Here is a 72,089-nt window from a genome sequence, read left to right on the forward strand (position 1 = left end):
TGCAAGTGGTTTGACCCAAATCCAACAAGAGGTATGAGAGTGCACAATCAATACAACATAATTGAGGTTAATCATACGAGGGAGTATGATCGCTATGATCATTTCATAATTGCACATAATGTTAGGCAAGTGTATTATGCTCCTTATCCATTTCGGCGGAATAAGTCCGATTGGTGGGTTGTAATCAAAACTAAGCCTGTAGGTAGGGTCGAAGTCGAGAATGTGTTGGATGTTGCATATCAAAACGATATCTCCAGTGTTCACCAAATAGTGGACGAACTTTTAGAAAATGATTTGGAACATCCTGAACACATATTGGAAGAAGTTGATATAAATGAAGTAAGAATTATAGAAAATGAGGAAGAAGAATCAACTGATGAAGCTCAAACTAGTGAGGAAGAAGAATTCTCTGACGAGGAAGAATACGTCGATGAGCTTTAAAAAGTTGGTTTCTTCGATAAATATCGTTTATAGATAGTTTCCTTATATGTTTCAATCTAAATATGTATTATATTATGCAGATGACAGGCAAGGGTCGAGGTAACAATGAAGGTAGTGGTTCTGGGGGTCGAGAAAAGGCTAGGAAGCAAAAGAGGAGGGTAGAAGATACTACTCATCAATCTTTTCCACCATTGTCACACCTCCTTTTTCCGCCCTCGCGAGGGTACAGGAGTTTTTTCCAGTTAAAGGACAGTCGAAACGGGATTTATTTCTTTATTTCAGAGTCGCCACTTGGGAGATTTAGGGTGTCTCAAGTCACCTATTTTAATCCCGAATCGAGGAAAAGAATGACTCTGTATTACAGTCTGCGCACCAGAAATCCGGATAAGGAATTCTGTTAACCCGGGAGAAGGTGTTAGGCATTCCCGAGTTCCGTGGTTCTAGCACGGTCGCTTAACTGTTATATTCGGCTTGATTATCTAATATAATACGTATTATAAACTTATGTGCAAATTTTATCCCTTAGCCGCTTTTATTATTCTTTTTATTTATTGTTAGTATTTTACGAAAAATTGCAACATTGTGAAAACGTATTTCAAATCACGTCGCAATCAATTGCACCCGTGGTTATCGACACATTTCGACTCCGTTGAGATTTAGATTTGGGTTACATAAATGCACACCCGTATTTAAGGAAATAACATTATTAAATACGCGTCTAGAGCGACTAGCGTGTCATTATTTTGGGTAGGGCCGTGAAATTTGCTAAAACGGCTCCTCCCTAATTCTAAGCAATTAACTGTACATTTATTGAGGGCCCCGAAATCTATACATTTCATTAAGCGAGGCTCATCTCATTTATTTTAAATGGACAAATCTTAAAGCGACTACATTTTTTCTATAAAAATTAGTCTTCTAAAATAAAGAAAGAAAAATCCTAATTAATTACTAGCTTTTATAATTTTAAGAAAACATGACATGCTAATTGCTTGGTTAATACAAATATTGATGAAAAAAAAATTACTCTTAATTTCGAAATTTAAAATAAAATAAAAATTCAACAACTAATATTCAAAATAAACAAATATAGCTAGATTAAAACTCAGCATTGTTATTATTATTTTTTTAAAAAAAATATTATTGAGATTAATTATTCACAATCATTTGAAACTAGATTTAACCATAATTACTAAAGCTTATTAGAAAGTTTATTAGACTTAAACGTTCTTCTAATCTTGCTTAAGCTCAAGTCATGCCTTAATGCCTAATTTACGATGTTTAATTTAAATTCATGTTTTAACTAAATTTAGCTACTTGTTCATGATCAACCTACAATCTTGAAGCCTTCATAGCTAGTGAATTAACCTGTTTTGCCGAACTGATTTATTACAGACTAACTTATGATATTATTTTCTTATTCCAGCTATTATTTAGTAATTCATGAAATAGCTTAAATACAATCAACAAAAGAAACAAAGAAAAAAAAACGAAATTAAAACTTCAAATTTTCATTCTTCATATGTATTCATGCTTCATATTTCGGATTACAATAACCAGCTTTTCAGTTGTGTACCTGATATTGGAAGCAAAAGAAAATGAATATGAGTATCAGCAGCAGCAGTAAAATCAGTACAACACAGCAACAATAGCCCAGCAACAGTAACAAACCAGTGGAGTAGTAATCCAAAAAAAAACAAAATCTTCCAGCTTTGATGAAACAACAATTAATTCTGATTTCAAACAACAAAAGAAAGCAGAATATTTTTTTTAGTTTTTATTTTTATTTTTTGAAAGCTTAAATATTTTTCGGAATTTTCTATCTCTTAAATGTTCAGCCCTTTTCTCTCTCTTATTTTCAGATTTGTTTCTCTCTCTCGTATCTGTGTATTTTTTCTCTATCTCTCTGTCTATATTTTTTGATTTCAAGACCTCACATATATAACCCATCCCATAAACCTTTCAATTAATTAAAATCCATACTTTTCTCTACCCAACCCATTATCTTTCCACTCATCCCCATTACATTAAATAAACATATCACACCACCCCATTTCATTTTGTCCCCCATGCTTCATTTAAAATAATGCAAGATTCCCCTTTAAATTAAATCTTGTCCCCCCTTTATATTAAATAATCATATCACAACCCACCCCATTTCATTTTGTCCCCCATGCTTCAAATAAACAATTACAAAATGTACAATTCCTAAACTACCCCTTCCGACCTTACTGAAATTACCAAACTACCCCTGAACGTATTACAAATTTACCAAACTACCCATCAGCTATAACACATCAATTAATCAAACTTAACCAAAATATAGACAATATGATCAATTTCTAACAATGTTCAAACAACAATATGAACACGGATGAACATCATAACAACAATATCACATGAACATGATTTTAACAACATTTCAACAACAAATCACATGAACACAAATTGAACAACCAAGAACAACTAAAATTTGATTGAACAATATTTTTAGCAACAACAAACCTATTTTTCGGATTTAAACAACAACAATCAAACAAGTATATTTAGATTCTTAAATTCAATAATATTGAACTTAAAATCAACTCTAACAACATTACAACAAACAATTCTTATATTAAACTTTAAACAAGATTATGAGACCAATTCAAGAAATAATCACAAATGATAAACAAGAAATAAGAAAATCAAACTATACAAATTTCGGATTCAAGATCAATCAAATAAAGTATGAACATGAATGAAAAGATTCAACCACAATAACAAACTTTATTCAAATTTCGAATTGAACTTAAACAAAACAAATAAACATATTCAAATCACTAATCTTCAAATAATCAATTAATCTTTCTTAATTAAATCCAACAAAAAAAATATAACAAAGATACATGATCATGAATGAAATCTATATTAAACAAACAACGGATTCAAGCGATTTAAACTAAATCTAACAATATTAAACCTAAACTAACAATTCCTTTTTTTTGCAAAAATTAAATTAACATGAAATAAACTGAAAATCAATTAATTAAATTTTCATTTGAATCTGAAAATTAAACCAACCAAACATATAAACAAACTAAAAAAAAATTATTTCAATGATGAACAAACAAAACAAGAATTGAATCATTTATCGATTTTGGATCCGAAAAATATCAAACAAATTACGGGCAAAAAATGAAACTCAAAAACCCACTAACCGGATCGAAACAATGACGAACTTGAACGGAAACAAATCTGCCCGGAAACAAATATCGCACCAAAATCATTTGACGCCGAAGACGATCACGAACGGACAAACGAAGAGCTTGAAGGAGAGGTAGCAGACAACCGTGAAAGCGATGCCGGACGGGGCAGCAGCAATGCAAAACGTGAGCAGCAGTAGATGCTGGACGAAGCAGTCACGCAGCATCATGAAGTGAGGAAGAAGAAGAAGCAACGATCAACGTGAACTTGAAGAAGAAGAAACACTCGCGATCTTGAAGAAGAAGAAGAAACACGGGCGGCGGGTGTGTGTGTGTTGTGTTGCCGTGGTTGTGTGTGTGTATGTGAAGGAGAAGAGGTGGGGGAAGGGCAGCCATGGATGGGGTGTTTGGATGCTTGAAGAAGAAGAAGAAAAGAGAGAAAGAGAAGGGGGGGGGGGGCGGATGAGAGAGAGGGATTTTTTAGGGTTTTCTTCCTTTTCTTTTTTTTGTTTTGTTTTGTTTTGCTTTGTTTTTTTTTTGAAATGCAAGATAGGGGGTGTTGGGTTATGGACCGGGTTGACCCGGTTTGAAATGGACTGGGTCGTTTGGGAAGATTGGGCCATTTTTTGGGCCTGTGGCTTGAAATCGAAGAAGAGGCCCAATTCCGACTTTCTTTATATTTTCGCTCTCTTTTCTTCTTTTTATTTCTCTAAAACTAAATTATAAAAATACTTAAATTATTATTAAGAACTAAATTAAGTTATAAAAGTGCAAATTAACTTCCAATAACAATTAACGCACAATTAAGTAATAATTAAGCATAAAATTGTATATTTGGACATTAAATGCTAAAAATGCAAACGATGCCTATTTTTGTAAATTTTTATTTTTTTGTAAACAAACTTAATTACTAACAAATTATAGAATTAAATCCTACATACAAAATGCGATATATTTTTGTATTTTTTATTAATTTAGCAAATAAACATGCACAGACAAATACAAATAATTATTCAAAATATCACAAAATATCACAAAATTGCACACCAAGGAAAATTATTTTATTTTTGAATTTTTGGGGAGTAATTCTCATATTGGGCAAAAATCACGTGCTTACAGCTGCCCCTCTTTGCCCGAAGACACGTAGGGTTTTCGTGCAAAGATAAAGCGAGCGATTTTTGCCCATCCGAGTACTCCGTGTGAAGCATTTTTGAAAAAGATTTGACCGAACCTTTGCTTCAAAGGTTTCCTACATATCCTGGGCTAAACAGGAATCAGGTCAATGTAGTTCGGGAAGTTTTTGGTAGCTGGGACTACCGTGGGACTGCATTGTTACTGTTGTTGCATGCTATTACTACTGCTTACCGATCTCCTTGTTACACCTTGCTTAAAAGAAAACAAGAAGCTAGGCTATACTGCAATTTTTCTTGTTGCCTTGCTTTCTTGTCTGCTTGCATTTTTTCCGGTGCTTTTCTTCCGATGCTTTTCTTCCTTTCGACACATGCACTTGAGTTTTTGCTGGGACCTCTTATTGCAACCTTCTGCTTCCTGATGCTGGGGATTTTTATTGTTTTCTGCTGGGGATTCCTGTTGTAACCCTCTGTTTTATTGTCCTGTGACTTGATCTTGAAATGTATGCCTCTGTTCGATGGGCGGGCTCCCAACTTTAATACTTGAAAATTAATGCTGAATGTGTTCCTCTGTTATATGGGCGGGCTCCCAACTTCAACACTTGAAATGAAAAGACTGAAATGTATGCCTCTGTTATCTGGGTGGGCTCCCAACTTCAACGCTTGAAATATAAAGACTGAAATGTATTCCTCTGTTCTATGGGCGGGCTCCCAACTTCAACACTTGAAATAAAAAGACTGAATGTATGCCTCTGCTATCTGGGCGGGCTCCCAACTTCAACGCTTGGAATGTAAAGACTGAAATATATGCCTCTGTTATCTGGGCGGGCTCCCAACTTCAATGCTTGAAATGAAAAGACTGAAATGTATGCCTCTGTTCTATGGGCGGGCTCCCAACTTCAACTCCTGAAATGTAATATCTCTATTCTCCAGGCAGACTTCTGACTTTTAAAATTTAAACTATGTGTCTCTGTTCTTCAGGCGGACTCCTTACACCAAACTTGAAAAGTATGTCTCTGTTCTCCAGGCGGACTCCTGACTTTTAAAATTTAAGCTGTATGTCTCCGTTCTTCAGGCGGACTCCTGACGTCAAACTTGAAAAGTACGTCTCTGTTCTCCAGGCGGACTCCTGATTGCTAAATTTGAAATGAATGTCTCTATTCTCCAGGCGGACTCCTGACTTTTAAAATTTAAACTGTATGTCTCCGTTCTTCAGGCGGACTCCTGACTTTTAAAATTTAAACTGTATGTCTCCGTTCTTCAGGCGGACTCCTGACGTCAAACTTGAAAAATACGTCTCTGTTCTCCAGGCGGACTCCTGACGTCAAACTTGAAAAATACGTCTCTGTTCTCCAGGCGGACTCCTGACGTCAAACTTGAAAAATACGTCTCTGTTCTCCAGGCGGACTCCTGACAACTTGCATTTATCCTAATTAGTGCTTGTTTTTCCCTCCTGGAGAATTCCTCTTCAACAACTAATTTTTCTCCCCCTGCTTAATCAAAGAAAATTTCGTCAGTTTAAAACAGTGGTTAGTTGATGGCATTCTTGCTGAAAAATCCTTCCACTGCCTTGCTTTGTGTTGACTAATTTCCACACACTGACCCTGAACTGCTTGACTTTCTGACCAACTTTTAAATTTCCCAACCTCTGGCGACCTAAATGCTTTACACCCCTGCTGTTATTTCACTTTTCTGACCTTTTATTTGAGCTTTCGCCTTTCCCACGACATTTCCCAATCATTTCACCGATGAAACTTCCGTTAATTCCCTGTATTCCACTTGACATTAAGTTGTTTTTGACATGCTCTGACCACGTTGTGCTTTACAATTCTAGAAGCTGGTAGTGAACTTTGAAGTCCTTTCTGCTTGCATCGAACAAAACTGGCACTGAAACATCTCAGCTAGATAAAAACCCTCAAAAGAAAAATGAAATGATTTTTGAGTTAAGGATAAGAAGAATCCAAAACCAGATGACTGTTTGAAAAGAGAAAGAAAAGAAACTTATCTGAACGAGACAACTAGTACCAATGGTCAAGACATGCATTTTGGATTAATCAGCCCAATCTGTCCAAACAAACAACTCTCAATTGCCGTACCTCATTGCCCAGAACTTCCATCACTTGTTTGATTTATCTAGACCTTAACCTTGTTTCCCTGCGGTACCGCGAAACGGTTTCTATCAACATACCTTTCTCAGTTTTCCATTTCTTATCTCACCTTCGCCTTGAGGTGCCCGTAAAGGTTTTCACCAACAAGACTCTCTCATTTATTTTTCTCTCAGCTCCCGTCGCCTTACGGTGCCCGTGAGGGTTTTCACCCATAAGACTCTCTCATTTATTTTTGTTCTTCTTGCTCGAACCAGAGTGTTGCCCCTATCGTGGGTTATTCCTACCTGTTCATCTTGGCATTTCTCAAAACTGATCATAAGGTCTTTCTTCGGTCCGTAATGTAGGCTTTTGGATTGATTTAGAAAGAAAGGTATAAAAGGCTCAAAACAATTCCAATGGGTTCAAATTACAACTTTCGGAATCCAACTTTCATAACAATCACCACTTCTGCCCCAGTTTCTTGCTTGGGGATTTTTGGATTTCTATTTGGTATGACTGAACCTTGGAGTAAGGCTGCCTACGTACCCTTTCGGGATCAAGTCAAACGTAGTTCACTTCATAGAGACTACGTTGTTATGTTTTCTCTTCTTTCCCTTTTTTTTCATTTTTCCTTCTTTTCTTTTCTTCTTTTTTTTTTTCTTTTCTTTCCTTTTTTTCCTTTATGTTCGACACTTGTGTTCTCTGATAATGCCGATGATTCCGAAAGAGGTGCATGAAAAATAAGTAAGGCTCGAAGGGGATAACAAGGGATATGAGTGTTTGGATAGCAGAACAAAATGCCTTCATCATTTCAATCTTTAAGATATGCCAAATACGAACAGATACATTTAGAAAAATAAAGAAATCATACATAATATCTCTTGACCGCATCGGAATTGATGGTCATTTCTACACATTTTCCTTCCGCATCTGTCAAATACAATGCTCCATTAGACAACACTCTGGTTACTACAAATGGTCCTTGCCAGTTTGGGGCAAATTTTCCTTTTGCCTCAGACCAATGAGGCAAGATCCGCCTCAGTACTAATTGCCCTACTTCAAATTTCCTTGGACGTACTTTTTTGTTGTATGCTCTTGCCATTCTTCGTTGGTACAGTTGGCCATGACACACTGATGCCAATCTTTTCTCATCGATCAAACTCAACTGCTCAAGACGGCTTTTCACCCATTCATCATCATTGATTTCAGCCTCTGCAATGATTCGCAGAGATGGGATTTCCACTTCTGCGGGTATTACCGCCTCGGTACCATATACCAATGAGTAAGGAGTCGCCCCTACCGAGGTACGCATGGTGGTGCGATATCCTAACAATGCAAAAGGCAATTTCTCGTGCCATTGTCTAGATCCTTCAACCATCTTCCGGAGTATTTTCTTTATGTTCTTATTGGCCGCTTCAACCGCACCATTTGCCTTGGGACGGTACGGAGTAGAGTGCCTGTGAGCAATCTTAAACTGCTCACATGTCTCCTTCATCAAATGACTATTAAGATTAGCCCCATTATCTGTGATGATTACCTTTGGGATCCCAAACCGACATATGATATTTGCATGCACGAAGTCAACTACAGCCTTCTTGGTCACAGACTTGAATGTCTTCGCTTCCACCCATTTGGTAAAATAATCTATAGCTACCAAGATAAATCTGTGCCCATTTGATGCTGCTGGATCAATTGGCCCAATAACATCCATGCCCCATGCAACAAAAGGCCATGGCGCGGACATCGTATGTAATTCTGATGGTGGAGCATGAATCAAATCTCCATGTATTTGGCATTGATGACACTTACGCACAAAACTTATACAATCTCGCTCCATCGTGAGCCAATAATAACCTGCTCGAAGAATTTTCTTTGCTAGAACATACCCACTCATATGCGGTCCGCAAACTCCGGAATGCACCTCAGTCATGATAGTTGTGGCCTGCCGTGCATCTATACATCTCAACAAACCGAGCTCTGGCGTTCTTTTGTACAATACTCCTCCACTAAGGAAAAACCCACTTGCCAACCGTCGAATTGTTCTTTTCTGATCACCGGAGGCCTGCGTTGGATACACTCCCGCTTTGATGTACTCTTTGATATCATGGAACCATGGCTCTCCATCGATTTCCTCTTCTATCATATTGCAGTAAGCATGTTGATCACGGACTTGAATCTGCAATGGATCAACATAGGCCTTATCTGGATGGTGCAACATTGATGCCAAAGTAGCCAAAGCGTCAGCAACCTCATTATGAATCCTTGGAATGTGTCTGAATTCTATGGCCTGAAAACGCTGGCAAAGCTCATGCAGACATTGTCGATACGGTATAAGCTTCAAGTCCCGTGTTTCCCATTCCCCTTGAATCTGGTGTACCAGTAAGTCCGAGTCACCCATGACCAAGACTTCCTGTACACCCATATCCACAGCTAATCTCAATCCCAATATACACGCCTCATATTCTGCCATGTTGTTTGTACAGTAGAAACGAAGCCGAGCTGTAACAGGGTAATGCTGACCTGTTTCCGAAATAAGTACTGCTCCTATTCCCACACCCTTCATATTTGCAGCCCCATCAAAGAAAAGTTTCCATCCCGACTTCTCAGCTTGTTCTAATTCTTCAATGTGCATTATCTCTTCATCAGGGAAATAAGTTTTCAAAGGCTCATAATCTTCATCAACGGGGTTCTCAGCCAAGTGATCGGCTAATGCCTGTGCTTTCATGGCAGTCCGTGTCACATAGACAATGTCGAACTCTGTAAGTAAGATCTGCCACTTTGCAAGCCTTCCTGTGGGCATGGGTTTCTGGAAAATATACTTCAACGGGTCCAAGCGAGATATAAGGTAAGTGGTGTAAGATGACAAGTAATGTTTCAATTTCTGTGCCACCCAAGTTAGGGCACAACATGTCCTTTCCAGATGAGTATACTTGACCTCGTAAGATGTGAACTTCTTACTGAGATAGTAGATAGCCTGCTCCTTTCTGCCCGTAACATCATGCTGCCCCAGTACACAGCCGAATGAACTGTCCACAACTGTCAGATATAGAATCAAAGGTCTCCCTGGTTCTGGTGGGACCAGCACGGGTGGGTTTGACAAATACCTCTTTATCTTATCAAAAGCCTCCTGGCATTCATCAGTCCATTTGACCGCGGCATCTTTCTTTAACAATTTGAAAATTGGTTCACACGTTGCCGTGAGCTGAGCAATGAACCTGCTGATATAGTTCAGTCTTCCCAACAAACTCATCACCTCGGTTTTGTTTCTTGGAGGTGTCAACTCCTGAATAGCTTTGATCTTTGACGGGTCTAATTCAATACCCCTCCGGCTAACTATAAATCCCAACAACTTCCCAGATGGCACCCCGAAAGCACATTTCGCAGGATTGAGCTTAAGATTGTATCTGCGAAGCCTTTGAAAGAATTTTCTCAAATCTCTGGCATGGTCAGATTGCTGTCTAGACTTAACGATCACATCATCCACGTATACCTCAATTTCTTTATGTATCATATCATGGAAGATAGTTGTCATGGCCCTCATATAAGTTGCCCCAGCATTTTTCAAACCAAACGGCATGACCCGATAACAATACGTTCCCCACGGCGTGATGAATGCCGTCTTTTCTGCATCTTCCTTATCCATTAGAATCTGATGATAACCCGCATAACAATCCACAAAAGAGCCAATATCATGTTTGGCACAATTGTCGATCAGTATATGGATGTTGGGCAGTGGGAAATTATCTTTTGGGCTTGCTTTGTTAAGGTCTCGATAATCGACGCACACCCTGGTCTTGCCATCTTTCTTTGGCACAGGCACGACATTGGCTAACCAAGTGGGGTACCGTGTAACCTGAATGACCCTTGCCTCAAACTGCTTGGAGATCTCTTCTTTGATCTTCACACTTATGTCTGTTTTGAACTTTCTCAACTTCTGCTTGACAGGGAGGAGTGCTGGATCAGTGGGCAATTTATGAACCACCAAATCGGTGCTTAGACCCGGCATATCATCATATGACCATGCAAAAACGTCTTTGTACTCATGCAATACTTTAATTATCTCCTCCTTGAGTTGTGGATCCAAATGAACACTTATTTTAGTTTCCCGTACGTTATCTTGGTCCCCTAGATTAACTGCTTCTGTGTCATTTAGGTTAGGTTTGGGTTTTTCTTCAAAGTGGCTTAATTCTTTACTAATTTCCTCATAAGCTTCATCATTATTACAATCCATCCCATCATCACACTCGACCTCTTGTATTATTACTTCTGAATTAGATTGGCTTTTAAAGCTGGGCCGAAGATTCCTCATGCATGTCATGTCATTGATATCAGCATAAAGAGAACTGTACAAAGAAAAGAAACGAAAATGGAAAGAGAATTAGGGACGAAGAAAATTGCATTTCATTAAACGTAAAGACAACAAGGTTTTAACTCATCCAAACGGACGGAACATAACAACTGGATTACAAACCCTGGAATAATCCAGGTGACAAAAAGGAAAACAAAACCCACTACCACGACTCCCTCCGAACTGGAAGAGGAGTAGCTTCCCAATTGCTGATGTTAGCACGTGGTCCGATGTACTGTATGTCTGCTCTGCTTGACCCTTCCCCGGCCTCAACCATGTTTACTTCAACAAATACTTTCTCAAACACCTTATCCAAATTCCCATCCGCCTCAACTAACGAACCCGATATCTTTGCCAATGACTGTTTCTTGATATTCGGCCTGACGAAGGACCTGGACAATCGAGGAATTGGTTTAGGGAGCACCCAAGCTTTCTTCTTCAATTTACGGGCCTTTCTGATATCTGCCGCTGTTGGTTTGAACCCTAACCCGAAGGTGTCCAAATTTTTGGGCAAAGACACAGGTTGAGTAATGCCCTGCAGTTCAACCCCCAAACCCTTCCCGGGCACGAACCCGTTATTCAACATTTCTGACACTACCATGACGGTCGTAGCTGACACCCTAGGACATGGCATGCTTTTACCCTCAAGCAACCTGCTCACCGGAACCGTGTCGAGAATCTGATACACCCATGGCCCCTTATCATCTTCGGTCTCTATAAAGGGTACAATGGCATCATTCACGGCGCATGTGGGATCTTCCCCATGTAACACAATTTCTTGTCTGTCCCACTCGAATTTGATCATTTGGTGCAGTGTGGAGGGCACGGCTTTTGCCGCATGAATCCACGGTCGACCCAACAAAAGATTATAGGATACTGCAGCATCCAACACCTGAAATTCCATCGTGAACTCGACTGGGCCAATAGTCAATTCGAGTACAATATCCCCTACTGTGTTTGTTCCCCCTCCATCGAACCCTCGAACACAAATGCTATTTTTGCGGATTCTATCCTCATCAATCTTTAACTTGTTCAATGTGGATAACGTGCAAATATTAGCGCTCGACCCGTTATCGATTAGTGCCCGAGTAACCATTGAACCTTCACATTTGACCGTCAAATAGAGAGCCTTGTTGTGTTCTGTGCCTTCCATAGGCAATTCATCATCAGAAAATGCTATCCTGTTCACTTCAAAGATCTTGTTGGCAATTGTCTCTAAATGGTTTACTGAGATTTTGTCAGGCACATGAGCCTCATTCAATATCTTCATTAAAGCTCGGCAATGCTCATCAGAGTGAATTAATAATGACAACAACGAGATTTGGGCCGGTGTTTTTCTCAGTTGATCAACAATGGAATAATCTTGTCCTTTCATCTTTTTCAGAAACTCTTCTGCTTCCTCTTCCGTTACAGCTTTTTTAACTGGCACTGGATTGTCTTTTGCGCCCTTAGCTTTTCTCAACTCTTCAGGGGCGAAACAACGTCCTGACCGGGTCAGTCCCTGTGCTTCACAACTTTCTTCCTCAATTTCCTTTCCTTTGTATGTCACCACTACTTTGTCATATTTCCAGGGTACGGCTTTGCTATCAACCATGGGTAACTGGACTACCGGTTTTATGACAACCGGCTCTATATAGACTCCCTTCACGACCACCACGGGCATGGATACTGACCTTGGTACCACTATCTTGACTGGCTCCTGCTTTTTCTCGGCCACAAACGATCCCTTTCCCATTACTAGCACTGGCTTGTCTTCTACTGCTTTTAACTGAACCACTGGCCTTGCACTCACTGTCTTTTCTTTGGTTTCCGTAGAACGAATCACCATAACCACCTGCGAAGGTTTCTTAGGCTCTTCCCCCTTATGTATCAGTTCGATCATGTTGGCCTCATAATGCGCTGGTAACGGATTTTGATTGATGTTCGGGGCCTCTGGAGCCTGTACCTCAATACGACGATTATCAATGAGCTCTTGGATTGCGTTTTTCAACTTTCAACATTTTTCAGTATCGTGCCCCGGCATCCCTGAGCAATACTTGCAGCTAACAGAGTGGTCCAGGTTTTTGGGAAGAGGATTTGGTGCTTTGGATTCAACTGGGGTCAACATCCCCAACTGTTTCAATCTGTGGAAAAGAGAAGTGTAAGATTCTCCCAGCGGGGTAAATGTTTTTTTGTTTGGGGCCTTCTCATTTCTAAAAGCTTGGTTTGGGCGGAAGCTGGTTCCTGGTCTGTTAGCCCTGGGAGGTGGATAGGTGTTTTGTGGGTGTGGCTGTGTATTTTGGGGACTTGGTGTACGCCATTGCGAGTGCACTGGGGGTTGAGTGTAGGTCTGGGCATGGTGAATAGAAAATTGTGGTTCTGGTGGTGGATAATAGTGTTGCGGTGGACCATATGAGGTATATTGATAGTTTGGGTGATGGGGTCTGGGTTGGTTGTAGTAGAGTGGACGGTTATTGTGCCTGGACCAAACATTAGCTTCAACTGCAGCAACTTCTTCTTTCTTCTTCTTTCCCAGCACACCACCAGTACCGCTTTGGATGGCCTGGGTGGTTGCTTTCAAAGCCGAGTAGCTCAAGATCTTGTTAGATTTCAATCCTTCTTCAATCATGGCTCCCATCTTTACCACTTCATTAAACGACTTCCCGACAGATGTCACTAGATGACCAAAATAGGTAGGTTCCAATGTTTGCAAGAAGTAATCTACCATCTCACTTTCCCGCATGGGAGGATCAACCCTTGCAGCTTGTTCCCTCCAGCGGAAACCAAACTCTCTAAAACTTTCCCCAGGCTTCTTTTCTAGTTTCAACAATGACAGACGATCAGGGACTATTTCGAGGTTATATTGAAAATGGCCGATGAATGCCTGGGCCAAATCATCCCATGTATACCATCGGCCGGGGTCTTGCCTCGTGTACCATTCTAGCGCTGACCCGCTCAGGCTTTGCCCGAAATATGCTATCAACAACTCATCTTTTCCCCCAGCCCCTCTCATTTTGCTACAAAAACCACGCAGATGGGCTACTGGGTCACCGTGCCCCTCATATAAGTCAAACTTTGGCATTTTAAACCCCGCAGGCAACTGTACATCAGGAAAAGGGCACAAATCTTTGTATGCGACACTAACTTGGTTTCCTAAACCATGCATGTTCCTGAAGGATTGCTCCAGGCTTTTGACTTTACGAATCACCTCCTCTTGTTCTGCATTCTTAACCGGTTTCTCAACTTCTCCCGGGATTTCAAAATGGGGAGAGGAGGTATATGGCTCAGGCGCTTTGAAAGTGGGTTCGGGAGGGTAATATTGGGTGTCGTGAGCTTGGAATAGCGGCTCACTGGATGATCTATGTAGTGGAGCTGGGGGAGGTGCCACAAAGACGGGAACATTTGGTGGAGGAGGGTTTTGAGTGGGAGGTGGAGCTTGGGAATCATAAGCCTCTCTTCCCTGATAATAGTGATGGCTTGGGAAACTTGTTGAAGGACCGGGAGAGGGGTATTCCGGCGTGTGTACTGGTTGGAGGGTAGGAGTAACGGGTAGTTCTTGCCCCTTCTGGGCTCTAGCTAAGGCTATCTGCATTTCATTCATTTCTAGCCTCATTTTTTCCATTTTCTCCAGGGCTTCCTTCAGCATCTGATTGGCCGTTTTTTCTGACTCAACGCTGTTGTCTGACCCAGTCATGCTTTCTGGTATAGGACCTTTTGATCTTGTTTGATAATGGTACGGTGCCAGTACGCTCTAACAACTAACTGATATTGGAAAAACAACAAACTTGTCAGTGTTAGAGTCTTAACAGATATTGTAATTGCACGTTAATCATTTCTAACATGCTTTTGCTCTGACCTCATGCATCATCCCAGCTTATTTTTGCTCTGACAAACATATATTCTTTTTTTTTTTAAATTACGGTCGAATCTTATAGAGATTGCCTACGTATCGTGACCCCGCACGAATCAGACCAAGCGTAGTTCGTGCAGATAAATGTAAAAATATGGGTGGAAATAAAATGCTCAACTTTCATTAATAAACAGACTCTTACAAACTCGACATCTTTTGTTTTGGAAAGAAACTAACAAACGTAATCTGAAAGCAAACAAAAACTCTAAGCTGCAAACATACTCAATCCGGACGTACAAAAGACTGACTCGACATGGTAGACACTCAAAGACACGGACTATGCATATTCTAGTGCTTCAAACTTAGGTATCCGCGGGGCGTCGTTCGGCCTCGCCGCGGGTCTAGGATCCAAATCCCTTTCAAGCTGCTCTAACTCATTCATGGTTCGCTTCACATAGATCATCACTGCTGAGATAAAAGTAGTACGGGTCATGTCTTCACAAACCCGACATCTCCTGACAATAGCATGAGCAATGGCTCTAATCCTGTCTTTTGTTTGCTTCTTTTCTATGAGCAAGCGTCTTATCTGATCGCTGCACGTCTTTAAAGCTCGGGAGTCTTGCAAGTGCTGGTCTTGCAGCTGTTGCACTTCTGCCTCCATTTGGGCTAACAAGTTGTAACAATGTCCGCTCTCAGTTTCGAAGTCTCTAGCCTGCCTAACCGCTCTACCTTCAAGGGCAACTACTTTTCTCTTTAAATTGGCAACAATTTTCTCATGGTCCCTCTTCAACTGATTCAAGTATTGGCGACGCTCTTCGGTTCTTGTCGCCCATTGTGCTTTGAGTTCTGCCATGACATTTTCAGCTTTTCCTAGCTCATCCCGCCATTCTCTGACTTCGCTTTCCAATCTTTTTACCAATTGTTCATCGGATCGGCTCCTCGGTTGCTTATCGATGGTTATCTTCAACTGTCGGACTTGGGCTTTAAGAGCGTCATTTTCTCTGGCTAGTCTATTCATTTCACCTTGATCCTCGGCAACCTGTACACTGCTCTCGAATTTCAGACTCTCGACTTGTTGCTTTAATTTACCAATCTCAACCCGATAGCTTTCTTCCTTTGCTAACCAATCCCACTGCTCTTGGGACGACTTGGCGAAATCTTCGAGATGAGGTCTTTTAGCCGGTCTTCCATATGCCACGTCACCTCTGAACCATTCGTGATACCCTGGAGCAATTTCCCCTCTGACCCTATCAGACACACAAGTGTTTGCCATCAGATATTGACACTCACTCCAAATTTGACGAACCTCTTCCTCGGGGAATCGACCGTCAGGACTAATTTCGATCACTTGGGTACTTAAATCTTCATCTCTCGGTATTACTTGATATCTACCGAGTTGCCTCAGAACCCGATATGGTGCATAAGGTTGTATGCTTTTGAGTCCCATTAACAAAAAATGCGGTCGGGCTGCTGGCATATATATGACTTCCTCGACAGACAACCATCCAAGCACCCACTGTATCTGGCTAGCCTCGAGGTTCCGAAATAATAATGCCCAAGCTGTGACTCCTTCAGGTAGACCAACCCCTTTGATTCTCGTACAAAATTCCCCTATACAAGTTTTCTCAGCCGAGCCATAACTCAATAACTGAGAGCGCGGGCACAAATGCTCAATCATCCATATTTGCAACAATAAGTTACATCCCTCAAAAAATTTGCCCCCAGCTTTGCACGCAGTGAGAGCTCTGAAGATATCAGCCACAATCATAGGTGCTAAAGTGCTTTTCCCCATGGTTTGCAAAGTACTGACGACGCCTGCTATTTTCAAATCAATATTACCATCTTTCCTTGGGAATATTACGAGACCCAAAAAAGCTACCATAAATGCCACTCGCCTGTGTTTCTCCCATTTTTGTCGGCTATTTCTGCTGCAAAGCTTAAAGTCTGGATTATTGAACCCGCCCACATGTCCATATCTATCATACACGAAGCGGAAACTGCAGAAACCCTTTGCAAAATCTGGGTGATGAACTGTCCGGGGTACTTTCAAGGAATCCAGGAATCGATGTATGGTAATGGCTCTAGGAGCAATCAAGTATTTGAATCTCAATGGAGCTTGGTCACTTCCAATGTACCCCGCTATTTCTTCTATTGTTGGGGTGAGTTCAAAGTCTGAAAAATGAAACACATTATGTGCCGAATCCCAATGGGCGACCAATGCCCTGATGATATCCCCCCGAGGCTGAATGTCTAATAAATCCGGAAGGTCTTTCAAATATTTTCTCACTTCGTCTTGCCCTTCTTTGCCCAAATCATTCCACCACAATTGCAGCTCAAAAGGGATTTTGGTCATTATTGAAAAAGGCTCATTTATTGTTGTGCTCATCCTGCACATTTATTAAAGCGTTTAAGCAAAAGAAAACTTTTATTTAACTCCAAAAACTACTATCTATATTATCGACTCAAAATTAACCCTATATTTTAAATGAAGAACTCAATTCTTAATTCTAATATTTTTAGATAAAAGACCCGATATTGCGACACGGCCTTCCTGCGCCTCAGGGGCAAAAATTTTAAGGCTGTGAAGGTCAAAAATCAAAATACGACCAAAGGTGGTTGTTTATGCAAAGTCAGCCCTTCGGTGCCCCGTTTGGGAATATTTGGCTATTTATGACATAACAACATCACCTGACTTATTTATGACTCTTTTTTTATCGTTTTTCAAATTAGGAAACTCACTATTGCAAACACAGCCTTTCAACGTCTCGGGGACGAAGATTTTTAAGGCTGTGTGGGTCAACTGGACCAAATCTTAAATATGACCCAAATGTGGCTGTTTATGCAAAGTCAGCCTTCCGGCGTCCCCTTCGGGAACATTCAGCTATGTCTTCATAAAACAGCGTCACCCGACTTCTTAGAAATTTGACATATATATTTTGCTATTATTAGCAAAAGGGGAGGTTGGACACCACCCGACTTATTTATGGCAAAATTAAAATTCTTGACATGTTTTTTTTTTATTTATTTATTTGTTTGGCTTTTTTTTAGCAAAAAGGGGGTTGGACCCGATGAGGGTTGCCTACGTATCTCACATCCGGTGAGAATCAAACCCGCGTAGTTCGGTCAAATTAACCGAACTATTTTAAAACATGACTCTTTTTCATTTTTATTTTTTTCCTGGCAAGACAATCTATTTTCCTTTTCTATTTTTGAAAAAGACAAAATAACGATTTTTTTTTCATTTTCAACAAACAATAAAACAATCTATTTTTTCGGAAAAAATAAATAATAAAAGACTTTTTTTTTATATATTTTTTAATAAAACAAAATAAAATATTTTCCCTTTTTTTTTTTCAAGATTTCGGCAGAGTTTCGCCAGTAATTGGTCATTGATTTTTTCTAAAATAATCAATTAACTCCCTAACTGATATATTCTTTTTCCCTTTTTTTTCTTTTTTTTTCAATTTTCCAACATTCCCGAGATTCAGAAACCGGTCAACATGCAAGTTCGGAACAAATATATGTACAGAGCAAGTAGGATGCATCAGAATGGTCTTTTCATTTTAGGTTGCTAGTCCTAGACGGACCCAACCCCTGTGTTGAGTCCCCTAAGTCATATGTAACGTGATGCAAATAATCGTTCCTATTAGGGATCCGGCATGAGGTTTCGTTATACTAGGTTTATAACCTGGGTATATGTTCTAGACTGTGTACCCGAGCGGACAACTCGAGTCGAGGAGGGGGCAACTTACCGGGAACCAAAAGGCCATCCGGCTTCGTAACTTATCCGTCCTCTTTCTTATTTCAGGTATTGACACTAACAGAATAGGGAGCCTCGACCAGCGAGCTTCTCCCCGGAGGTAAGAAGAGAAGGGTTTCGGCACAGTTTATATACAGTTCAGATAATATCAAAGCGGTAAAAGACAACATTTAGTATGTTATGTCAGAACATGCAATATATATCAGATAATAAAGCCAAATATAACAATTATTCTAAGCTCGAATTCTTGAACCCTGAACTAGTGGTTCTGGGTCGTTATCCCCAGCAGAGTCGCCAGAGCTGTCACACCTCCTTTTTCCGCCCTCGCGAGGGTACAGGAGTTTTTTCCAGTTAAAGGACAGTCGAAACGGGATTTATTTCTTTATTTCAGAGTCGCCACTTGGGAGATTTAGGGTGTCCCAAGTCACCTATTTTAATCCCGAATCGAGGAAAAGAATGACTCTGTATTACAGTCTGCGCACCAGAAATCCGGATAAGGAATTCTGTTAACCCGGGAGAAGGTGTTAGGCATTCCCGAGTTCCGTGGTTCTAGCACGGTCGCTTAACTGTTATATTCGGCTTGATTATCTAATATAATACGTATTATAAACTTATGTGCAAATTTTATCCCTTAGCCGCTTTTATTATTCTTTTTATTTATTGTTAGTATTTTACGAAAAATTGCAACATTGTGAAAACGTATTTCAAATCACGTCGCAATCAATTGCACCCGTGGTTATCGACACATTTCGACTCCGTTGAGATTTAGATTTGGGTTACATAAATGCACACCCGTATTTAAGGAAATAACATTATTAAATACGCGTCTAGAGCGACTAGCGTGTCATTATTTTGGGTAGGGCCGTGAAATTTGCTAAAACGGCTCCTCCCTAATTCTAAGCAATTAACTGTACATTTATTGAGGGCCCCGAAATCTATACATTTCATTAAGCGAGGCTCATCTCATTTATTTTAAATGGACAAATCTTAAAGCGACTACATTTTTTCTATAAAAATTAGTCTCTAAAATAAAGAAAGAAAAATCCTAATTAATTACTAGCTTTTATAATTTTAAGAAAACATGACATGCTAATTGCTTGGTTAATACAAATATTGATGAAAAAAAAATTACTCTTAATTTCGAAATTTAAAATAAAATAAAAATTCAACAACTAATATTCAAAATAAACAAATATAGCTAGATTAAAACTCAGCATTGTTATTATTATTTTTTTAAAAAAAAATATTATTGAGATTAATTATTCACAATCATTTGAAACTAGATTTAACCATAATTACTAAAGCTTATTAGAAAGTTTATTAGACTTAAACGTTCTTCTAATCTTGCTTAAGCTCAAGTCATGCCTTAATGCCTAATTTACGATGTTTAATTTAAATTCATGTTTTAACTAAATTTAGCTACTTGTTCATGATCAACCTACAATCTTGAAGCCTTCATAGCTAGTGAATTAACCTGTTTTGCCGAACTGATTTATTACAGACTAACTTATGATATTATTTTCTTATTCCAGCTATTATTTAGTAATTCATGAAATAGCTTAAATACAATCAACAAAAGAAACAAAGAAAAAAAAACGAAATTAAAACTTCAAATTTTCATTCTTCATATGTATTCATGCTTCATATTTCGGATTACAATAACCAGCTTTTCAGTTGTGTACCTGATATTGGAAGCAAAAGAAAATGAATATGAGTATCAGCAGCAGCAGTAAAATCAGTACAACACAGCAACAATAGCCCAGCAACAGTAACAAACCAGTGGAGTAGTAATCCAAAAAAAAAACAAAATCTTCCAGCTTTGATGAAACAACAATTAATTCTGATTTCAAACAACAAAAGAAAGCAGAATATTTTTTTTAGTTTTTATTTTTATTTTTTGAAAGCTTAAATATTTTTCGGAATTTTCTATCTCTTAAATGTTCAGCCCTTTTCTCTCTCTTATTTTCAGATTTGTTTCTCTCTCTCGTATCTGTGTATTTTTTCTCTATCTCTCTGTCTATATTTTTTGATTTCAAGACCTCACATATATAACCCATCCCATAAACCTTTCAATTAATTAAAATCCATACTTTTCTCTACCCAACCCATTATCTTTCCACTCATCCCCATTACATTAAATAAACATATCACACCACCCCATTTCATTTTGTCCCCCATGCTTCATTTAAAATAATGCAAGATTCCCCTTTAAATTAAATCTTGTCCCCCCTTTATATTAAATAATCATATCACAACCCACCCCATTTCATTTTGTCCCCCATGCTTCAAATAAACAATTACAAAATGTACAATTCCTAAACTACCCCTTCCGACCTTACTGAAATTACCAAACTACCCCTGAACGTATTACAAATTTACCAAACTACCCATCAGCTATAACACATCAATTAATCAAACTTAACCAAAATATAGACAATATGATCAATTTCTAACAATGTTCAAACAACAATATGAACACGGATGAACATCATAACAACAATATCACATGAACATGATTTTAACAACATTTCAACAACAAATCACATGAACACAAATTGAACAACCAAGAACAACTAAAATTTGATTGAACAATATTTTTAGCAACAACAAACCTATTTTTCGGATTTAAACAACAACAATCAAACAAGTATATTTAGATTCTTAAATTCAATAATATTGAACTTAAAATCAACTCTAACAACATTACAACAAACAATTCTTATATTAAACTTTAAACAAGATTATGAGACCAATTCAAGAAATAATCACAAATGATAAACAAGAAATAAGAAAATCAAACTATACAAATTTCGGATTCAAGATCAATCAAATAAAGTATGAACATGAATGAAAAGATTCAACCACAATAACAAACTTTATTCAAATTTCGAATTGAACTTAAACAAAACAAATAAACATATTCAAATCACTAATCTTCAAATAATCAATTAATCTTTCTTAATTAAATCCAACAAAAAAAATATAACAAAGATACATGATCATGAATGAAATCTATATTAAACAAACAACGGATTCAAGCGATTTAAACTAAATCTAACAATATTAAACCTAAACTAACAATTCCTTTTTTTTGCAAAAATTAAATTAACATGAAATAAACTGAAAATCAATTAATTAAATTTTCATTTGAATCTGAAAATTAAACCAACCAAACATATAAACAAACTAAAAAAAAATTATTTCAATGATGAACAAACAAAACAAGAATTGAATCATTTATCGATTTTGGATCCGAAAAATATCAAACAAATTACGGGCAAAAAATGAAACTCAAAAACCCACTAACCGGATCGAAACAATGACGAACTTGAACGGAAACAAATCTGCCCGGAAACAAATATCGCACCAAAATCATTTGACGCCGAAGACGATCACGAACGGACAAACGAAGAGCTTGAAGGAGAGGTAGCAGACAACCGTGAAAGCGATGCCGGACGGGGCAGCAGCAATGCAAAACGTGAGCAGCAGTAGATGCTGGACGAAGCAGTCACGCAGCATCATGAAGTGAGGAAGAAGAAGAAGCAACGATCAACGTGAACTTGAAGAAGAAGAAACACTCGCGATCTTGAAGAAGAAGAAGAAACACGGGCGGCGGGTGTGTGTGTGTTGTGTTGCCGTGGTTGTGTGTGTGTATGTGAAGGAGAAGAGGTGGGGGAAGGGCAGCCATGGATGGGGTGTTTGGATGCTTGAAGAAGAAGAAGAAAAGAGAGAAAGAGAAGGGGGGGGGGCGGATGAGAGAGAGGGATTTTTTAGGGTTTTCTTCCTTTTCTTTTTTTTTTTGAAATGCAAGATAGGGGGTGTTGGGTTATGGACCGGGTTGACCCGGTTTGAAATGGACTGGGTCGTTTGGGAAGATTGGGCCATTTTTTGGGCCTGTGGCTTGAAATCGAAGAAGAGGCCCAATTCCGACTTTCTTTATATTTTCGCTCTCTTTTCTTCTTTTTATTTCTCTAAAACTAAATTATAAAAATACTTAAATTATTATTAAGAACTAAATTAAGTTATAAAAGTGCAAATTAACTTCCAATAACAATTAACGCACAATTAAGTAATAATTAAGCATAAAATTGTATATTTGGACATTAAATGCTAAAAATGCAAACGATGCCTATTTTTGTAAATTTTTATTTTTTTGTAAACAAACTTAATTACTAACAAATTATAGAATTAAATCCTACATACAAAATGCGATATATTTTTGTATTTTTTATTAATTTAGCAAATAAACATGCACAGACAAATACAAATAATTATTCAAAATATCACAAAATATCACAAAATTGCACACCAAGGAAAATTATTTTATTTTTGAATTTTTGGGGAGTAATTCTCATATTGGGCAAAAATCACGTGCTTACAGCTGCCCCTCTTTGCCCGAAGACACGTAGGGTTTTCGTGCAAAGATAAAGCGAGCGATTTTTGCCCATCCGAGTACTCCGTGTGAAGCATTTTTGAAAAAGATTTGACCGAACCTTTGCTTCAAAGGTTTCCTACATATCCTGGGCTAAACAGGAATCAGGTCAATGTAGTTCGGGAAGTTTTTGGTAGCTGGGACTACCGTGGGACTGCATTGTTACTGTTGTTGCATGCTATTACTACTGCTTACCGATCTCCTTGTTACACCTTGCTTAAAAGAAAACAAGAAGCTAGGCTATACTGCCTTTGATACACATATTTCGGACGATGATGCTGATGCTGCTACTGCTTCTGACGAGGAGGTGCATTATGATCAGTATGACAGGATCATCATAGTCCCTGAGGGTGATGGGTAAGAGTTATTTGTTATTTTTATGTTTATTTTTTGTACAGATTTTACTAAGATATTAATTTATTTTATTTATTAAATTGCAGGTTCCTCCCGAGTAATATTACTACGAGGATAATCACCAAAGCAACCAGAAAGCTTTATGATGCCCCTTATGCGTCTTGGCGTGAATTCCCATTCTCACTGAAGGAGGCAATTTTCAATGAATTTAAGGTATAAATGTTCTTTTAAGCAGTATAATTATTTATATTTATGATATTTCCATATAATATTTAACTTTTGAAATACAGAGCAAGTGTGTATGGGAACACCAGTATAGCGCGGATGTGGCTGCAAATTTTAATCTCAAAGCTCGCAAGCGGTTAACGCATTCTTTCTCCATAGCTAGACAGCTGAACCAGAAGCCTGGCTGGTTGCTTCAGGAGTTTTGGGATGATTTGCAAAGGCAATGGCTTACTGCAGAGTTCTTACAGAAGAGCGAAAAGGGAAAGAAAGCTCGCTCATCTGAGAAGGGAGGATCATTGCACACTGGAGGTGCGGTCATCCAGGGGACAATAAAAAGAATAATGGTACGTTATTGCTTAATTTATTTTAATTTTCAAAGTATGTCTATTCTATTTATTAATTAAAATTTATGAGTTTTTAGGAAAAGAAGCTGGGCCGTCTGATGAACCAAGATGAGCTATTCAGAGAGACTCATATTGTGAAGAAGAAGAAAGAGACAGATCAAGAAAGGTGGGTCGAGGGACGTGCCTCGACTGTACATGTAAGTTTTCACTTTTCATTAAGTATTTTCATTTACTTTTATATAAATTTTGAAATACTAATTCAATTTACTTTTTCTTATAGGATCGCTTCAGAGTTGAAGCTGAGGAATTCATACGCAGCCAGCCACCTAATGAGTCGGGCGCGCCATTCCAACTTTCGGCCGAGGATGTTGAAAGACTATGGACGCGGGCTGCAGGCGGTCCAAAATGGGGGAAGGTATACGGCCTTCCTACTAAGACATTCCATCACTATAGGTGTGGAATGCAAGGAATAGGGACTTTCTCGCAAGCCGAGCAACTTGATGGGGAGAGCTTCTCCGCTATGCGGGAGACTGTGACAAAGCTCACATCCGAGCTAGAAGCGTCCAAGAAAAGAGAAAAGCTTAGAGATGCTCAGTATATTGGCGTGGTCGCTCAGTGCCAGAGCATGCAAGAGCAGATCAAAAATCTCCTAGCTGCATCTTTTTCGATTCCCCGGTCTCGGCCATCATCGCCAGAGGCTGCCCGTCCCCGTGCTCGTTCGTCCCGTCCTCCAAGTGGCCGTTCCTCCCGTCCTCCCCGTGATCATTCTTCCCGTCATCGACAAGTAGACCCTTCTCAATACCGTGATGATGATAAAACTTCATCAGACGGTGATGATAATGATGTACCAAACAATGAATGAATTTTAGACAATTTGAACTAGACAATTACAATTTGTTTTCCATTGGGTTGTAATAAGAGTTAACTTAGTTTGGTAGTTCTATTGAAATTTACACTTTCTTGGTTTTAATGTAGCTTTTAATGTTGTTTTTGTATTGTTGTTGGGTTGTTGTTTGGTATTGTTATTGGAATTGTTGTTTGAATTGTTGTTGTTGTTGTTTCTTGTTAGGGTTTTGGTATGACTGGCAGGTGGTGTAGCTGCCAAAACATGCAGTTTCTGCCAAAATAATACACAGAAAAGCGACCAAAGTTGGTCTCTATTTGGTCGCTTTTCATGTTTAAAAAAATAATTTTCTGGAGAATAGCGACCAACGTTGGTCGCTATTTACCCAGATTTCTACAAAAAGCGACCAAACTTGGTCGCTATTTCATTAAAAAAATAAATTAAATTCATGTATTTAGGGACCAAAGTTGGTCGCTAGTTTAATAAAATAAAAAAATAATTGAATAAAAAAGCGACCAACATTTGTCTCTAGTTTCCAGATTTTAAAATATAATATTTGGATTAGAGACCAAAGTTGGTCGCTTTTTAATGATTAATAATAAATAAATAAATAACGTATTTTATATTTAGAGACCAACTTTGGTCGCCAAATTTATATTATTAAATTAATAAAGCGACCAAAATTGGTCTCTATAGTCGATATCCGGAAAAATTGGTCAATTTAGCTTAGAGACCAAAGTTGGTCGCTAATTGGTCCCTAAATAAAAGGGACCATCAATATAGCTACCAGGCCCTTTTGATCGCTTTTTGGTCGCTTTTTAGCCCAATAGCGACCAACTCTGGTCACTTTTTGCGGTCGCTTTTTCCCGGATTTCTAGTAGTGTTTTACTAATCTCAAAATCTATATGATATATTTTCTTATTGGCTTGCAATTTATTTAAGTCAGAGAAGCAAAGGCCAATTTTTTTTTTTCTCGTCTCTTCTTCGGGTGAGTTTTCAATCCATTCCCAGTCATGTAGTCCTTCCTTTTGATGTGCCCATTTTAGTGCAAAACCTCTCATGTATGTTGCTGTGGAAGTTCTGGGTTGTGCTCTTCCCTTGGTTGTAGTATCATCAGTTAAGATTACCACACTACATTGCCTTTTCCTTTTCATATTATCTTTCAAATCCATGCTTGTGCATACCATAATTGTTCCTTCAAGTGAATGAGCACTTGGTGCTAATACCACCCATTGAATTCGGAGTATATGGCATTGTCTTGACACAGTTTTGACGTGATGTATAGTATCAATGTGCTGCCATGTGTTTTTGTTCATTAATGCATCATATGTGCCCCCATTTCCTTGCTGAAATCTGCTCCTCCTTTGCATTGTCAATCTTAGCAGAACACTGCTTATTAATTCTCTTGGCATTGTTGCATCTGTGAGATTGGTTTTCTCAGAATTGTTGCATCCGTGCAGATGTCTTGTTCTTTCCTCATTTTTCATATTGTCCTTGTTAGGCCAAAAGCATCCAGTTGTAGTATACATGTTTGCATCCAAAGATCTGTATGCAAACACTAGGGGGTGTAGAATGGCCTCAAGAAAATTAGGTTGGTCAAGAAAGAATATATAAAGAGGAGATTAGAGGTGTCACTGTCAATAGACACTAAGTGATTTAATGGACTACATGTGAGGACTATTTTGAGCAAATTTTATATGCAAAATTTTGGAGTCCATACCAACTATCTAACCTGTTCACATTTGGTGAAACAATGACACCATGTTTCTTTTATTACTAACTGTTAGTTTCTTTAGCTTCGCAAATTATGTGACATACAAAAATAAGAAGGCGTTCTTTTGAACTTTGTTTATTTTCAATTGTGCATAAATATTATTATATGTGTATATTTATAGCTAAATCTTGTAATCTCTTCAGATTGTTAACATTCAATTATGGGGGAACGTCATAATGCTAAGTGGGACAAATATGCACATATTAAATTTATTGAATTATGTGAGCAAGAAGTTAGAAAAGAAAATAGGCCAAACACTTGCTTGTCTAAAGATGGATGGAAGAATATGGTAAATGAGTTCAATAAGAAGACGGGGCGAGAATATACTAGAAAACAAATGAAAAACCATTGGGATCACATGAAAGTAGAGTGCACTCTTTTTAAGTAGTTGATGAGAGGTGAGACAGATTTAGGATGAGATCCCACAAGAAAAACAATTATTGCAGATGATGATTGGTGGGAGCAAAAAATTAAGGTACATTGCTTGCCCTTTTCTATAATTATTTCATATCTATTTTAATTGTTAGTTTCATTTGTTTGCTTAGAGTAATTTTAAATTCTTTTTTACAGGAGAATTCTAAATACAAAAAATTTAGGAACAAAGACCTTTCGCTGATATGGTTTCGTTACGATACTTTATTTACTGATATCATTGCCACCAGAGAGAGAGCACGTGAAGTAAATCAAGAACAAGAGTCGGAAGTTGGGTTAGATCAAGATGATGATGGAACAAATGATGTTTATTATAATGACATAGAACAATGGAATGATGAAAGAAGCGGTGAAAGTCATGACTTGTAGAATATGGATTTAATTACGTTTCCTGAGCCATCGCTTAAAAAGCGAAAGTCAATAGATGACAGTGGCAGTAGCAGTCAAGTGAAAAAGCGCAAGACAAAAAATAATTCATTATCGCTAAAGGAGGAGATACACTCCCTAGTTGAGTCCATATCTAACGACAACACATCTAAATCTTCAGAGCCTACCATTGAGAAGTGCATGGACATTTTAAAAAATATTCTTGGTATTCTTGGAGGGAGTGATATTTTTAATTGTGCTGTGAACTTGTTGACACAGAAAGAGATGCGACATGCATTTTTGAAGTTGTCTACTGATGAAGCTAGGAAATCTTGGTTGGAGTACAACCACCGACGATCCTTCGTGTCGAATAATCCATCTAATCCAATCTGAGAAGTTGTTGATGATGCCTTACCCATATTACATTAGCATTGGACATTTTAACTTGCCCTTTAAAGTATGTGCAGAAGGTTATATTTTCTTAATATTTTATTTCCTGTTTAGACATAATGGTGATTTAATCATTTCTTGTTTAGACATTACATGTTTTATTTTAATAGATGACTACTATCAACTTTGAAGTTAGCATTTGTCATTTTTAATTCGTAACAGTTTGTATGTCTGTTTCATTTCAGTTTAATGGAATGCTGAAACAATGGCTTGTTAAATGGCGAAAATGAAGAAGAGGAAACTCAAGAAAATAAGATACGGATGGCACTATGTCGAATAGCATGTAAGAGTATATTGATATATTATGAGAAATACATTTGCAAGGAACCATGTCGTACATCTAAACGCACCGAGAATATATTTATCCAAGAAATATTACATGGAAATGAGACTCGGTATTATGAAAATTTTAGATTGAGGAAGTCAGTATTTCTTGATTTAAGCAAAAATCTAACTGATAAATATGGTCTTAAACCTACGCGTGGAATGTTTGTCTATGAGGAGTTAGGGATGTGCTTGATGATTTGTGCACATGGTGCCGGAAATCGATTGGTACAAGAGATTTTTCAACATTCAGGAGAAACAATTCATAGGCATTTTCATAGTGTTCTAAAGGCTATTGGTAAGCTTGCAAGAGACATAATTCAACCACATCCAAGTTATAATAATGGTGCAGGAGATCACAAGCCAAGTAATCAACGATATCTCCCTTTCTTTAAAGTAAGTGACATACTTAATAATTACACTATTATATTTTTACATTTTAACTCAAAAAGTTATCTAGTGTAAACTTATATTTAGTTTATGCATGTATATATTTTTAGGATTGTATTGGAGCACTTGATGGCACACATGTGAAAGCAAGATTGCCTCAATGACAAGAGATACCATATATTGGGTGTAAAGGTTATCCTACTCAAAATATTCTTGTTGTTGTCGACTTTAATATGTGTTTTATATTTGCATGGGTTGGGTGGAAAGGAGCAGCTCATGATAACCGTATATTTGGTGAGGCACTTCGTAGACCCGAGCTGAATTTTCCACATCCATCTGGGGACAAATATTATCTTGTTGATGCAGGATATTCACACATAAAGGGATATATAGCTCCATATAAAGAGGATAATGTGAGATACCACCTTGTAGAATTTTGTCGAGGTGAGACACGACAATTGCGAGCACCAAATGGACATAAAGAAATGTTCAATTATTTGCATTCTTCTTGCAGAAACATTGTAGAGCGAACATTTAGGGTATGAAAAGCAAGGTGCTTATAAGCCAGTTTGACCAGCTTATAAGCTTAGCCAAACACCCTTTATGTATGTGATGTACAGCGATAAGTTATCTAATCCATTGAAAATGTCATAGAAAGTAGAACAAAAGTAGGAAGCATCTTATGTCAAATAAGCAAGTATATATACACCGACCAGATAACTATCAGGATTCCTTAACTAAATTAAATAAATATCATAAGAGATCTTTCCTTTGAATTAATTTTCAATTAAACGAAAACACCAAATATTTTCTTTTTGCCAACAATTATCAGCGTGGGTTCAAGCGGAAAATCTGCAGGTTTTTCCGTTCTGTTTCTAAGAAAATAAAGGAAAGAATACAAAATTTTGGAGAATTTTTTTTATTTTGTGCGTCACACAATGTGATGCTTTCTTTGTTTTACAATAAAGTGGACCCAAAGTTTTGTGGACGCAAATCAGTAAAAATTGCATCTGTTTTGTAGTAAGACAAAGTAAAACTTCACACAATTAGTTGGGTGAGGCACACTGTAAAGTTTTAAGGGCCTATCAGGATGTTTCCCAACAACTATCGAGTTGATGCTTGGAAGGATATGAAACGAATTCTCAAACAGTAATAACTACCAAATATTGAGAAATACTATTCTTTTCATTCCAACTAAAATTAAATCATTTTTTCTTAGTTATGTACATTTACAATTACAGATAACATTAAGAGTGCATACCATGGTGTCTCTCTTAGCTTGTTAAATTGATCTTTTCCAGCTTTCAGAAGTTAGTTCCCACAACTGTATTGTCAAATCCATTTTATATCCGGAAGACTAAGAAATTAGATCAATCAATTCTAGGTACAAAACTATTGCCATAGCAAAGCTTTATTTTTGACATGGTAAAAAATCATTTACTTCCAAGAAGAAAATCAAAGATCTTAATTAAGTTTCAACAATCTTACACGATGTAACTTGATTTAGATGAGATGTATACAAAAAATTTCAAAGCATTTAGCTGTTTTGAAATTATACGTTTGTTGAAAGTACTCAGTATTGCCAGAGAACGACGAGTTTCCAATTTCTTAACTTGACTAGTACCATGAAAATATTTTTATTGATAAAGTTGTAACTGTATGGGTCAAAATTAGGTCTAGTTTAGCGAATGCAGACGGACGAGTTGAGGCCGAGGTCGAAACCAAGCATGGTTCAGTGACGAGGAGTCGCTCAAAGGGAGAGACCAGTATCGAGGTCGAGTAGAGAGCAAACGGTTGTAACTGTTAGAATATTCCTAGGATTATGAATATGAATATTCTATTGAATATTTCTCTATATTGTATTTTTTAGGGTTTTCTAGGGATATCCCTTATAAATAGGGAGAGAGAGAAAACAAAAGGGGATTCAGAACTTTTATGAAAGATCCTGGTAAAGAGTTGACTATCAAGAATACACAAAAAGCTTTTCTTGTCTCCTTTGTTTGATTCCATTACAGAACATTCCTCTTGAGTTCACAAGAACCAAGAACACATAGTTCATTTCCATTGTCTGTTGTCACACGTTGTAGTCAGAGGAAGGAATCATCCATCTCATCCAACATTTGGGTGAAAAATTCCTTCTTATTACATTCAATGCCATTTATCACATTTATTGCATATTTTCATCCTCATATTTATTAATAGTCATTGAGCATTAACTCGGTATTTACTGACTTGAACACGGTCCCGCATCGTCCAAGTTGTTTAATTTCGGATTTGGAATTCATTACTTTTGACTCGGATTCACCCCTTGTCTATTTTACAAATTGGTTTAACTAAAAGGGCTTAAAACTTTTTGGTCAAACAATTTGGTGCCGTCTATGGGGAGTTCCTAGTTAAAAAGTTTAGTTTCTTCTTGATCTAAAAAAAACACAACAAAAACTCACTCTTTCACGTTTGCACAAGCTAACAATGGCAGGAAAAAGGAGAGGAAAGACTGAAAGCAGTGATGGGTGTCACCACTGATCTCTTAGGCACCATCAACGAGGTGGACAGGGAAGACGAGGAGAACGTGACGCCGAGTGTCGCACACAAGAAAAGTGATTCACCTCCTCCTCATGGGAGTGTAACCGCTTCACATGAGAAGGGAGCCTCCACGTCCACGACGGAAGAAGCGACGCCCCTAGTAAGAAAGTTATTGGAGGCGTGGCTGACAAGTACCCTAAGAAGTATCCTCGGCAAACCCGCTCAAGGGGCGAGTAGGAACACCACACGTGTCAACGCCCCAATAACCATCAACGAGCAACACACTCCTCCTCCAACAGGTAACCCTCACACCAATGTTGATGCAGGTAATGACGCCCTCGTAGTTGTTCTGAAGAAAATGAAAGAATGGAGAATGAGAATAAAGCGCTCCACGACCAAATAAGGGAGCACCAATAAATAGTTGATAAAATACCAGGTGCCCCGAAACTCTTGCCAAAACGGTACATCGGCCGGATTGTGGAGCAGCCATACAGCGAGGAGGCAGCCCCATATGCCATACCCAAATCCTTCAAAATGCCACCATACCTAAAAATATATGACGGCACAACGGACCTTGAAGACCATAACATTCATTACGTCATGGTGGTAAAAGGCAACGACCTCTCGAAAGAGCAGGTACCATTGGTGCTACTGAAGAAGTTCGGTGAAACCCTAACATAAGGAGCCTTAACATGGTACTCACAATTACCAGCACGCTCCATAATGACATTCGAGGAAATGGCCGACAAGTTCGTCACCGCCCATACCGGGGCCAAAAAATCAAAAGCCAAAGTGAATGATATATTCGCTGTCAAACAATCGCCTAGCGAAGGACTCAGGGACTTCCTCGCCCGGTTCAACAGAGTATGAATGAGCCTGCCAAACGTAACAAAATGGATGGCGGTAGTGGCCTTTCAAAATGGGTTAAACGGGAACGGGTCGAGGGTGACCAGAAAATTATTAAGCAGGCTCATGAAATACCCTCCCACTAGGGAAGAAATTCACAATGCTTATTGTGCCGAGGTGAGAGCAGATGAGGACGACCTCAATGGTCCAACCCAACGTGATGTTTTATACTTCAATACCACACAAGAGGGGAGGGTGATTTGTGTGGTGCCAATTTTTCACTTAAGTTGTTTATGGAAGGACGTGGTTCTTCTATGTGTTCCAACTACTACTGATGCCGAATAATAAGTACAGAAATTAAATAACACAAAGATTTTACGTGGAAAATACCTGGCTCAAAAGGTGAAAAAACCACGACCTACTTTCCAGTAGGATTTTCCCAAACTCTCCACTAAAATCACTGAGCCAAAAACTGCATTTACAAAAACTCTTTTGTAAACCTAGGACTAACTCTAATATCATTGTAGCATACAACCTCAACTGTAGCGACAACTTCAAGTTAACTCTAACTTGAAAACTCTGAGTACCTAATACAATTGCTTCTAGATAAAGCTAAAAGGTACAATATAAAAACACCTATTACAATTGAACTAGAATAAAAGACAGATACTTGGAATTGGTTCTTCTATCTGGTTCAAGTAGCTTCAGGTTTGCACGCTTGAATCACACATAAATTGCTTGCAAAATTGCCTTGCTATTTTCTCTCAATTCACGTTTAACTTCTGCTTATGTGCGTTACCTGTAAATGAGAATAACACTGATATTTATGGAGTTGGTAAATAGAGATTGACTAGAATTCAGATGCTACTCTTCCTTGGTGTAAGAGTTCTAGTTGATCTCAACCTCTAACTTTATCCATCTCTTAAACCGTGTTCTCTTTGAGTAAGTAGTCTTTCTCCTTATCCAATATGCAACCTTTTCGATCAGGATCAGGAGATATCACTTCTGGTAAGTTAGGTTTATCTCCTTCACGTGCATCTTACATACTTGAGTTGACCATATCTGTGCTTCACTAGGATGGACCTAATCCAAGTCTGAGTTCCTTTGTCAATCTTCAAAACTCTCCTTTACTTGGGCCAACAAATTCACTTTTTGGCATCATCGAAAAGTTGCATAAACAAAGTGTGATTCCCAGATTTTAAAAATTACTCATGGCTACTGGGGCAACTGCAAGTGCAATCATGGATTAATCATCAGTAATCAACCAAACATATTCAAACTATCAAGGAAAGATAAACAATCAACAAGAGCAAAAACAACAAACTTCATTGATAGAGAATATGATTCTGCCACAATTCACAAAAATATATAAAAATAGTCAAAACATGAGAAAAACAAGAAAAATCCCTAATCTGGGTCACTGAAAAGCCTAGACAAAGTTCAAGAAATGAAGGTTAAGGAAATTAAGTCTTGGAAGAACTAGAGGATTGGGTTTTGTCTTGGAGAAGGTGCAACATATCTTGAAGAATGCCATCATTCTTCTCCTTTTCCTTTGTGATCTCAGCTCTGAGAGCATCTATCTCAGATTCAACCTCTGCCAAACGAGTCTTCCGCCTAGATATCTCATCATCCTTATCCCCACTCTATGAGCATCTATCTCATAGGTGTCTTCTTAGATGAACCAGGTTCATTGGGAATGACATTGACTTCATAATCACAAACAACCAGAGTATTGATTCCAAAATGGTCTTTGCTTGTGGCGATCTCCCACTTCTTCATTGGAACCTTACAATGAGCAAGAACAATAGTGAGAATAAAACCATAAAGAGTGGCATGGGCCTTGGAGCCATTGATAACCCTATCACGTAGCTTGATTATAAATGCAGGCCAGTTGGTATACCGCCCACTTTCAAGACACTCCATCAGAACCAAATCCATGTAGTTAGCAATATGTCTTCTTTCCTGGCATGGCTCATTTCACTCTTATGCACAATCTTGGCCTCATTCACTTTTGTGACATCACAAAACTTCATAGTAATGGCAAGGGCAGTAGGAAGGGAGTCCAAACTTGGCCATTTTTGCCTTGTGTAGTCATCATACCTTTCAGAAGGAATGTGAAGAATTTCACCCAACTCTTTTGCATCAAAAGTCACTTGAACCCCTTTCACCTGGCTGGTAACTCTGCCATCCTTGACTTTTGCATTGGCCATGAACTCAATAATCTCATTCCTTGCCAGCCTTCCATCCAACTGAAGGACCATGTCCTTCTAGCCCTGAACAACTAGAGCATCAACCAATCGAACCATCCCTGGTTCCTCCAAATCCTTCAAGAGTCTACCCTTCAAGATTCTTCATTTGACGAACTTGGCCAGCTTATCTTGTTCATAATCAGATTCACCCTCTTCCTCACCACTCCAATCTTCTTCCTCGGTAACCTTAACTTGCTTGGCTTTTACAGCAGACCTTGATCTTTTAGCCAAAGAAGAAGGTTTAGTAGCCTTGGAAACAGATGAAGACTTCTTCAAAGAAGTCTTGGTTTTCTTGGGCTTAGGGTTCTGAACCTCCACATCCATAGTCACATGTTCATCTTGATGAACCGGGTCTATCACATCTACAGCAACAGCCTCAGCAGGCTCTGCAACCTTAGCTTTCCCTTTGTCCATTCTTTTTTTCTTGCTTTCTGCTATAGCCTTTTGTAACTCATCCTCACTTTGCTTCACCTTACTCCTTGTAGCCCTTCCTTTAGGTAGAGGAATCTCAGCAGTTGTTGGAGAAGTAGCCTTCCTTTTCTTATTAGTTTTTACAGTGCTGGGAGCTTTTGGTGTTGGGGTTCTCCTTTTCTTGGGGTTGTAGCTTTCACCCACTTTCTTCAGAAGGCCTGCTAGTGTCTCCTCAATAGATGAACCGGGTTCATCTGCATGTGAACTGAGATTGACCAGCCCTTCAGCAGCTTCCCCTGAACCACTTCCCCCTATTTTCTTGCTACTCTCTACCACCTTATTTGGCTCAGTTCCACAGATTTCTAGTGTAACCGCTTCAGAGGTGGTGAGGAATCAGCCACTTCTTTCACTTTTCCCCTCACATCACTACTCACACCCTCACTCTCTTTTTCTTTTTCACTTTTATTTTTACCTCATCTCTTTCTTGACTCAAGCGCTTCCACATTCCTAACAGACCCAACCAAGACAAAATGATTGTCCAAATTTTCAACTAGAACAGAGCGTACCTTAGAAGGGGGTTTTGTACAGATGTTGCTTGCTCAGAATCAGAAGGCCCGGTTCCTTCCCCCTCACTCGCAAACTTGAAAGAATCGTCAGAATTTTCAGAATCTTGGCTTGACTATCCTTCAATTGTGCATTTAATTTTTTGAAAAGCGCACATATAGCCATAGTTTTGTGAGCAAGCATCTTCACTAGCCTTCTCTTAGGTTGGGGGGGGGGGTTGTGCTGGGTTGAGGAGTAGTGGAGGAATTAGGTGGTGGAGGAGTGCCTGGGTTATCTTGGGGGTTGGTCATCTTTGTTAATTCTGGAAGAGGATTTTTGAATTGGGTTTTAGAAGAGAGAAAAGTAGAGAACGAAAGAGAATTGATGGTTTAGAGAATTATGAGAGTGGCAGTAATGGTGATGATTGTTTTAAATAAAGAAGGTTAATTAATATCTAACGGCAGCTTTTTGTAGTCAATTAGAAGTCCAATCAATCTAAAATTTCAGGTTGAACGAGCGGTTAAGCTTCCCTAGATTCTAGGCGTTTTATGTGGTGAGGATTCTAATAGAGACGGAACTGGTTCAAACTCAAAATGATAGGTATTTCTGACGTTTTTGAGCATAGGTAGGACTCTGCTCATGAATTAATTATTAATATTTCTAATTGTGCAGAGTGTAGAAAACATACCTCGTTATTCAGATGAACAGGTACTGATAAACCAGGTTCTTCACTAAGAATCCTCTTGATCATGCCTCAATTTGCCAAAATAGAGAAAATTTTGTTAGAGATCAGTGAGTCATATTAACACATGGCACAGGAGTATACTAGGTATAGTATGAGACTGAGCAAAGGTTAATCCAAATATTTACACACTTTCCAGATTTTCTAACCAATTTTTTTTTTCATTTTTTTATTATACATTCTAAACTGGTTCCATTAGGTGATCTTAATCATCCCTAATTCTAATCTGTTCCTTTCAAAGTGCTCTCTACTTAGTGCTTTCTTAAAGATATCAGCAATCTATTTATCAGTAGCATAAAATTCTATAGTGATTAGTCCTTTCTCATAGTTGTCCCTCAAAAAATGGTGTCTAACATCTATGTGTTTAGTTCTCTTATGATGAACTGGGTTCTTGGTCATACTAATAGCACTAATGTTATCACAGAAAATAGGGATGCAATCAATTTCAATACCAAAATCCATCAACTATTGTTTGATCCATAGCAATTGAGCACAATAGGAAGCAGCATCAACATACTCAGCTTCAACAGTAGTTAAGGCCACTGAATTTTGCTTTTTAGTGGCCCATGACACAAGACATGAACCAAGGAAGTGTTCCATACCTGAGTTGCTCTTCCTATCCATAAGGAAACATGTATAGTCAGCATCAACATATCCCACTAGATTAAAGTTACTACCTTTTGGATACCAAAGGCAAAGGTTAGTAGTGCCTTTCAAGTATCTCAATATTCTCTTGACAGCAGTCAAGTGGAATTTCTTTGGATTTGTTTGAAATCGAGCACAAAGCCCTATACTGAAAATAATGTCAGGTCTGCTAGTAGTAAGATACAATTGTAAACCAATTATACCCCTATACAGCTTCTGATCAACAGATGAACCAGGTTCATCAATGTCCAATTTTGTGGCTGTTGCAATAGGAGTATCTATTTCCTTTGATTCTCCCATTTTAAACTTCTTAATCAACTCTTTTGCGTATTTCTATTGATGGATCATAGTTCTATCTGAGTTTTGTTTAATTTGCAAGCCTAAGAAGAAATTAAGCTCACTCATCATACTCATCTCAAATTCATTCCCCATAAGTTTAGCAAATTCTTTACTTAGTTTTTCAGTGGTTGCTCTAAAAATTATGTCATCAACATATATTTGTACTATAAGAAGATCCTTCCCTTTTTTCCCTCAAGAATAGAGTACTATCAATTTTACCTCTCTTGTAGCCATGTTCAAGCAGGAATTTGTATAATCGTTCATACCATGGTCTAGGAGCCTGCTTGAGTCCATAGAGTTCCTTGTCTAGTTTGTATACATGAGCCGGACACTCCTTGCTTTCAAACCCTGGAGGTTGTTTGATGAGCACTTCTTCCTTTAAGTAGCCATTTAGGAAGGCACTCTTGACGTCTATCTGGTAAAGAGTAAATTCCATGTATGCAGCAAAGGCTATGAGGAGTCTTATTGCTTTCAACTTTGCAACTGGAGCAAAGGTCTCATCATAGTCTATGCCTTCCTCTTGGCAGTAACCTTGAACCACCAACCTTGACTTATTTTTTGTAACAGTTCCATCTTCATCAAGTTTGTTTCTGAAAACCCATTTAGTGCCAATTACTGATCTGTCCTTGGGTCTTGGAACCAGATGCCAAACTTGACTCCTTTCAAACTGATTGAGTTCATCTTGCATTGCATTTACCCAGTCTGCATCCTGCAAAGCCTCGGTAATATTTTTAGGTTCAATAAGAAATAGAAAAGCATCAAAAGCCCACAGATTCTTTAATTGAGATCCAGTTTTAATTCCAGAAGTTGGATCAGTAATTATGTTCTCAATGGGATTAGAACTTTAATACTTGTAAGGTTTCACAACCAACTGGTTTTTGTTTGATGTTTCTCCCATGTTCTGTTGTTGAGGAACAGGCTCATGCACAGGTTCCATTGGGAATTAGATTTAGTTCTTCTTTGTTCAGTTCCCCCTGTCAGGTTGCCCTATATGGAAGAACCTGTTCCATCACCTGTTCCTTCTTCCGGTGCAGCTTCAGCTTGGGCTGTGACTTCATTTAAACCTTTTACCAACCCAATAGCTTCATCTTCATGTTCCTGTCTCTCAAAAAGAATGTTAGTTTCATCAAAAATTACATGTACACTTTCTTCTACACACACAGTTCTTTTGTTGTACACTTTATAAGCTTTGCTATGTGAAGAATACTTCCTTATCACTTCTGGGATCAAACTTACCTAGGGAGTCCTTTCCATTGTTGTGCACAAAGAACGTGCATCCAAATGCCCTAAGATGGGATATATTTGGTTTTCTCCCTTTAAGTAACTCAAAGGGAGTCTTCTCCACAAGAGGTCTAGTCATGCACCTATTAATGATGTAACATGCAGTGTTTACAGCTTCTGCCCAGAAGCTATGAGGCAGTTTACTAGAAAGAAGCATAGTCCTAGCCATATCTTCAAGTGTCCTATTCTTTCTTTTAACTACTCCATTTTGTTGTGGAGTCCTAGGGGCAGAAAAATTATGATCTATGTCATGCTCATCACAAAATTCAGCAAACTTAGCATTTTCAAATTCAGTTCCATGATCAGACCTAATTGATGCAAGTTGATTACCTAGTTGTTTTTGAGTTTTTCTAATAAAAGAAGTAAACATGTCAAATTCTTCATCCTTGGATGTTAAAAACAATGTCCAAGTAAACCTAGAGTAATCATCAACAAGTACCATAACATATCTCTTACCGCCTCAGCTCAGAGTTCTCATTGGTCCACAAAGATCCATATGGACCAGTTCCATCATTCTGGTGGTACTCACCATTTTCTTGATTTTGAAAAAGGATCTTACGTGCTTCCCCCTTGCACAAGCCTCACAAACTTTGTCTTCCTGAAACTTGATGTTAGGCAGACCTATCACTAGGTCCTTGGAGACTAATTTGTTGAGCTGACTTAGACTTGCATGTCCAAGTCTTTTGTTCCAAAGGAGAGGATTATTATCCAACACACTTAAGCAAGTTAGTTCATTTTCTCAAAGAGTGGACAAACTAACAACGTATATATTGTTACTCTTTTTCCCTGCAAAACAATCTTGTCAGTGGTAAGATTTATCACAAAGCATTTGGTAGAGGTAAATGCTACCAGGTTACCTTTGTCACACAGTTGTGATACACTAATTAGGCTATATTTCAAGTCATCTATCAAGTAGACATTCTCAATGGAGTGTGAGTCTGTCTTACCTACCTTTCCAACCCCAATGATCTCACATTTCTTGCCATTTCCAAAGGAGACATTACCTTCTTTTAGGTCCTCAAGTGAAAGGAACTGGTTCTTGCTTCCAGTCATATGCTTTGAACAACCACTATCCATGTACCATATTTGGCTTCTTCCCTTCACTTGGACCTACAAAAATAAATCAGGGGTTAATCTTAAGAACCCAAACTAGTTTGGATCCCTTTCTTTTTAGCCCATCCTGGCAGCCTATATTTCCCTGAACAAAAGTTTTGTTCTTTTGACTAGCCTTTTCTTTTGCAGTACACTCATTTTAATAGTGACCAGTCTTTCCACAGTGTGTGCAGTTTTTTTCTCAGGAAGAGTGATATACTTACTTTTGGGATCCCACTTAGGTGCAGGGGTCCTATAGCCAAGTCCTCTCTTATTGCTACTATGGTGTTCTTGTAGCCATGAAAGTGCATTGGAGGACCTGTTCTATTTGCAGGTTCTGTCTAGTTCATGATTGACCTTGCTCAGATCCTCCTCTAGGACTTTTATCTTCTCATCCTTTTGTACAACTCATTTTTTATTTTTCCTACATTTTTTTTCTAAAATAAGTTGTGTGTGATCAGCTTTCTTTTTACCAGTTCCTAATTTCAACTTTAGATTTTCAGATCAAAGCTCTAGGACAGTAGTGTCAAGTTCATGAACTTGGTTCTTTAACTCAACATTTTTACTATCTCTTTCACTATCCCTAAGTTCCAGATTTTTGCACTTAGCTTTCAAGATCACACACTCCTTAGATAACTATTCTTTTTCATTGTTTAGATCCTCAAATTCATCAATGAAATCCAGGAGTAACTCAGACAGCCTTTCTTTAGACAAAAATTTAATCTTGTCTTTGAGATGAATTATACTTACCTCAGATTCCTCATCGGATTCTCCAATTGCCATAAGTGTTTGTTCATCTCCATCTTCATCTTCTAAATCCTCATATGAGCTCTCTCCCCAAGCAGCAATCATAGCCTTTGTTGATCCTTTATTCTTCTTGGGATGAACCTATTCCTTCTTCCTGCTTCTTCGTTCATCCATTTCCTTCTTCCATTCAATTTCCCATTGAGGATAGTTTTTGATCATGTGGTCAGTCTTACCACATTTGAAACAGCCCTCGTTGGTCTGTTTTTCAGGGACCCTTGATTTGTTGTAAGTGGCACCTCTTGAAAAACCCTTTCCTCTCATTAAATACTTCTTGAAATCCCTCGTGATCATAGTCATTTCATCCCCCTCTAGATCTGCACCTTCAGCGATTCTAAGAGCTAGGATTCTTTCCTTCTTGGGTGCATCCATCTTCATAGTTTGCCTTCTAAGTTCATAGGTAGTGAGATTTCCAATTAACTCGTCCAACTTGAGAGTAGTAATGTTCTTTGATTCCTGAATAACAGTGAATTTGCTTTCCTAAGTAACTGGCAAAACCCTTGTCAGAATTTTCTCAACCTTGTCTTCTTCAAGGATAATCCTTCCAAGAGACTTAAGTTCATTTGTTAGTGTTGTGAACCTTGTATACATCTCTTGGATGGTGTCTCCTTCCTTCATGATGAAATTCTCATATTAAGAGTAAAACAGTGTTCCTCTTGATCTTTTCACTTGAAGAGTTCCTTCGTGAGCCACTTGCAAGGTGTCCCAAATTTCTGTAGCAGTAGTACAACTTTGAATTCTGCTGTACTCCTCTGGACCAAGTCCACATACAAGCCATTTCTTGGCCTTAGCATTCTTTTCCCACTTTTTCAAGTCCTTAGTCGTGCAGTCAGCTCTTGTTTTTTGGCACTTCTACTCCTTCAGTAGTCTTCTTCGTGGTAGTCAGGGGACTATTAGTGACAATGTCCCATAGCTCATAGTCTTCTCCGATGATATGATCTCTCATCCTATTCTTCCACCAGGAGTAGTACTGGCCATTGAAGAGTGGAGGCCTAGTAGTGGATTGTCCTTCCCAGTTTCCAAGTGGTGCACTCATCTTGATCTATTCCTAAGGTGTTGGCCTCTTTAAGGATAACCTTCTCTGATACCAATTGATGTTTTATACTTCAATACCACACAAGAGGGGAGGTGATTTGTGTGGTGCCCAATTTTTCGTTTAAGTCATTTATGGAAGGATTTGGTTCTTCTATGTGTTTCAACTACTACTGATGCGGAATAATAAGTACAAAAATTAAAGAATACAAAGATTTTATGTGGAAAACACCTGGCTCAAAAGGTGAAAAAACCACGACCTACTTTCCAATAGAATTTTCCCAAACTCTCCACTAAAATCACTGATCCAAAAACTGCATTTACAAAAACTCTTTTGTAAACCTAGGACTAACTCTAATCCCATTATAGCATACAACCTCAACTGTTGCGACAACTTCAAGTTAACTCTAACTTGAAAACTTTGAGTACCTAATACAATTGCTTCTAGATAAAGCTAAAAGGTACAATATAAAAATACCTACTACAATTAAACTAGAATAAAAGACAGACACTTGGAACTGGTTCTTCTATTTGGTTCAAGTAGCTTCACGTTTGCACGCTTTAATCACACATAAATTGCCTTGTTATTTTGCTCTCAATTCACATTTAACTTCTGTTTATGTGTGTTACCGGTAAAAGAAAACAACACTGATATTTATGGAGTTAGTAAATAGAGATTGACTAGAATTCTGATGCTACTCTTCCTTGGTGGAAGAGTTCTAGTTGATCTCAACCTTTAACTCTATCCATCTCTTAAACCGTGTTCTCTTTGAGTAAGGAGTCTTTCTCCCTATCCAATATGCAACCCATTCGATCAGGATCAGGAGATATCACTTCTGGTAAGTTAGGTTTATCTCCTTCACGTGTATCTCACATGTTTGAGTTGACCATATCTGTGCTTCAATAGGATGGACCTGGTCCAAGTCTGAGTTCCTTTGTCAATCTTCAAAAGTCTCCTTTACTTGGGCCAACACAACAGCTAATGATAGTCCAAATGGAATCAAGGAAAGATCATTGGAATGATAGCTGAAGAGATCACGGAGGTCCACGCCACAACCGAGAAAGGCACCAACCATACATCAGAACAACTGCTCCACTACCTCCCCGCCAAGACGAAGGGTCGTCCTAGCCATAAATGACCTGAGGTCGTCCTTGAGAGCAGATGAGGACGACCTCAATGGTCCAACCCAATGGCTACGACAGTCCAAATGGAATCAAGGAAAGATCGTCGGAACGACAGCCAAATAGATCACATAGGTCCATGCCTTAACCGAGAAAGACACCAACCGTACATCAGAATGACCGCTCCACTACCTCCCGCCAACCTGAAGGGTTGTCCTGGCCAGAAGCGGGAACTCACGGAAACAAAGAGGTATGCGTCAACTTTTATCTGCTCACAATTGTTGTGTTTCTCCTTCAGAAATAGTTTACGCCCTAGATAAGCTCGGTCCCAAGGTGAAATGGCCACAAAATATGAAGCCGGACCCAAATTCCAGAAAGTCAAATGCCCTCCGCGAGTTCCATCAGAAACGAGGCCACAAAACCGATGATTGCATAGCCCTACGACAAGAAGTAGTGAACATGCTTCACCAAGGATATTTAAAGGAGCTGATGAGCAACCAAGGGAGAGCCAATTTTGCCCGTGGACGAGAACCACATCAAGGCCCCCCAAAGCCACCCTCCCCTGCCCGCACCATCTAAATGATCATCGGCAGAGGCGACAAAGAAATAATCAACCATGTGAAGTTCACCACCACACACAAATTGAAACGGTCGATCACCTACGAACAGTATGATGACCTCGAAGACAATATCATTTTTTATAAGTCAGATACCCACGGTTTGACCTTTCCTTATTTCGACCCTCTTGTCATTACTTTACGAATTTTAGATACCGATTTAAAAAGAATCATGGTAGATGGTGGGAGCGGCGCGTGTATTATCCACCCCCAAAGTTCTCACACAACTGAGACTCGGGGATAAGATAGTACCACGTTGCATAACACTAACATGTTTTAATAATGTAGTTGAACGAACCTCAGGAGAGATAACATTGCATGTCCTGGCCGGGGGCGTCACCTTGGAAACAACATTTCATGTCATGAACCAAGACACCGCTTACAATGCCAATATAGGGCGAACCTGGATACATGCCATGAGGGCCATCCCGTCCAGTTTATACCAGGTCATCAAGTTCCCTACACCATAGGGAATATTCAGCATCCGCGGTGAACAGCGACAGCTCAAGAATGCTACCGCATTGCCCAAGATTGCACATACACCCAACAGTTAAGAGAGGAAGGCTCAGGAGCATAGCAATTATCAAAGTCGTGGCCCGAGTCCGACTAACAAATAGACGTCATCAGAGACCCCGACATCGTGGAAGCCACAGGGTCAACATGGAATACCTTGATCCCGTCAAGCTAGACGAAAGCGACCACAACAAAAAAGCCTACATCATCCACAAACTCACAGAAGTAAGTAAATTCCATAAAATTTTAACTGACAACGCCGATCTATTTGCTTTCTCCCATGCAGATATGTTAGGATCCCAAAAGACATTGCAACACAAGCTAAATGTCAATCCACTCTACCCTCCGGTACGACAAATCAGAAGAAAGTTCAATGTTGCAATCAACAAGGCTGTCCATGAAGAGGTAGAAAAATTGCTTGCCAATGGTTCCATTCGAGAGCCAAAGTACCCCCCAATGGGTCGCTAACATGGCCATGGTGAAAAATAAAAACGAGAAATGGCGCATGTGCATAGACTTCACGGACCTAAACAAAGTCTGCCCGAAAGACTCCTTCCCGTTTCCTCACATCGATCAGCTCATCGACGCAACAGTAGGACACAAGTTATTAAGCTTCTTGGACGCCTACTTAGGCTACAACTAAATCCTCATGGAAGAGGAGGACCAAGAAAAAACCACCTTCATCACCCATCAAGGGACGTACTGCTACAGAGTCATGTCCTTCGGGTTGAAAAATGCAGCGGCGACCTATCAAAGGCTGGTTAGCAAGATGTTCAAAGAGCATCTTGGCAAAATGATGGAAGTCTATATAGACGACATGTTAGTCAAATCAAAAAGAAAAAAGGACCACATCGACCACCTGAGGGAAGCTTTCGACATACTTAGATGATACGACATGAAGTTGAACCCCAAAAAGTGTGCTTTCGGCATGACCTCAGGAAAGTTCCTCAGTTTTTTGGTGTTGTAGAGAGGCATCGAGGTCAATCCCAACCAAATCAAGGCTATAGAGGGAATGCCTGAAATTTTGACCAATAAGAAACAAGTGCAGAAGTTGACTGGCCGTATAGCCGCCCTGTCGTGGTTCATCTCACAATCCTCTGACAAATGCCACAAATTCTTCAACATACTCAAAAAGGGCAACAGACTACAGTGTAATTCTAAATGTTTCAATGCCCTAAGAGAACTAAAGCCATGCTTGTCCTCACCTACATTAGTCGCCAAGGCAGAATTAGGCGAACGTCTCTTAATCTACTTGGCCGTATCCGACGTTGCAATAAGCGCAATCTTGGTACGTGAAAACAAAGGTACACAATCTCCAATCTATTATATTAGCAAAACCCTAGTCGATGCCAAAACGAGGTATCCTCGCCACGAAAAAATGGCCCTAGCATTAGTCGTAGCTTCACGAAAGATGAAACCCTATTTCCAATGCCACCCCATCTCGGTGGTCACGACCTTCCCCCTAAGAAGCATCTTACATAAACCCGAGCTGTTAGGTAGATTGGCCAAGTGGGCCATTAAATTAAGCGAGCATGCCATAATATATCAGCCGCGAACAACGATAAAGTCGCAAGTACTTGCCAAATTCATCGCCGACTTCACTGCCAAAATACTACCTGAGGCCGAGCAGGAAGCCACCCATACCCCTCCCAAGTTACCCGACCAATGGGTACTGTACACCGATAGTGCCTCCAACGAGGTAGGATCTGGACTGGGACTCGTGCTTGAGGTCCCAACAGGCGAAGTCATCCGCTAGTCCATGCGGTGTCCCGACATGACTAACAATGAGGCCGAGTTGAGGCCGTAATTGCAGGATTGAAACTAGCTCTCAAGTATGGAGCACGACGAGTCATCCTCCGATGTGACTCACAACTCATAGTCAACCAAGTCACAAGGATTTTCCAAATCAAAAAATAAAGGCTACAAAAATATCAGACAGAAATCCATTAGCCACTGCCCTAGTTCGACGAGTGCTAACTCGACCGAATACCCTGAGAACAAAAAATCGAAGTAGACGGCCTTGCCAAATTAGCGGCGGCCACCAAGAACATAAGGAGAAAAGAAAACGTGATCACCCTCATCCGTTCGTCGATAGACCAAATTGAGTATGCACTATAAACGTGACTTGGGATTGGCACAACCGTATTATGTCATATTTTCATGATGGAGTGCTCCCACCCAACAAAAAAGAAGCCAAGAAGCTTCGCATGCAGGCGGCCCGATATAGCATCATCAACCATGAGCTGTATAAAAGAACGTTTGGTAGTCCCTTGGCGAAATGTCTAGAACCAAACCTAACTAGGTGCGTCCTCGAAGAAGTACACAAAGGCCACTGTGGAGCTCATACCGGTAATAGAGCCCTCGTTAGATGCCTCATACATGCAGGCTATTACTGGACCACCATAAAAAAGGAAGTCGTCGACTTTGTTAGAAAGTGTAAACAATGCCAAAAATACGCTCCAATGATCCACCAGGCAAGGGAGAACCTCCACTCCGTCACATCGCCTTGGCTATTCATCAAATGAGGGATGGACATCGTCGGACCCCTTCCAGTAGGACGAGGTAATATACGATTTCTTTTGGTTTTAACTGACTATTTTTCCAAGTGGGTAGAAGCAGGTGCATTCGCCCAAATACGCGAATAGAAAGTTATCACATTCATATGGAGGAACATCATATGCCGCTTCGGCATCCCCAAAGAAATCAGTTGTGACAACGAACCCCAATTCACCGGGAAAAAGACCGCTGAATTCTCTTAGAAATGTCACATCAAGCGAGTACTCTCCATGCCATATCATTGCGCAGGCAACGTTCAGGTGGAGTTCTCCAACAAAACAATACTAAACATCATGGAGAAGAAGCTTGAGGATGCCAAGGGATTGTGGCCGGAATTGCTACCGGAAGTGTTATGGGTATACCGCACCATGCCAAAAACAAGCACAGGAGAAACGCCATATTCACTAGTCTATGGGACTAGCGCAATGTTACTAGTCAAAGTCGGGGAACTAAGCTTGAGATACTCCTATAAGAGCGGACCAAGTAACGATGAAAGCATAAAGCAAGACCTCGATGAAATAGATAAGCGAAGAGACATGGCCTACATAAGAATGATAGCTCAAAAACAGCAAGCAGAACAGTAATACAACAAAAATGCCAAAGTCAGACCACTCAAGGTAGGGGACTATATACTCAAAGCCAAAACATAAGCGAGCAAAGACCCACAGGAAGGCAAACTGGGAACCAATTGGGACGGACTGTACAAAATCACGGCAACAACAAACAAAGGATCATTCCAACTAGAAACAATGGAAGGAAAATAACTACCAAACATTTGGAACGTCGCCCACCTCAAATACTTCAAGTTCTGAAGAAGGACATCCTCCAAGTCGTACTCTTTTTCCCTCACCGAGTTTTGTCCCAATTGGGTTTTCTCGGGAAGGTTTTTAATGAGGCAACAAAGGGGGTGTCTTGGAGATTAGGTATTAAGTTCATCGCCCTGCCTATCGACTACTTCTCCAGGTCAAGCGATGAAGGGACTAGATAGACTGGGACTCCTCGAATGTATGTACAAACCAAAAAGAAATATGTAATATTATCCAATAAATAAAAACTCAATATGGCATTCTTACACAACTCCACCAAATTTGCATATCATGCCAACGCAAAGGAAATGTACATTCGACCTCGCTCGAATTAACTTACATTCGACCTTGTTCGAATCGATCTACATTCGACCTCATTCGAATCGATCTATATTCGACCTCGCTCGAATTAATTTACATTCGACCACGTTCCAATCCATCTACATTCGACCTCGCTCGAATTAACTTACATTCGACCTCGTTCGAATCAACTTACATTCGACCTCGTTCGAATCAACTTACATTCGACCTTGTTCGAATCGATCTACATTCGACCTCGTTCGAATCAACTTACAGTCAACCTTGTTCGAATTGATCTACATTTGACTTCGTTCGAATCGATCTATATTCGACCTCATTTGAATCGATCTACATTCGACCTTGCTCGAATTAATTTATATTCGACCTCATTCGAATCAACATACATTAGACCTCGTTCGAATCATTCTATACTCGACCTCGCTCAAAATAACTTACATTCGACCTCGTTCGAATCAACGACCTCGTTCGAATCAAATTGAAAGTCAGGGACGTTCTTATAAAATAACACTTACAAAAAAAAGAACTAGAAATACCCAGCAAAAGACAACTATTCCATTTCAATCAATCCATTACAATACATTTTTACAAAGGGCTGGAAAGACGCTCCCACAAAAAATATCATAGCACAAAAAAAAAGCAAAAACCAAGTGCAAAGACTTCACGCCGCATCATCCCTCCCATCACCAATGTCACCAGCATACTCATCGTCGTACCAAGGGTCGGAGGTAAGCCCATCTAAGGCGTCTTCATCATCGTCTTTTTCGGGCATACCGGGATCATTAACACAGGCATCACAAGCTGCACGTGCCTTGACATGAACCTCCTTGAATTCCGCCTCGAAAATCTTCTCAGCCATCTTCAGAGACATGTATGTGTCAAGTTGGGCCTCAACATGAACCCACATTTCATACAACTCCCGTGACACACCGAGAGCAGCAGAAGTATGAGAAGTAGATGGCTGGGCCTGCACCTGCACCGTCTCGACCCTTAGGGTGATAACCTACTCATTCAGCTTAGGCAGCTCCACCTCCAAACCCCCAATCCGCTCCTCAAATCTCACCTCCTTGAGCACCAAAGTTTCCGCCTCAATAGCTCGCTCAGACCTACAAACACAAAGGGTGCCCCTTAAGGCTGCTGCCTCTGCCACAACAGTGATTCTTGATTTCTCAGCTAGGCCCAACTCTTCGACCCTGGTGCTCAACTCACCTCTAAGTTGACGGCCCTTGCTTCGCTCTGCTCGAGATCGAACCTTAAAGACACCACCTGCGCCTGAAGGTCAGTGTTTTCGGCCACCACTCCCTTTCTCACCTCGATCTCATCCTCCTTAGCCCTAAGCGCCCCATCAAGCACGTTGCACCTGCCGATGGCCCTCATATGCTCCTCATCCTTCTCCTTCAGCTCCTCATCTTTTTTCTTGAGCCCATCGTGAAGCGTTTTAAACTGGTCGTCCTGGCTAAATAAGTCAACAAGTGTTCGGTTCTTAGAATAGTACTCTGTACTTGGATACCATCTTCTTGAAGAGGGCCATCCTACGCTCTTCCCGCCAAATGATAACTAGGGATTCTAGTCTAGCTTATGCTCCTTATTGCTTGAGTTTTGGACTAAAATGTGTACAAGTATTCCCCAAAAGCTAACTTGTTGTGCTTGTTTGCATTGTTTGGTCAAAAAGGGACAAGGATGTCATAACCAGCTCAAAAAAGGAGTGAAACCTACACAAGTTCAAAACCAAGTCAAAGCAGCGCTACAGCGGAAAATCCATCACAAACGCAGAAGACCCACCGCGACCGTGGTCCGCGGTGGCAAGGATTCAGAGAGTTGACATTTTTGGAATTCAAGTTACTGCAGTCCGTGGTGATTTTATCACGACAGCAATCAATTTACCGCGGTCCGCGGAGAAGGAGTTCAGAGAACCTGCAGTTGAGCCAAATATTGAAGACTGCGGTCCGTGATGGATTTTATGTGGCCGCGGTAGACTCACTGCTATAGCGGCCCATTTTTCCGCTGTCAGCGGTACCTCCGTCAGGGGCATATTTGTTCGGAAAATTCAGTTGTGTATAAATACTTTATTTTCAGATTTTTAGGTCATCTTATCATTAGTGAGCATGTGAACGTCGACTTTTACCTATTTTGAGAAATTTTATAGTTAGTTTAGCAATTAATATTAGTTTCTTATCTTGTAATTACTTTTTATGGGTTATTCTTCATCTCAATCTATGATTTCTTCTTCAATTATGAGTAGCTAAACTCATTATCTAGGGTTGTGGCTCAACCCTAGTGTGGGTATTTAATGGGACTCTTATTTTAGGGCTCAAGATGTTTATGGGTGATGGATATTCAGCCTGATTTATGCTTTCTATGTTGAATTAGTGGTTGCAAACACTAATTTTTGCCTTTTTGAATTAGGCTCTTCTTGAGAAAGAGAGATTAAGTCTAGGAATTTCAGGCCAACAAGGAATTGGGGTGTCTTCAAGAGATTGATAGTCCCAATTAAAGGGTGAAACCTAGAGATAGTAATACCCGACTTGAGCCAACATTGCTTGCACGAATTGAACACCCAATTGGGCTTGAGAAAGTCAATTAGGGCAAAGTCACTCTTACTACCGAGAGGTGTAGAGTGAGTGGCTTCGTGCATTGGCTATATCACGACCCCAGCTATAACATTATTGCCCTAAGTTTGAGATCATGTTAGATACTCACCTAGGAGTAAGTCACTTCCCTAGTGCCTCTTTAACCATTTAGAAAACCCTAAAAAAATATCCATTTAGCTTAATTTCTTACATCAGTAGTATTAAATTTAGAAGTAACAAACAAACAAGAATGATTAGAAGTGCAATTAAAAGCACTACACATAGCTAGATTAGATAGGAATCCAACTCCAAATATATCTAGCTTTCTGTGGATTCGATCCTGATCTTCTTGGGTAAACGTTGCATCGACCTCTCTTGCCACTCTGTAACGGTGTAGGGTTGTGTTTATCGTGAAAATGGTAATAACAATTGAATTTGATTTAATGGTTCTAAAAATACGTGATCTATTTTTATGATAGTTGTTAGGCAATTTATGCTATGTGAAAGACCTAGAAACGAGATAAGAGCTTAAGAGGAAGGTGATAATCAAACCGAATGGTCAACAATCGGGGCCTCGAGCTTGCCTATTCCGGAGCCTCGGGGTCGAGTTTGATGCTCGGGTGGTGCTATCGAGGATAGTTAATGGATGACTAATAGTTATAATAAAATCAATGACGGCTCTTTATGGCCAATAATAAGCAATAAATGAATAACAATGGATAGAACACAATAAATATAAGCAATAAATGAAATAATAAGACCAAGAGAATGTGTTAGAAAGTAGAGAGAATGTTCTTGTGTATTTAGTATTGTGCAATAGATGTCTACAAAATGACAAGGATGCCCTTTATATATGAGGGGAACTCCTAACATAGTACAAATACATTTATTACAAAGATATGGAGAAGGGACAGCTAGTTAATGCCATGATGCGGGCTTAGACTAGCCTGACAGACTTTGTCGGCTCTAGCTACATGCCTTAAGAACTTCTCACTTTTTTACCCTACTCGCTGAACTTTATTGCCCCGAGGTCGGGCGTCGATCCCTCAAGGGATGAGACTCGATCGTGATCTCTATCCTTCGAGCCGTGCTTTTGAGGCATCGTTACGGTGAAAGATTGGACCCTCCAATTTTACCGTATACAGATAGTCCCCGCATTTCTTAGAGTAGAACGATATGAAACAAAATTGATATCCATATCTTCGAACTTCCCATGATGATGCCATACTTATGACGCAAGCCTTTTCAATAACTGAGGCATCCCGCTGACTCGTCTTTCCAACGTCATCCAGTGAACTATCGATTCCCATTCTCCTAAGCAATAATATCGCCGCCAATTCAGTTCCCAAAAATGCATTGTTTGCACCTGCCGATACGTCTTTCAAAGAGCATTAATGGCACCGTCAGTTACACTGCCACCTTTCCTATAAATGGAAGGCTTCTTGAACCAACTCTTCATTCAAAAGTTTTCCAACAACCTTTCACCCCTTTCTTCACTCTATCCTCATCCATCGTTATATCCCATGCTCGAGGCCCGTGGCCTTAAGGCTACATGGTGGCGTTCTTATTAGTCACTCCATGGCTTATTTACAGAACTCTCCCTTGCCGAGCGAGATTGTGCTAATTTGGTGTTGTTGTTGTTGTTGACCTGAGGTGATGAGAGAGAAATCTCAAATTATCCTCGCATTAGAGGATATGAGGACTATGGACTTCTAGTCATCTCCCCTGACTACTCGGTGCATCGCCTCACTCCTTTTGCTTTCCGTGGAGTGAGGTGGTTTTATCTACAGACTGTTTCATCCCGCACAGGTGTAATGTCTCAAAAAGTGGATTCACAATAGTAGTCCTGGCAAGACCCATACTCGCCAGATTTTTCACCCAGCCACTTCTTCATCCCTTTCTGCTCCTTCGACTTTTTCTTCTTCTTCGTCACTTTCCTCTTCTTCATCTTCTCCACTGGAGATGTCGTTTTGTGAGATAGGGATGAGGCACCCGAGGAGATGGTGCTCGAAGATACTGCAGCTGAGGATGCACCCTCAAGATTAGCTTAGGCTTTTGTAATCACATGTTTATGAATATAAATATTTTCTTTCATTTGCCTCTGATTTATGCTATATTTCTTTTTATCTGGACTTGTAGAGAATTTGAATGTATGGCCCCACCGATTTGGTGCAAATATCATGCCCGGGCGTGAGTATTCCTTCTGACTTTTGATTGATTAACTCGGCTCCCTGCAGAACCCATAGCCGTTCCTGGGACCGAGCCCGATTCGGATTGATAAACTGGGTCATCGGGACCCTGACTTTGAGCTAAATGAGAATAAGGCTTCGAACTCTCAGAATGAGACTTAGCCTTTAGACCCTGCGATAATCTTCGAGGGGGGATTTTCTCGGAAGCGCGAGAATAGAGATTTCCTTTAGGATTTCGAGAGCAGTCCCCGAGTGGAGTTTTGTTCAAACTCGGACTACCTGAAAACTTGTTTTGAACTTAGTATAGATAGACTTAGGGCGTTGCAGATAGATCCCAGATGAGGGTCTACCCGGGTTTGGATTGTACTTCGATGCTATGATCGTATGAGTAGGTTCTCAGAACTTATCCCTTTTCGAGAGAGGAGCCCTCAAGATTGGGTAACATCTTGAGTCTCACAATGATATTAATATCCCGTTAGAGCATATCTTCTTCTTGGTGAAGGATCTCGAGATCGGGTACCATCTCGAGACCTGTTTGATGACAATGGCTTTCTGAAGACTATCTTCTTTTTTATGGAGGTCCTCGAGATCGGGTACCATCTTAGGACTTGCAATGATGTTAATGTCCTTTTGGATCCTGACTTCCTGTTGATGAAGGTCCTCAAGATCGGGTACCATCTCGGGACTTGCAATGATACTAATGGCCTTCTGGAGCATGACTTCCTTTTGATAGAGGTCCTCGAGATCGGGTACCATCTCGGGACTTGCAATGATTCTAATGGCATCCTGGAGCCTGACTTCCTGTTGATAGAGGTCCTCGAGATCGGGTACCATCTCGGGACTTGCAATGATACTAATGGTCTTCTGGAGCCTGACTTCCTTTTGATGGAGGTCCTCGAGATCGGGTACCATCTCGGGACTTGCAATGATACTAATGGTCTTCTGGAGCCTGACTTCCTTTTGATGGAGGTCCTCGAGATCGGGTACCATCTCGGGACTTGGTTGATGTGGGGGTGTCTGACACCAAAATGTCGCATGGTGTTGTCGAGTGTATGATATAGTTATGAAGTGACCGAGGCAATTCTGTTGGTGCATCTTCCCAGGATAAAAATGGCTTAGTTGGCGTTTTCAATTGGCCTTTGAGGCAGGCGGATAGTCGTCGCTTTTTCCATATATAGGATTATTTTTGCCCTTTTGGAGATTCCGTTATTCCACCTAGTTACCCTCTTTAATAGAGTTCTCCCTCCCTGCATTAGGTCCTTCATCACTCTAGTTTTGGCACTCTTGCTCAAATTCCCACTCCAATTCTCTAGTTTTACCACAGTCATGGCTGCTGCATCGAGGCCCGCTCGGCAAAGGGAAGGGAGTTCTGCCTCTAGGCATTTTGTTTTGAGGGAGGATCTTCTTGATTTGGTGAGGAAGGATTGTGGATGGGGAAGAGGTAGTACTACGGGTACCTTCCCCGGAAGAGGGCATCACGGACTATACCGAAGGGCTTTTGAATGTGTATACGTACCCCTTTACGCTGGGCCTCCTTTATAGGGTTGTGCTTGACTTTTGTCGAAAATACTAGGTTACCTTGGCGCAGATTCATCCGTCATTTTGGCAGACGGTATTAAAGATGAGGTTCTTTACGGAGAAAGCAGGGCTCGAATTCACCCTTAGCCATCTTATCAGGCTGTATCGGCCTTTTCACCATCGAGGTCTGCTAACCCTGTGATGTTGATCCACCACGCCTTTCATCATTGACGATGAAGAAGACGGAGATTGGGGATGGATGAGCCGATTTATCCGGGTACGAACTGTCGATATTATTCTAGTGGAGTTTCTACCATTTCCCAAGGAATGGAATTTTACATATAAGTGGTACACCCATGCCTTCGTAATATTGTTTATGGCGAATGCGGGCTCCATAAATACGCCTTCTTTTCTTTTTCTGCAGCGATTTCTTGGATGCCAGGGGAGGTTCTCGATCTTCCAGATTGGGTTCGGAAGTTGGCGACCCATTCGACCTGCAATGAGCGTAAGTGGCGAGATTTATCTAAGGATATGTGGGAGGCAAGACACCATGGTACGTGCTATACGATTTTTTCTCCCCCCTCCCCCATTTTCTTCTTGGAAGGGTGCTTTTCTTTCTGCATACTAACTCTGTCATCATAGGCATTGGGGAGTCCCTCAAAGCGAGGTCCTACCTTTAATAGAAGGAGAAAGACCGCCGACTTTAGGACTGGGGGATGATAATAATTACAATAAGCAGGAGAGACCTTTTTAGGACGACAGTGGTCATAGCAAGACGAGTCCGGTCCGGAGGCTTAGAGAGGGCGTTTTAGTCGATCCTACAGCTACCGAGGTTTCAAGCTTTAGAGGAACGATCCCTCCTCTCCCGCCATCTTTCTTTACCGTCAAAGGCATTTCAAGGAATGAAGGTTCTTCGCCGCCTGCTTCTTCTCCTGTCGAAGGTACTTCGAGGGGTATTCGGCGCCAAGAGGCGCATATATCGGGAGACCAAGTCCCAAACTGGGGTGATTCTATAGGGGTAGATGGAGCCAGACTAGTAGAAGTATGCTCAACTCTTGAGGAAGCTCAACGGCTTTACTCGAAAGTAGGTTCGGGCTATTCGTAATGGTTTTGTAGCTTTGTAAGTTTCACTTTCTTACCACATTTACCTCCCATAGGCTTTTAACAAGCTCAAATCCGAGCTGCTTTTCCATGAGGCCAGGCTGTGAAAAGCCATAGATGGGGAGAAATCCCTTAGGCTTCTTTGTGATGAAAAGGAATATGATTTGGCACACCTGCGGTATGAGGCGAGTCGCAAGTTGAACTACGAGAGCTACCTCGAGGAGCGGGTAACTTCTGTTTCAAAGGAACATATGTTTCTTCTTCTAGATCTTGAGGCTAATGTTTTGTTTATTTCAGTTGAGGAAAAAGATGGAGGACCTGGAGCGCCTTCGGAACGAAGTTGGCCGAGCCAAGCGTGAGCATGATGAGTTAAAGGCTCAGGCCGACATTCAGGCTTCAGCGGGGGAGGGTGCTCTGGCTAAAGCCCCTGCCTTTGAGGTTCAACTTCGCTTATATCATAATAATAGCTTGGTTCAAACAGATATGATTACAAAGCTCGAGTCTGAGCTCTTAAAGATTAAGGCCCAGGTTGTGGATGCTTGGGATGAAGCCGGGATGAGCCAAACTAAGGCTGACAAGAAAGTGGCAGTCTACTTGAAGGACGTTGTCGATGCTCAAGCCGAGCTGAGAAGGATTCTTGACCGCAAAGGCAGGAGTAAAGAGTATGCTCGGTGTAAATCTTGAAGGGAACCCTCGAGGAGATCCATGCTATGGGCTTCGATCTATGAGAATATATAAAGCAGGTGAAGGCGGAGGAATAAGATGCTAAGCTCCTTCTGTCTGATTCCGAAGATAGCAAAACAGAGGCCGACGGGCCATAGCCCTCGAGGGGGATGTAGATTAGGCCTTCCTTTTCTTGTTTTGTGTATAGTGTCTTCAGGGAATTCTGATGCTTGTACTCCTTCATGTGCATGTTGTGTACGATAAAATCGGAGGGTCTAATTTTCCATCGTTACGACGTCTCAAAGGCTCAAAACCACAGTCGAGTTTCATCCCTTGTGGGCCATCGATGCTCGACTTCATAGCGGTACGGACCGACGGTTATGGGGGAAAGTGGGGAGTTCCCAAGGCGTGCAGCTAGAGCCAAAGTCTGTCAGGCTAGTCTAAACCCGAATTAGGGCGTCAACTAGTTGTCCAATCTCCATATGCCCCCTCATATATAAAGGGGATCCTTGTCATTTTGTAAATAACTTGTTGCTTAATACTAAATACATAAGAATATTCTCTCTACTCTCTAACACATTCTCTTGGTTTTATCATTTTATTTGTTGCTTATATTTATTGTTCTATCCATTATTCTTCATTTATTGCTTATTATTGGCCATAAAGAGCCATCATTGATTTTATTATAATTGTTAGTCATCCATCAACTATCCTCGATAGCACCAGCCGAGCATAAGACTCGACCTTGAAGCCCCCGAATAGGCAACTCGAGGCCCCGATTGTTGACCATTCGGTTTGATTATCACCTTCCTCTTAAGATCTTATCTCGTTTCTAGGTATTTCACATAGCATCAACTTCTTAACAACTAGCATAAAATAGATCACGTATTTTTAGAACCGCAAATCAAATTTAATTATTATTACCATTTTCACGATAAACAGTTTGGCTCCCACCGTGGGGCTAAAAATAATAGTGATTATTTTCTTGTTGGTTTAACTACATAACTCAAGTTATCTTTCACACTTTTTCTTGACCAAGATCTTTGATTTCAGGTCAAAATGTCTGACTAAGTGAACAACAATCTTGAGAACCACGGAGAAAATGGTGTGGATGTTCCAGCTGTTGTTGTACCACCACGAAACCTTGAGAACGCACCAGAACCAATTTCCGTGGTCGGGGTCTCACACGATGCTCAACACGTCGATGTAAGCACCCACACTAACAAGAGTGTGCACCAAGGAGACCAACAAGACGATCAGGAAACCCCGGCTACGGAAGAACGGGAGGTTAGCCGTCACGTTATTTTTGAAATATTGCAGGCACAACAGCTAGTGATTGCTCAACTGCAAAGTCACCAGAAAACTCCCAGCACAGTAGCGGCGGAGACGGCTCCCCCAGCCGAGCAGGTACCGGAGAGATTAAGCAATAACGGGTCAGAAGCCGACCTCGCCATCGTAAAAATGCTTGAGGAACTCACAAAGAGGATTGAATCGGGCTAGAAGAAGATAGAATCCAATGAGAAAAAGGTCGAGACCTATAACTCTAGGGTCGACCAAATTCTGACCGCACCCCCGATCCTGAAAGTTAGGGATTCGAAGAAGTTCATACAAAGGCCGTTCCCAGAGGAAGCAGCTCCAAAACCCATCTCAAACAAGTTCAAAATGCTAGACCTTCCGAAATACAATGGAACCTCTTACCCCAATGAGCATGTTACTGCTTACACCTGTGCAGTGAAGGGCAATGACCTAAAGGACGACGAGATCGAGTCTGTCTTATTAAAGAAGTTCGGGGAAACACTCTCAAAAGGGGTCATGATGTGGTATCACAACCTATCTCCTAACTTTGTAAACTCATTTTCCATGCTGGCAGATTCTTTCATAAAGGCTCACGTCAGTGCCATCAAAGTAGCAACAAGGAAATCCGACGTCTTCAAGATCAAGTAGAGGGAGAACGAGATGCTGCGAGAGTTTGTATCTCGCTTTCAAATGGAACGAATGGAAGGAATGGAACGAATGGACCTACCACCAGTCTCCGACGACTGGGCAGTGCAGTCCTTCACTCAAGGTCTGAATGAGCAAAGCCCGGTGGCTTCGAAGCAACTGAAACAGAACCTGGTCGAATATCCTGCCGTGACCTAGTCGAATATTCACAACCGATATCAATCGAAAATCAGGGTCGAGGGTGACCAACTAGGAGCCCCCTTGGGCTTGGTATACCCAAGCAGGATTCTGGCGAAGGAGCCAAAGCCAAACAAGGAAAGGTACCAGCCATACACCGACAACAGAAGAATCGCCCCGAGGTGCAACATACCCCGGAACGATCAAAGGATAGACCGAGGCCAGAATCCTTGGGGACTTGTCAGTAGAGCCGAGTTCGATAGGTACACAAGGTCGACAGAGGCACCTCGCTTGTTGGAATACAACTTCAATGTCGATGTATCAAACATCGTGTTCGCCATCAGTAAAATCAGAGACGCTAGGTGGCCCAGGCCTGTGCAATCAGATCCTTTGCAAAGAAATCATAATTTAGTGTGTGAGTTCCACAACACGCACGGCCACAGGACCGAGGATTGCCACCAACTCCAAGAAGAAGTAGCCAGATTACTCAGTAAAGGTCACTTCCAAGAATTCTGCAGTGATAGGGCCAAAAATCAGTTCAGAGAAAGAAAGGCGACCAAGAAGAACGAAACAAATGAGCTGTAACATGTCATCCACATGATCTTGGGAGGTATCGATGCCCCACAAGAGCCCATAATGAGAAGAACAAAGGTATCTATCACCATAGAAAAGCAAACTCAGGGTTAGATACACGAAGATTCTCTCACATTCAGCGACGAGGACATCGAGACCTTGTCTCAGCCTCACAACGATGCACTGGTAATCTCTTTTATTGTAAATACATTTCAGATTAAATATGTGTAAGCACGTGATTTTTGCCCAATATGAGAATTACTCCCAAAAAATTCAAAAATAAAATGATTTTTCTTTGGTGTGTAATTTTGTGATATTTTGAATAATTATTTGTATTTGTCTGTGCGTGTTTATTTGCTAAATTAATAAAAAAAAATACAAAAATATGTCGCATTTGCATGTAGGATTTAATTCTATAATTGTTACTAATTAAATTTGTTTACAAAAAATTAAAAATTACAAAAATAGGCATCGTTTGCATTTTTAGCATTTAATGTCCAAATATACAATTTTATGCTTAATTATTACTTAATTGTGCGTTAATTGTTATTGGGAGTTAATTTGCGCTTTTATAACTTAATTTAGTTCTTAATAATAGTTTAAGTATTTTTTATAATTTAGTTTTAGAGAAATAAAAGAAGAAAAGAGGGCGAAAATATAAAGAAAGTCGGAATTGGGCCTCTTCTTCGATTTCAAGCCACCGGCCCAAAAAATGGCCCAATCTTCCCTACGACCCAGTCCATTTCGAACTGGGTCGACCCAGTCCATAATCCAAAAGACCCAAACCCCTTTGTCTTACATTTTACAACACAAAACAAAAGAAAAAAGAAGAAAAAACCCTAAAAAGACTAAGAAGTCATCCGCTCCCCCTCCTATCTTCTTCTTCTTCCTCAAGTTTCTCCAAGGTCATCCATGGCTTCCCCCTCAAAGCTCAACCATGGCTTCCCAACGTCACACTCACACAGACACACACGCACGTCACCCTCACGACCCCGGCTCAACCAAACGACCTCCAAACGCGACCGAACCAACAACCAATCCGTCGAGCTCCACCATGAAAGCTCACAGTTGAGATTTCCGCGACTACTTCTGTCTCTGAGCTGCTGCATCACGCTCATCATCTTCAACACCAAGCTCCCCGCGACTGCCCGTCACAGCTTCTGCCATCGTCATCCATGGTGGTTGCTTTCATCTTCTCCGTTTTTCGTCAAAGCTCGAGCTTCGACCTCCATCCATGGCTGCCGTAGATGCGTCTTCTTCGCTAATCGAGTTGCTGCTACCTTCTGCTTGTGACGGGCTACCATTTTTCGTTTTTAAACGATGCCAAACGACCACCTTCTTTGGTCGTCCGTTCGTGGTCGTCTTCGGCGTCAAGTTATCTTGGTGCGAGATTTGTTTCCGGACAGATTGTTTCCATCCAAGTTCATCGTCATTCGCTCGATGCTTGGGTCGTCAAAACAGTCCGTACGTATGTCGTTTGATCCGGTTAGTAGATTTTGAGTTTTATGTTTGTCCGTATTTTGTTTTGATATTTTTCGAATCTAAAATCGGCGAATGTTTGTTTTGTTCATGTCTATGCTTAGATATTTGATTTTTGGTTTTGTTCATGTTCATGTTGTTTGTTAAATTAATTTTCAGATTTCAAAATAGAAGTTTAATTAGTTGTTTTCATATTCATTTCATGTTTGTATTATTGTTTAAGTGAATATTTGTTAAACATTCGCCGATTTCAGACAAATACAAATAATTATTCAAAATATCACAAAATTGCACACCAAAGAAAAATCATTTTATTTTTGAATTTTTTGGGAGTAATTCTCATATTGGGAAAAAATCACGTGCTTACAGCTGCCCCTCTTTGCCCGAAGACACGAAGGGTTTTCGTGCAAAGATAAAGCGAGCGATTTTTGCCCATCCGAGTACTCCGTTGAAGCATTTTTTTGAAAAAGATTTGACCGAACCTTTGCTTCAAAGGTTTCCTACATATCCTGGGCTAAACAGGAATCAGGTCAATGTAGTTCGGAAACTTTGGTAGCTGGGACTACCGTTGGACTGCACTGTTACTGTTGTTGCATGCTATTACTACTGCTTACCGATCTCCTTGTTACACCATGCTTAAAAGAAAACAAGAAGTTAAGCTATACTGCAATTTTTCTTGTTGCCTTGCTTTCTTGTCTGCTTGCATTTTTTCCGGTGCTTTTCTTCTTTTTGACACATGCACTTGAGTTTGTGCTGTGACCTCTTGTTGCAACCTTCTGCTTCCCGGTGCCGGGGAATTTTATTGTTTCCTGCTGGGGATTCCTATTTTAACCCTCTCTTTTATTGTCCTCTGACTTGATCTTGAAATGTATGCCTCTGTTGTATGGGCGGGCTCCCAACTTCAATACTTGAAAATTTAAAGACTGAAATGTATGCCTCTGTTATCTGGGCGGGCTCCCAACTTCAAATAAACAACTTTTGAAATAAACGTCATTCTTTTCTTCAAGCGGGCTCCTGACTTCAACAACAACTTCTAAAATAAAATGCCTTTCCTCTCTTCAGGCGGGCTCCTGATTTCAACAACAACTTTGAAAATAATCGCCATTACTCTTTTCAGGCGGGCTCCTGACTTCAACAACTTTTAAAATAAAATCCTATTCGAGGGCGGATGAACCCGAAATATCCTATTTGAGGGCGGATGAACCCAACAATATCCTATTCGAGGGCGGATGAACCCAAAATATCCTATTCGAGGGCGGATGATCCCATTATATCCTATTCGAGGGCGGATGAACCCAAAAATATCCTATTCGAGGGCGGATGAACCCAAAATATCCTATTCGAGGGCGGATGATCCCATTATATCCTATTCGAGGGCGGATGAACCCAAAATATCCTATTCGAGGGCGGATGAACCCAAAATATCCTATTCGAGGGCGGATGAACCCATTATATCCTATTCGAGGGCGGATGAACCCAAAATATCCTATTCGAGGGCGGATGAACCCATTATATCCTATTCGAGGGCGGATGAACCCGAAATATCCCATTCGAGGGCGGACGAACCCAAAGTATCCTATTCGAGGGCGGATGAACCCAAAATATCCTATTCGAGGGCGGATGAACCCAACAATATCCTATTCGAGGGCGGATGAACCCAACAATATCCTATTCGAGGGCGGATGAACCCAACAATATCCTATTCGAGGGCGGATGAACCCGAAATATCCCATTCGAGGGCGGACGAACCCAAAGTATCCTATTCGAGGGCGGATGAACCCAAAATATCCTATTCGAGGGCGGATGAACCCAACAATATCCTATTCGAGGGCGGATGAACCCATTATATCCTATTCGAGGGCGGATGAACCCAAAAATATCATATTCGAGGGCGAATGAACCCAAAATATCCTATTCGAGGGCGAATGAACCCATTATATCCTATTCGAGGGCGGATGAACCCAAAAATATCCTATTCGAGGGCGGATGAACCCAACAATATCCTATTCGAGGGCGGATGATCCCATTATATCCTATTCGAGGGCGGATGAACCCAAAATATCCTATTCGAGGGCGGATGAACCCAAAATATCCTATTCGAGGGCGGATGAACCCATTATATCCTATTCGAGGGCGGATGAACCCAAAATATCCTATTCGAGGGCGGATGAACCCATTATATCCTATTCGAGGGCGGATGAACCCAACAATATCCTATTCGAGGGCGGATGAACCCAACAATATCCTATTCGAGGGCGGATGAACCCGAAATATCCCATTCGAGGGCGGATGAACCCGAAATATCCCATTCGAGGGTAGACGAACCCAAAGTATCCTATTCGAGGGCGGATGAACCCAAAATATCCTATTCGAGGGCGGATGAACCCAACAATATCCTATTTGAGGGCGGATGAACCCATTATATCCTATTCGAGGGCGGATGAACCCAAAATATCCTATTCGAGGGCGGATGAACCCATTATATCCTATTCGAGGGCGGATGAACCCAACAATATCCTATTCGAGGGCGGATGAACCCAACAATATCCTATTCGAGGGCGGATGATCCCATTTTCAAAATCTTGGAATTGTCTTACCTCCGACTGTTTTTCTTCGAATCGTGTTGTCTTGCTATCTCTTAAAACTTGAATTGATTTCCTCGTTCTTCCGAGAAAATTTTCGACAATGGCAGAAAATCTTCTGCCCCAGTTTTGGTGCTTTTCCTTGTTCTCCAGGTGGACGCCTGACTTCTGATATTTCAACTGTTCTTCCTTGTTCTCCAGGTGGATGCCTGATTGCTGATACTTCAACTGTTCTTCCTTGTTCTCCAGGTGGACGCCTGACTGCTAATACTTCCATATCTCTTCCTTGTTCTCCAGGTGGACGCCTGATTTCTTCTTCAATTTTTCATCCTCCGCTGTGCTTTGTTCTTGCTTGCTGGGGATAATACCACTGTGGGAGTCTCCTTTCTTCCCCTCCTTCAAATTCAATTTTTTTTTTTTTTTTTTCAGAATTTATTTTCTCTCAACACTGCTGGGGATAAAAGTGTTATCTTCTTGGGATAACGTTGTTGAGGATAATGCTGCTGGGGAATTTTATCCCTTCAAATTGATACATCATTCTTCTGGAAGCTGCTGGGGATGATAATGGTTTTTGCTTTTCTGAGCACAAATGTCATCCCTTTGTTCTGTCTGCTGGGGAACAACTTCTTTTATTAAAACTTGTTATGCTGGGGGTAAAACTGGTTCAAAGACCACTTCCCTTGAGACTGGTGCTATATTCATTCTACCCCGAATGGGTATCTGACTTCCAGAAAATTTTCCAAATGAAAGGAAAATTTTCTGCCCCAGTTTGACAGTCTCCCTTATGGCATGCATTTCTGTCATCAATGCCACTTCCTTTACATGTTTCAATTTAAACAAAATTTGTTAGTTTAAAACGCGGTGGTTGGTTATGATACTCCTACTGGGATGGTTTTTCCCTTTCTCCCTTCCCCACTCTATGTTGTCCGACCCTCTTGGAACTTGGTCGAAAATCTGTCGGGGATGCTCCTACATCTCGATGATCTGCCGGGGGCCCTCTTGGAATTAGGTCCACAATTTTCTCAACTGTTGTTTTCCTGTTTTTCTCCAACTTCCCCTGGAAATTTGGTCTTATTGGGATCTAGGCCCCTTTCATCATTTGGTCTTGCGACCAACTTCTTTTCTCTTTATCGCCTTATCTTTGGCGTGTCCTATTCGCATTTTGCTTTGATCATTTTGGCAACTGGTAGTAAGCTCTGAAAATCCTTTTCAAAAACAAACTGCTGGGAAGGGAAAGTTTTTTAAACCAAGAAATGAAAAAGTGATGATTTCAAAAAATAGAAAAAAGAAGAAGTCTTTCTGAACAAATGCTAGGGAAAAGGAAAGAAAAGAACTTATCTGAATGATATAACTGATTCCAACGATCATGTCGTGCATTCCGGATTAATCAACCCAGTCTATTTGTATCAATCAACCTTCCAGACGGCCTCATGTTGCTGGGGATAAACAGGCACTCAACTCTTTGCCAAATGCGGATCCTTCCCGCCAATCTTGTCTTGTCGCCTCATAGTGCCCTTCGAGGGGTTTTCACTAATAAGACTCTCTCATTTCTCTCAACGCTCGTCGCCTTATGGTGCCTCTGAAGGTTTTCACCGATAAGACTTTCTTATTTTATTTTATTTTTCAGCTGAGGATTGGAGTGCTGCCGATATAACTCTCTCTGTTGGGGATTCTTTCGGCTATCAATTCATTTTCAACTTATGATCTTCTTCTTTTATGGGGATCAGAGTGTTATTCCCGACTTCCATTTGAATTGACTTAGCATTTCTCAGATACTGATCGGGAGGTCTTTTTTGGACATTAATAGGGGTTTTTGTGTATGGCTGAAAGTAGAAGGGGGTATCCAAAGTTCAAAAATAATTTTTAGGGGTAAAATAGTACAACTCTTGGAATCAAACTTTCTTGACAAAATTACAAGCGCCAACTTCTGCCCCAGTTTTTTCTTGCTCGGGGATTTTTATTTTGTCATACTATGTTACCTTATGCACACTATGTTACACTATGACCGAGCCGTGAGGCGCCTACGTATCCTTCTTTGAGGAATCAGGTCCAACGTAGTTCCCATTCCTTTGTTTTTTTTTTTGACTTTTCTTTTGTTCTTATTATCATTACTTTTTTCGTTTTCATTACTGATTCCAAAAGAGGGGTATGAAAGAGTAAATAAGGCTCAAAAGGGGAAGCAAAGGTCAAAGTGTTTGGATAGAAGAAAGAATTGCCTCCGTCATTTCATTCTCTGATAAATGCTAAGTACAAACAAACAACAATTACAATTACCAGAAATCATAATATCTCTTAACTGCGTCAGAATTGATAGCCATGTCGACGCATTTCCCTTCGATATCTGTGGATCATAAAGCGTCATCGGGCTTGCTCTGTTTAGATTGCGATGATCAACACATACCTCGGATTTTCCGTTTTTTTTTTCTGGCACCACATTAGCCCACCAATCAGGATATCGAGCGGCCCGAATAACCTTAGTATTCAGCTGTTTGGTCACTTCTTCCTTAATCTTCCCACTCACGTTGGTTTTGATCTTCCTGAATTTTGCTGGACGGGGGGTAATGCCGGGTCAGTGGGCAATTTTTGAACCACTAGATTGGTGCTTAAGCCTGGCATGTCGTCGTATGACCATGCAAAATGTTTTGAATTCAGTAAGTGCTTTGATTAGTTCTTCCCTGATGTTTGGTTCCATGTGGATGCTTATCTTAGCTTCCCTGATGTCATCTGCATCCCCTAGATTGACGGCTTCCGTGTCATTTGAGTTGGGCTCTTTTCTTTTTTTTTCAAATTGGCTCAACTCTCTGTTAATTTTTCTGAAGGCTTCATCCTTATCATATTCCGACTTATCATCACAATATTGTACTATAAGTTCGAAATCAGATTGATTGATTTCTTTTTTTTAGACTAGGTTGAAGATCCGTCGTGCATGCCATGTCATTAGAACCAGTAGAAAGAGAACTGTTCAGAAGAGAAAAATAAGAAGAAAAATTAAAAAGAAATAAGGAATGAGGAAAAAACTTTCACTTTATTAAAATACGGGATAGCAAGGTTTCACACTTTGGCGAGCACAAGAAAGATCTGGATTACAACCCTGGAATAATCCAGACAACAAAAAAGAAAATTAGAGCCCACTACCAAGACTCCCTTCGTATAGGAAGAGGAGTAGCCATTCAATTGTTGATTTTTGCTTTCAACCCCACAAACTGTACATCTGCCTCATTGAACCCTTTTCCCAACACCATAACTGGCTTGTCATCCACCTTTTCCAACTATACCACCATTTTCCCACTGGTTAACATTTATTTTGAACCGACACGGATCATCATCACTGTTTGTGAGGGTTTCTTTAGCTTCCCTCCTTCGTGCATTAGCTCAATCATGTGGGTTTCAAGGTGTGCCGGCAACGGGTTCTGATTGATGTTGGGTGTCTCTGGTGTCTGAACCTCAATCTTGTTGGTGTCAATAAGATTCTGTACTGCATGTTTCAACTTCCAACATTTCTTGGTATCATGTCCGAGAGCCCCCGAACAATACTCACAGCTTACCGAGTGGTCCATATTTTTGGGAAAGGGATTTGGCAATCTGGGCTCAACAAGACTCAACAAGCCTAACTGCCTTAATTTGTGGAACACGGCAGTATAGGTTTCCCCCAACTCAGTGAATGTTCTTTGTATTTTTTCATTTCTGAAAGCCTGATTTCCCCAGAAACCTGCCCCTGGAGGGTTCTTGTAGGCTCTTGGTGGTGAATAAGTGTTTTGCAGTGGTGTATGTGTGTTCTGGGGAGCCGGTGCGCGCCATTGCGAGCGAACCGGAGGCTGAGTATATGTTTGGGCTTGGTTAATGGAAGAATGGGGCTCTGAAGGGTGATAGTAGTATTGGGATGAATTGTGGTGGTAAGTTGATTGGCGAGGTCGTTGTTGATTATAGTAAGGCGGTGAACCTCTGGGTCCCGACCAAATTCCTGAATCAACTACCGCTACTTCCTCTCTCTTCTTTCTTCCGATTTCTCCTACCCCGCCTTGAATAGCTTGAGTAGCTGCCTTAATTGCTGAATAGCTCATAATTTTATTTGTCTTGAGGCCTTCTTCCACCATACCTCCCATTTTCACTACCTCGTTGAATGATTTCCCTACCGCTGAAACCAAATGGGCATAGTAAGTTGGTTCCAAGGCTTGGAGGAAGTAGTCTACCATTTCACTCTCCTTCATAGGAGGATCCACTCTTGCTGCCTGTTCTCTCCACCGGAAGCCATACTCTCTGAAACTTTCATTGTGTTTCTTCTCAAATTTTGTCAAAGATAGTCGATCTGGGATGATTTCCAGATTGTATTGGAAATGGTGTGCGAATGCCTGTGCTAGGTCATCCCAGGTGTACCATCTCCCATGGTCCTGGCGTGTATACCACTCCAAAGTTGATCCGCTTAAACTTTGACTGAAGTAAGCCATCAATAATTCGTCCTTTCCCCCAGCTCCTCGCATCTTGCTGCAGAAACCCCTTAAGTGGGTTACTGGGTCATCGTGCCCATTGTATAGGTCAAATTTAGGCATCTTGAAACCAACTGGTAATTGTACATTTGGGAACAAGCACAAATCCTTGTAAGCTACACTGACTTGCCCGCCTAATCCCTGCATGTCTCGGAATGATTGTTCTAGACTTTTGACCTTCCTGAACATTTCTTCTTGTTCAGCATTTTTGGCTGGCTTGTCAATTTCGGTTGGGATATCAAAACGAGGAGCAGTTGAATGGATTTCGGAGGCTTTGAGGGTGGGCTCCGGGGGGTAATATTGGTTGTCCTGGGCCTGGAATGTAGGCTCACTAGGAGATTTGTGGAATGTAGCCGGGGGAGGTGCTACGAAAACAGGAGTCACAGGTGGAGGAAAGTATGAAACTAGTTTTGGAGGTGGAGACTGCGGTGTTTGAGAGGTGGTTCCTCGGTAGTGTTGGTAAATGGGGAAATTTGGGGATAATTCAGTGGTAATATTATCCTGAGTTTGGGTCATTGATGGAGCAGGGTTAGTTGGGTAAGATAGGGGTAACTGCCCTGTAGACCAAGCCTGGTACATTTCAGCCATTTGCTGTTTGAGTTTAAACATCTCTTCTTTCATTTTCCCGACATCCATCTCCTCTAGCTCAATACCTGTGTCAACATCTGGGATAGACATACTTTCGGGTATTCGTCCTTTTGATCTCGTGTGATAATGATAATATGCCAGTATACTCTTTAGAGAAACTAACTGCTTGAATTCTGGAAATGAACAAACTTGTTAGTTTTGAGAATTTAACACATATATAATTACACGTTGAGATGCAATGCTCCTAGACAAATATCCCCTTTCTATTATGCATTTGCTCGACTGCTTGTGTCGTCCCAGTTTTCTTGAAAATTTTATTCACTTATATTTTATTTTATTTTATTTTATTATTATATATTTTATTGTGGTGGTCGAATCTTATGGAGATTGCCTACGTATCATGACCCCGCATGAATCAGACCTTGCGTAGTTCGGACCAATAAAAGATGAACAATACTAATCATTTTTTTTTCAATTTTCATATTAAAACAAACTGGGTTTCAATGGTTTGAAGATTACCTACAAACTTGAAAATCAAACAACCCACATATTTTAATCAAAAGATTTATACTCTCAAAACAAAAAAGGCCAGCTTCCTTTCCCCGTTTGACAAATGCAACCAAACGACTATTTTTGCAAATGTGGCCCCTTCCAAATCTCACATGAATTTTGAGGCCGGGGAGGATTATTTTGACACTTTACAAACTTGTCTGTTCTTTTACGAAAATAACCTTTCGACAACTGAAAGATACTCTGAGGCTATTTCGGCAAGAACGGTTTAAGACGCGGCCGAAGCTGGCTCGGCTTATTTTGACCAAAAATCTAAACGGTATTCACCTGACCGTTGACTCTTTGTTTTTTTTTCAAATTACAATAAAAACCAGGTGTTGCAACATGGCCCTTCAGCGCCTCGGGGACGAAGATTTTTAAGGTTGTGTGGGTCAACTGGACCAAAAATCCTAAACATGACCCAAAAGGTGGCTGTTTATGCAAAGTCAGCCTTCCGGCGTCCTTTTCGGGAACATTCGGCTATGTCTTGATAAAACAGCGTCACCCGACTTCTTAAAAATTTGACATATATATATATATATATATATATATATATATATATTTGACATATATATATTAGTTTTTTTTTTTGCTATTTTTGCAAAAGGGGAGGTTGGACATCACCCGATTTATTTATGACAAAATTAAAAATTTGACATGTTTTTATTTTTTTATTTATATTTTTGGCTATTTTAGCAAAAAGGGGGTTGGACCCGATGAGGGTTGCCTACGTATCTCACATCCGGTGAGAATCAAACCCACGTAGTTCTGGCCAATCATGAATAAAGTAAATAAACTAATTTTAAATTATTATTATTTTTGAATTTGTAAAAAAACTGCTTTAAAAAAAAGGAAGTATATTTTTTTTTGTATTTTTGATTGATTTTCTTTTTGAAAGAAAGACTTCTAAGAATTCCTTTTCTTTTTTGAACTTTAAGAATTTCAAAAGTAAAAGGAAGATATTTTTTTTTTTTGAATTTTCATATTCTAAGAAGAAAGAAAATATTTTTTTTTTTGGAATTTTCTTTTCAATTTTTAAAGAAGGAAAATATTTTCGAATTTGTTTTATTTTATTATATATATTTTGTTTTATAATTAGAAAGACTTTCTAAAGAATTCAATAATGGAAAATATTTTTGGATTTTTTGTTTTGAAAATTGGGAGTCTAAAAAAACTTTTCTAGACTTTTTGGCAGGACAAATATTTTTGCAACAAATAAAGATATATATACACTTTTTGGAAATAAAGAAATTTATATATATATATATATATATATTTGCAACAAATAATAAAACCACTTTCAACGCCCGACTCTTTTTATTTTATTATTTTGAATTTTTCAGAAACAAATAAATAAAACTATTTTAAAAGTAAGACTCTTTTTCATTGTCATTTTCAGGGGAAGACAAACTATTTTCCTTTTTATATTTTTTTTATATATATATTTTTTAAAAATAAGACAGAACAATGACTTTTTTTTTCTTTGCTTTTTAGTAAAACAAACTAATAAAACATTTTTTTTTCATTTTCTCGAAATTTCGGTAGAGTTTTGACAATATTTAGGCATTGGTTTTTTTTCAAAAATAAACAATCAATTTTCTAACCGCTATTTCTTTTTTTTTTCAATTTCAAAATATTATTCCTGATATTCAAAAGTTAGTCAACACACAAGTCCGAATCAAATAAATACGCAAATAGTAGCAAGTAAGATGCATCAGGATGGTCATTTTCATTTTTGGTACACCTGTCCTAGACAGACCCAACCCCTGTGTTGAGCCTCCAAAGTCAAATGCACGTGATGCAAACAAACGTTCCTACTAGGGATCCGGCATGTAGTTGAGTTATTCTAAGTGAAAAACCTGAGGCATATTGTTCTAGCCCTAGCTTACCCAAGTGGACATCTTGAGCCGAAATGGGGGCAACGTACCGGGAGCACGAAAGTCTGCCCGGCCTAGTTACTTGTCCCAACTCCGTCTTATTTGGTATGACTTCTAACAGAAAGGTGGGTCACGCGCACGTGTACACCATATATTCAGAAGACTCAGAAAGAAGAAGGGTTTCGTAGCAGTTTTATATACACAATTCAGATAATATTAAAGCGGTAAAAAGAAACATTTAGCACATTAAGCATAAACATGTAAAAATCAGATAATAAATAAAGCCAACTATAACAGTTATTTTAAGCTCGAATTCTTAAACCCTGAACCAGTGGTTCAAGACTAGTCAATCCCCAGCAGAGTCGCCAGAGCTGTCGCACCTCCTTTTTCCGCCCCCGCGGGGGGCGTAGGGAGTTTTCTCCAATTAAAGGACAGTCGAAACGGGATTTGTTTGTTTGTTTCAGAGTCGCCACCTGGGAATTTTAAGGCGTCCCAAGTCACCGGTTTTAATCCCTGAATCGAGGAGAATATGACTCTGTCTATTTAACAGTCTGCGCACCAGAAATCCGGATAAGGAATTCTGTTAACCCGGGAGAAGGTGTTAGGCATTCCCGAGTTCCGTGGTTCTAGCACGGTCGCTCAACTGTTATATTCGGCTTGATTATTTTGATTTGTAAAATACATTTTTATTGCATGATTTTATTGTTACCGCTTCTATTTATATTTAAAGACCCTTCTTTGAATCGAATCACGCGTACGTATATTCGTGTTATAAATTATATTTTTTAAAAAACATGCGGAGTTGTGTCACGCGCACGTGTACACGATAATATAGATAATATATTTATTAAAACAATTATTTTCGAAATTGTGCTTAAATAAAATCAAAAACATTCGCCCTTTTTGTATAATTAAGTAGTGAACCTCACATCTCGGGGTTTTATGAAATTAATAATGATATTCTCCGAGGAATCCCTTTTATTAAATATTCGATCGAAGTTGCGCGAACGCATAATCCGAATTGCTTTTAGAAATATAATCAGGTTACGCGAACGTATCCCTAATCACAAAAATATTCTTGATAAGGTTCTCTACAAATTGTTATTACGTGTTGACCGCGAGCCTTATTTTACACATATGAATCATATATCTCAAATTTTAAAGAATTAATGGCGTGAAGAAGAAAACAGACAATATGTATCTAAAACTAACATTTTTTGTGGATACAACATTTGGATGTCCATAAATCGAATGGTGTATAAAATTGGGAAAGAACTTAAAATGATAAACAAATTAATAGTTTCTGCAGAATCTTCATTGTTTCATTTAAGGCGAACTCTTCTTCTATATATCTTTTACATAAAATGCCACGATTTGTTTATAAATCCCATGTCCTTCTCATGTATTTGTTTTAGTCCAAAGTTATAATTATTTAGTTGATTTTTGATTACGAAGATTGAGTTTGAGATAAATAAACCAATTCTTATTCTCTGCCTATGCGAATATTTGCAAACACTAACTCTATATTTTGTAAAAAAAATCATCGACATTATTTCATACATTAAAAGAAATGAGTTGATTTAACTACGCCATTTGCTATTAATAAAGAGAATTAATCTACCAATTGATTTAATAAGACGACATCATCTAGCCTTAAACAAAATTGGATATTTGACAAAATAAGCTAGTAATGTAATTTCTGGGTATTTCCGTACTATTCTTTACTTAGCTAACAATATCACAAGATTTAATTAATGGCCAATTTTCTGCAATGTTCCCTATCAATTCAAACAGTAAATGTCATCACTAGTCCTCAAAACATATAAGATTATCGTGGAATTTACTACTCCAGAAGGTTAATTAGTTAACAGTTTATCATGTCAAGTATAATACTATACTAACCAATTAAAACAAAACTGAAACTTAAACTAATAAAATTTAAATGAGTAGAAGACATCCTTATAATTCCAAACTTCATTTACTTGCCATGTTGAAGCTTTTCATGACATGAATTTATAGATATGTACCTGATATTGGAAGCAAAAGAAAATGATGATGAGAATCAGCAGCAATAATAACAGTACAATAGCAACAACTGCCCAGCAACAGTAACAACCCAGTAACAGACCGATGGAGTAGTAATCCCAAAAACAAAAGCTTTAAGCTTTAAATGAAACAACAACCATTAATACTAATTTCAAACAAAGAAAGAAAGCAGTAGATTTTTTTTAGTTTTATTTTTATTTTGAAAGCTTAAATATTTTTTCGGAATTTTTCTCTCTTCTATTCTCTGTCCGTTTTTTCTCTCTATCTGTGTGTGTATTTTTTTCGTATCTCTCTCTATTTCTGTTCTTGTCTTGTGTTCAAGACTTCATATATATATAATCCCATCCCATAAATCTTTTAATCAATTAAATCAATACTTTTTCTTTACCCAACCCATTATCTTTCCACTCATCCTCATTACATTAAATAAACATATCACACCACCCCATTATATTTTGTCCCCCATGCTTCATTTAAAATAATGCAAGATTCCCCCTTTAAATTAAATCTTGTCCCCCCTTTATATTAAACAACTATATCACAACCCACCCCATTTCATTTTGTCCCCCATGCTTCAAATAAACAATTTCAAAATGTACAA

The 72,089-nt window shown here is 39.8% G+C and overlaps 2 protein-coding genes across 2 annotated transcripts; both read right to left on the minus strand.

Moving 5' to 3' along the window:
• Nucleotides 1–34,432: 34,432 nt before the first annotated feature.
• On the minus strand, nucleotides 34,433–36,035 carry LOC138871540 (uncharacterized). The gene is made up of 2 exons (XM_070149423.1): nucleotides 35,973–36,035; nucleotides 34,433–35,077 (listed from the first exon to the last, which is right to left on the minus strand). The coding sequence occupies exons 1-2, from the start codon at nucleotides 36,033–36,035 to the stop codon at nucleotides 34,433–34,435; spliced, it is 708 nt and encodes a 235-aa protein (XP_070005524.1).
• A 456-nt stretch (nucleotides 36,036–36,491) lies between these two features.
• LOC138871541 (secreted RxLR effector protein 161-like) lies at nucleotides 36,492–36,971 on the minus strand. The gene has a single exon (XM_070149424.1). The coding sequence runs from the start codon at nucleotides 36,969–36,971 to the stop codon at nucleotides 36,492–36,494; it is 480 nt and encodes a 159-aa protein (XP_070005525.1).
• Between the last annotated feature and the right edge of the window lie 35,118 nt (nucleotides 36,972–72,089).

The sequence above is a fragment of the Nicotiana sylvestris genome, chromosome 6 (assembly GCF_000393655.2).
Source record: "Nicotiana sylvestris chromosome 6, ASM39365v2, whole genome shotgun sequence".
Taxonomy (NCBI): Eukaryota; Viridiplantae; Streptophyta; class Magnoliopsida; order Solanales; family Solanaceae; genus Nicotiana; species Nicotiana sylvestris.

What these genes read in the sequence shown, in the direction of transcription:
- LOC138871540 (XM_070149423.1), bottom strand. Translation starts at nt 36,035, where the DNA reads ATGATCAAGAGGATTCTTAGTGAAGAACCTGGTTTATCAGTACCTGTT. An exon ending in CTGTTCATCTGAATAACGAG is followed by an intron (nt 35,078 to 35,972) that starts GTATGTTTTCTA and finishes GAGCCAAATAAG; the next exon opens with GTGGTAGAGAGTAGCAAGAA.
- LOC138871541 (XM_070149424.1), bottom strand. Translation starts at nt 36,971, where the DNA reads ATGGGAGAATCAAAGGAAATAGATACTCCTATTGCAACAGCCACAAAA.